This window comes from Aquarana catesbeiana, linkage group LG01 (genome assembly GCF_042186555.1).
Source record: "Aquarana catesbeiana isolate 2022-GZ linkage group LG01, ASM4218655v1, whole genome shotgun sequence".
Taxonomy (NCBI): Eukaryota; Metazoa; Chordata; class Amphibia; order Anura; family Ranidae; genus Aquarana; species Aquarana catesbeiana.
In genome coordinates this window covers 68,715,211-68,787,299 of record NC_133324.1, presented here as the reverse complement: position 1 = coordinate 68,787,299, position 72,089 = coordinate 68,715,211, and the positions used below count along the sequence as shown (strand labels likewise).

The following is a 72,089-nucleotide window of genomic DNA, read 5'->3' as shown; positions in this document are numbered from 1 at the left end:
GGGAGATCCCATCTGTGGACGTCATATGACTATGGGCGGGTAGTGAAGTGGTTAAGGAAGTTGCGTTAGGGCGCATGGCTGGACCATTTCCGGCTCCGCCGTTGCCAGGGTTAATAGTTTCCCCGTTGGGAGTTGTTCCAAAAAAGGAGGTGGGCCAATATAGGATGATACATCATCTATCTATATCCAAAAGGCGGCTCAGTGAATGATGGTATCGACCCGCAAGCTTGTGCGGTTAACTATACATCATTCGATGCGGCTGTCGCATGGGTTAGGCGGTATGGCAAAGGCTCCCTCATGGCAAAAACAGATGTGGAATCGGCGTTTAGATTATTGCCGGTAAACCCCCAAAGCGTTTATCTATTGGGGTGTTGTTGGCAAGGGTCTTATTTTGTCAATCGATGCCTACCTATGGGCTGTTCGATTTCCTGCGCACTGTTTGAGGCGTTTAGCTCGTTCTTTGAATGGGTGGTTAGGGAAGTGGCGGGGGTTAATTCAATTATCCATTATTTGGATGATTTCTTGTGTGTAGGCCCCCTGACTCCCGCTGTTGCGGGGTGTTGCTAAGGACGTTGCAACACTTAGCTGAGAAATTCGGGATCCCGTTGGCAAAGGACAAGACAGAGGGCCCAAAATCCGAGTTTTTTTTTTTGGGAATTACTATTGATTCCAATGCCATGGAATGTAGGCTGCCGGAGGACAAGGTGGTGGCCCTACGAGAGGAGGTGAGTAGGGCGGTTAAGAGGCATAAGCTGCGTTTGAAGGAATTGCAATCCTTGTTGGGAAAACTGAATTTTGCATGCAGAATCATTCCCATGGGTCGTATATTCTGTAGGCGGTTGGTGGTGGCCACGGCTGGGGTGAAGGTTCCCACTCACTTCATAAGATTGACTAGAGAATTGCAGGCAGATTTAAAAGTCTGGTACGCGTTCTTGGAGTACTTTAATGGGCGCTCTATGTGGCAAACAGGTCCGGTCAGCAACGCTGACTTGGAATTGTTTACGGATGCGGCAGGATCGGCGGAGTACAGTGCGTATTGCCGAGGCAGGTGGTGTGCAGGGCCTTGGCCGGAGAGTTGGAGGGAGTCGGGTCTCCTTCGCAATTTGGTGCTACTGGAGTTATTTCCCATTGTTTTGTCCGTTGAACTGTGGGGTGAAGAGTTACGTAACAAGAAGGTTTGGTTCAATTGCGACAACTTGGGGGTAGTTTGGGCGATTAATAACATCTCGGCTTCTTCCCCACCCGTGGTTAGACTGTTGAGATACCTGGTGCTCAGTTGTTTGCGCATCAATGCATTTGTGTATGCGGTGCATATCCCTGGGGTAGACAATAAGTTAGCGGATGCTTTGTCTCGTTTCCAGTGGGAAGAATTTCGCAAGCTGGCACCGGAGGCGAAGCGGGTAGGGGAAACATGCCCTTCGGAATTGTGGAGAATTGCGTTGGAATCACCGCGGGCTTGATACAGCAGTCTCTCAGCGCTGGAACCTGGAAGGCCTATTGCAAAGTATGGCAGGAATGGTTGGCTTTGATAGAAGAGGTAGGAGGGTCAGAGGACTCGGAGGACATGCAGGTATGGGTGTTGTGTTTTATTTGTAAAAATTATTCAAATAGGGTCTCAGGACCTTCGATAGGGAAAAAGATGGCAGCTTTAGCCTTCTTGTTTCAATTAAAAGGGCTAAGGGATTTCACAAAATCCTTTCTGGTTCGCAGGGCGTTGAGGGGCTATAGAAAAGGTTTGCACAAACAGGACTCCAGACGCCCAGTGTCGTTTGCAGTTTTAAGAACGATTATTTCTAGTTTACAGAAGGTGTGTTCGGAGCACTTCGAGCAAGTGCTGTTTAGAGCAGCCTTCATTTTGGCGTTTTTTGGGGCGTTCCGTATTGGAGAGTTAGTTTCACCTTCAAAAAAGGTAGTGGGAGGTTTAAGGTTTGGTGACGTTCAGTGTTCAGAGCAGTCGGTGCTGATTTGTATTCGGCGCTCAAAAACAGATCAAGAAGGTAAAGGGGTCAGGGTGGAATTGCTTCGGGGACGAGATCCTCAGTTGTGTCCAGTAACAGCTCTGCGACAGTTCATGGATATTCGACCAATGGGGGGGGGGGCATTGTTTATCCACAGGGATGGACAGTGCCTATCTAGATTTCAGTTTACAGAGGCGCTGAGGAAGTGTTTAGCGGAGGATGGTCTCTCTCCGGAGGAATACGCGGGGCATTCTTTTCGCATAGGAGCGGCAATGGAGGCTTCTCATTGGGGACTTCCTGAAACGGTAACAAAGAGGATAGGCAGATGGGAGTCTAGTAGGTACCAATTGTATGTTCGCCCACACCTAATGTGATTGTTTTGTACATGTTAAATATGGAGGTGACTGCCAGGTTTCGATTGTCGCTGGTATTTTCTTTTATGTCTTTGCAGATCCCCCACGATGTCTCATTTGGATACTGGGACATTCATATGTTTTTTGGGGGGCAAGAAGGGCGGACGTCAGACCTGACGGTAGGCAGCTTAGGATTAAGAGGGAGGAGGGCACTGTTAGATGGCTCGGCATACCCGGTGTGCGTTGGCACCAAGTAGTTCCGGAGGTGCATCGCTTTTCCAGACTGGATAGGGCCCCGGATATATTAGTCCTACACGTGGGAGGAAATGACTTGGGCAGTAGACCAATGAGACAGGTCATTAAAGACACACAGTGGGATTTTCTCAGGCTGAGGGCATCTTTTCCGAACATGATGTTTGTATGGTCGGATATAGTAGCCCGCATGTCTTGGAGGGGGGCCCGTTCATGGGAAAAACTGAATAAAAGTTAATAAAGAAGTGGGCAGGTTTATTTCTCGCAATGGCGGCATAGTCATATGTCATTGGGAGTTGGAAGTTGACACTTGGATGTACCTTAGAGGGGATGGTGTTCATCTCAATCCAGTGGGAATTGATCTTTGGGCCTTGGGGCTGGAAGACGGCATTAGGAGAGCATTGTTAGTTTGGCTGCAGGCACAAGTGTAAGGTGTCACACTTCTGCTGCGGTGGCGTTAGGTCCTTGCTGACAAGAGTATATATATGTTAGGGGTGCAACGGATCAAAAAACTCACGGTTCGGATCGTTCCTCGGATCAGGAGTCACGGTTCGGATCATTTTCGGATCAACAAAAAAAAATCTCCCCCACTGTAATAATATATTAGCAGGGTATTGCAGGGTATTGGCGGGTATATTGGCAGGGTATTGGCAGAGTATTGGCAGGGTATTGGCAGGGCATTGCAGAGTATTGTCAGGGCATTGCAGAGTATTGTCAGGGCATGGCAGAGTATTGCAGACTATTGTCAGGGCATTGCAGAGTATTGTCAGGGCATTGCAGAGTATTGCAGAGTATTGTTAGGGCATTGCAGAGTATCGGCAGGGCATTGCAGAGTATTGTCAGGGCATTGCAGAGTATTGGCAGGGCATTACAGAGTATTGGCAGGGCAATGCAGAGTATTGTCAGGGCATTGCAGAGTTTTGGCAGGGGGGAGAGAGAAACCGGCGTCATGACATGACGCCGGTTTGTTACAAGTGATCGCTCCATCATTTGACTGAGCGATCACGTGGTAAACGGCCGCCGGGTGTACCAAGATGGCCGCCGCTCCGGAGCTAGGCCGAAGCCGCGGCCTTTCCTATGGCCGAGGCCACAGAGCGCTCCGCGGATCGCGGGTGTCCTGATCCGCAGAGGTTGATCCGCACGGATCACGGATCAATGACGATCCGTTGCACCCCTAATATATGTATATGGATATATAGATATATATGAAAAGGAGGTTTTGAAAACGTTGGGACACATCCCAGGATGGAGTATTCCGGTTGGTCTAGTGTCAGTTTTTGGACCAACGGGTAATAAGTGGGGGTCTGTGGTCAGTTAGTGTGTCCTCGAGGCGAGTTAGCGGCTGGGGGCAGATGCTAACAAAAGGGGCTACAGGCTCAAAAGTTAAAGAGGGTCGTCAGGGACCAGAAACCAAAAAATTACTGGGATTTCGAGTTTAAAATCTTTTTGAATATTTTGAATATGTAAATTCAATTTTTAAATATTTGAAATAAAAAAGTTTACAGTTTTATTGGTTTTGTTAATAAAGGCAGTGAAGGCCATTTACATCCATTCAAGTGTCAGCGTCATTAATGGATAGAGTATAAGGTTACATGTATTGGTGGGGCAGTAAGGTATCTGGCTACCCTAGTCAAGTGAGCATATCAACACAGGCAAGCATATTGTGTGAAGCTGTAACATCAGGTGCATAGCAGCCTGGGGTGAGAAATTGTGCAAAGTCTCCTCAACACAGCTTCTGGATCCTCTTCATTCCCCTCTATGGCTACCTCCACTAGAGAAGGCATATCAGAATCCAACTCAGGTATACATGGTGAGAGTGGAGAAGGAAGATGGTGCTTTTAAGCTCTGGACAGCAATAACTGCATTAAAGCTATTAGTTGTCCGAGGAAATGTGACATCCTGTAGCTTGTCAGTACCTGGCCACATTTAGGGCCGATTCACACTTGCCCACAAAATAAAACCAGAGCGCTATACTGTGTAAACAGCTGTCTGTTTTGGGCTGCAGTGATGTGCAGCAAGAGCCGGTGTAATGCACTTCATTCATGTCACCGCAGAGCAGTACGGTGCATTGCACTTGCTGTTCAGTGATATGCAGTGTCATTCAGTGAGGTGCGAAATATATAATGCAGCATGTTTGCATTTCATTGCACCTCTCTGCACAGTACATTGTAGTTGGAACAGAGCATGTAGAAAACAATTGCGTTCCATGTGCCCTTACGGTAACTGGTGTTTCTCCAGTGCTAAAAAGCACCAGTCACTGCTCTAGTGTGAATGGCCCTAATGCCGCGTACACACGGTCGGACTTTTCGTCTACAAAAGTCCGACGGACGCCGACGGACTAAAGCTGGCTGACAATCCGATCGTGTGTGGGCTTCCCCGAACTTTCAGCGCACTTTTCCAGCCTCAAATCTGACGGACTTTAGATTTGAAACATGCTTCAAATCTTTACGTCGTAACTACGCTAGACCCAGAAATCCGCTCGTCTGTGTGCTAGTCCGACAGACAAAAACCCACGCTAGGGCAGCTATTGGCTACTGGCTATCAACTTCCTTATTTTAGTCCGGTGTACGTCATCAAGTACGAATCCGTCGGACTTTTGTGTGATCGTATGTAGGCAAGTCCGTTCGTAAGAAAGTCTGCAGCAAGTCCGCCAAAAGTCCGTCGAAAGTCTGTCGAACAGGCTGTAGACTACTTTTGTAGTCCTGCCCACTGCTTTCTGAATTGACAGCACTCCCTCTGTTGCTGTATCTCTCTCATTGTGAGCTGCAGTGTCTGGGAGGGTAAGAGCCACAAATGAATGAGGATTTCGCTCAGGGAGGGTAAAGGAATTTTTTTTTTTATTTTATTTTATGAGGCTTGTGCACCCCAAAATAACTGGATTTGGAGCTTTTTTTTAGGCTGTCAAACAGGAGCCTTTAGTTGTACTTTAACCACTGCACGCCCATAGGACGTATCCGTACATTATTGGGTTTCAGTGGTTATATTGGGGCCATGGCTGCAGCTACAATAATGACCCCAGTATCTTTTTTTTTTTCCAGACGGAAATGCAGAATAACGTATTTACATGCGGCGGAAGGGGGTCTTTCCTCCCACCTTCCTTGGCTCTCCCGTTCCACCTGGGAGCCCAGGACTGAAGCCGGTGGTTCTGCCGGCTTACCATAGAGGCAGAAGGGGGTCTTTCCTCCCACCTTCCTTGGCTCTCCTGTTCCACCTGGGAGCCCAGGACTGAAGCCGGTGGTTCTGCCGGCTTACCATAGAGGCAGAAGGGGGTCTTCCCTCTCACCTCCCTGGGCTCTCCTGTTCCACCGGGGAGCCGAGAACTGAAACCAGCGGTTCTGCCAGCTTACCATAGAGATGCCGGAGAACCAGAACTTCCCTGATCATCTCTATGGTCTATGAAACCGGAAGCAACAAGTATTTTGTCACTTCCAGTTTCGGTCTAATGTAAACAGGCCGTTACTGGCCTGTGAAAGCATCTGATAGAACCAATTTTGGTTTGATCAGATACTTTACAGCAGGGTTCACACTATTGTGAATTGCGGGGAGTCCCCCGCACCCAATTCGCATGTCAGGAGGTTGTGACTGGCTCTCAATTGGCAGCTCCGGTACAAATTGCACAGGGGTCCTGTGCATCTTCTGGTCCATTTCAGACCCAAATTCAGCCAAATATTTGGGCTCAAATTGGACCTGAAAAGGTGAATGGAGAAGCACCGGACCCCTGCTGTGAGCCGCTCCGTGCTGCGGTGTGAACCCATCTTTAATGGCAGAGGAGAGATATGTGGTCTAATAGAACTCAGATGTCTCAGTAAAGAGAACCTATCATAGTTACATAGTTACATAGTAGGTGAGGTTGAAAAAAGACACAAGTCCATCAAGTCCAACCTATGTGTGTGATTATGTGTCAGTATTACATTACATATCCCTGTATATTGCGGTCATTCAGGTGATTATCTAATAGTTTCTTGAAGCTATCAATGCTCCCCGCTGAGACCACCGCCTGTGGAAGGGAATTCCACATCCTTGCCGCTCTTACAGTAAAGAATCCTCTACGTAGTTTAAGGTTAAACCTCTTTTCTTCTAATTGTAATGAGTGGCCACGAGTCTTATTAAACTCTCTTCTGCGAAAAAGTTTTATCCCTATTGTGGGGTCACCAGTACAGTATTTGTAAATTGAAATCATATCCCCTCTCAAGCGTCTCTTCTCCAGAGAGAATAAGTGCTCACAACCTTTCCTCATAACTAAGATCCTCCAGACCCTTTATTAGCTTTGTTGCCCTTCTTTGTACTCGCTCCATTTCCAGTACGTCCCTCCTGAGGACTGGTGCCCAGAACTGGACAGCATACTCCAGGTGCGGGCGGACCAGAGTCTTGTAGAGCGGGAGAATTATCGTTTTATCTCTGCAGTTGATCCCCCTTTTAATGCATGCCCCTTTTAGCAGCAGCTTGGCATTGCATGCCATTGCTGAGCCTATCATCCACTAGGAACCCCAGGTCCTTTTCCATCCTAGATTCCCCCAGAGGTTCTCCCCCCAGTGTATAGATTGCATTCATATTTTTGCCACCCAAATGCATTATTTTACATTTTTCTACATTGAACCTCATTTGCCATGTAGTCGCCCACCCCATTAATTTGTTCAGGTCTTTTTGCAAGATTTCCACATCCTGCGGAGAAGTTATTGCCCTGCTTAGCTTAGTATCGTCTGCAAATACAGAGATTGAACTGTTTATCCCATCCTCCAGGTCGTTTATGAACAAATTAAATAGGATTGGTCCCAGCACAGAACCCTGGGGGACCCCACTACCCACCCCTGACCATTCTGAGTACTCCCCATTTATCACCACCCTCTGAACTCGCCCTTGTAGCCAGTTTTCAATCCATGTACTCACCCTATGGTCCATGCCAACGCACCCTATTTTGTACAGTAAACGTTTATGGGGAACTGTGTCAAATGCTTTTGCAAAATCCAGATACACCACATCTACGGGCCTTCCTTTATCTAGATGGCAACTCACCTCCTCATAGAAGGTTAATAGATTGGTTTGGCAAGAACGATTCTTCATGAATCCATGCTGATTACTGCTAATGATACCGTTCTTATTACTAAAATCTTGTATATAGTCCCTTATCATCCCCTCCAAGAGTTTACATACTATTGATGTTAGGCTAACTGGTCTGTAATTCCCAGGGATGTTTTTTGGGCCCTTTTTAAAGGGCTATCACAAGGGATAAAGACACAGTGTAAAAAAATTAAAAAATAAAATAAAAAATGTAATAATACATTTTTTCTTTTGAAAGTACCCAGTCCTCCAGTGCAAAGGCAAATGCATATGTAGGTTGCCTACGCATATGTAAATGGTGTTTGCACCACATGTAAGGTATTGCCGCGAACATTATAAAAAGAGTTGCAGTTACAGACATCATTCAGATATCGGCTTTTTCAGCCGGCGATTCCCTACAGCATAAGAATGATCATTGCGGCTGTTTTGTCGCTTAATCGTTCTTACGGGCATCAAGAGGGGATGCCCCCACCGCCCTCCGGTGCTTCTACCAACTCACCGCTTCCATCGGTGAGTCGGAGAATGGATCCGCCGGCCCCATCCACCCATGGTGACGATAGAGATTTCCGGGTGACCGGATGGTCGCCGGAGTCTCTATGATCGTTCGGAGGCCGGACGCAATGTTATGACGTCACGCCCAGCCTCTGTATTCAAACAAATGGCGCTGCCTCGTCTGGGAAGTCGAGATCGTTTTATTAATTTTTTTGATTTTAGGCTTCCCAGCCTAGAGGTGAGATGTGGGGTCTTATTGACCCCCATATCTCACTGTAAAGAGGACCCATATTCCTATTACAAGGGATGTTTACATTCCTTGTAATAGGAATAAAAGTGATAATTTTTTTTTAAAGTGTCAAACTAAAAAAAGCAAAGTAAAATTAACAATAAAAAAAGAATTTAAAGCGATCCTGTCCCCGTGTGCTCGCACGCAGAATCGAACGCATACGTAAGTCCCGCCCACATATGCAAATGGCGTTTAAACCACACATATAGGGGATCACCGCAAACGTTAGAGTGAGAGCAATAATTCTAGTCCTAGACCTCCTCTGTAACTCAAAACATGTAACCAGTAAAAAATGTTAAAGCGTCGCCTATGGGGATTTTTAAGTTTGGCACCATTCCACGAACATGTGCAATTTTGAAGTGTGACATGTTAGGTATCTATTTACTTGGCATAACTTCATCTTTCACATTATGCAAAAAAATTGGGCTAACTTTAATGCTTTGTTTTTTTAAAGCATGAAACTGTTTTTTTCCCCCAAAAAAAGTGTTCGAAAAATTGCTGCGCAAATACCGTGCAAGATAAAAAGTTGCAAGACCACCATTGTATTCTCTAGGGTCTTTGCTAAAAAAACATATATAATGTTTAGAAATTTTATTGTAGAATGGCAGCTTACTGTATTTTTTTGTGCCACATCCAGTAATAAAGCTAAACAATGAAAAGAACCCCCTAATGGTGAACTTTTGAGGCACATAAAAGATTAAAAATATATTAATACAAATGTAATTTATTGAACTTCAACATTAAAAACAGGACAGTGGTGTAACAAAGATTGTTTGGAATGCATAACAGACATTTTTACATCAATGTATGTACACAATTGAAAAGTACTCTTGCACCCCAATGTGTTTGGGGGTTCTATGTCATTTTCTAGCAAAAAAATATGAATTTTACATGTAGGAGAGAAATGTCAGAATTGGATGGGAAGTGGTTAAAGCATCACCTATAGAAGTACCGTCGTTTGTTGCCATTCTAGGGTCCTTCACAATTTTAAAGTGTGACATGTAAGGTATCTATTTTCTTTGAGTAACATCGTCTTTTATATTTTACCAACAATTGGGTATTATATTGTGTTTTTGTGCATTAAAATTCATGAAAGTGTATTTTTTTCCAAAGAAAAAAGTTGTGTTTGAAAAACCGCAGTGTGACAAAAAAAAATTGTGTTTGAAAAACCGCAGTGTGACAAAAAAAAATTGTGTTTGAAAAACCGCAGTGTGACAAAAAAAAATTGCAACACCCACCATTTTATTCTCTAGGGCCTCTGCTTAAAACTATATAAAATTTGGAGGCTCTAAGTCATTTTCTAGCAAACAAAAATGCTGGTTTTACATATAGGAGAGGAATGTCAGAATTGGTTGTCACTGCTACACACACAGAGGGGTTGATTTAGTAAAACTAGAGCGTGCACAATCTGGTGCAGCTCTGCATGGAAACCCATCATCTTCCAGGTTTTTTTTTTTTGTCAAAGCTTCATTAAACAAGCTGAAGTTAGAAGCTTATTGGCTACAATGCACAGCTGCACCAGATTTTGTACTCCCCAGTTTTAGTAAATCAACCCCAGAATTCCTTAAATGACACCTACAAAATACTTATGGAACAAGATTAAAACTGCAGTCTCAAATATTGAGTTAAAAAAAAAAAAGTTTGCAATTGCGTTATAACATAAAAATCAATGGTGACATCTCTTTGATAAAGGCCATTAATGAAAACAAGGAAACAACTTAATATTAACTTAAGAACATTCTTGATGTCTGACGAGTGGATGTTCATTGTTCCTGCTCTGCTGGGGCAAATTGGTGAACGGATGTTGATAACATTTCCTTTTATTGTCTCATGGATCTATTATATGGTGTAATGACCTTTAATAATAAGTATTATAACAAGGAAAATATTTGTGGCAGGTTTATAGCAATGACTAAATACCCAACCTAAACATTTCTTCTTCTGAAGTTGTAAAGTCACGAATGTGTTACAGAAGACATTGTAAAATTCATGTTGAAGTATTGAGAATTAAATTTTCTACAGCAACACCTCACAGAGACTTTGTTTAGTCCAGTTATCCACATCAGATCTATCTGTTTTGACTCAATTTAAGAAATATCCTTATTTGTTCACAGAAAAGCAAATGCCTATATACAGACTTAAAGCTGAACTCCAACTTTTCATACACTTTACATAGTTTGTAACCATGTCCCTCACTAACATGTGAGGCTGCTGCTGGATGTGCGGTATAAACTATAACTGAGGCATACAGAATACCGCACTGTGTTCTGCATGTGAGCCGAGACCTTCATAGGCAACTGGAGATTTTTGTTTTCCCCAGCAGATACCTTAGGGTTGCCACCTGTCTGGGATTCACCCGGACAGTCCAGGTTTTTAAATGTGCATCCGGGTTTCAGACCATCTGAAACCAAGACACAATTCAGAATGAACGGTTGCTCCCCAGGTACCACAACTACCGAGTGCAAGGGTGTGCACACAGACCCCACCTCCATACACGGACAGGAGAGGAAAGAGCGCTTGATCTGCTCCTCCTCCTTCTCCCACCCCTTTCCATCTGTCTGCCCACCAACACTCCAATCCCTGGCTTTCTGTGTGTCAGGAAGGGGATGTGTGGGCTGGAAGTTTGAACCTCAGCAACTGGCAGATACATCGTGGATGAAAGGTGTTGATGCCTGAGCCTCCGTCTACTGTCTGTGACAGAAGTCTCCCCCCTTCCTCCCGGCCTCCAAGTGAGTGAGTACACTAAGGTAAGGGGGCCTCAGATGTAAGGGTGACCTGTGGACTCTGCTGTAAGGGAGCTTTGGGGCCCCTAATTTAGGGAGAATGCTTGGAACACTGATGTAAATGGGCTGTCTGTTGAGAAGAAACTCCCCTACACCAGTGTTCCCCCTTTAACTAGTTCCGGACCACCCACCACACATGTACTGTGGCAGGGCAGCCCGGCTGCGCGAAAAAATGTACCTGTATGTTGTTCTCACGTGATTGGACACCGCGGGAGCAAATCTGCGGGTCCGGCAGCCGCCCGCGATCATTCGGGGAAATGATAGAACCTCAGTCTGCCTATGTAAACAAGCATAGGTGTGCGCACAGGGTGTGCCAGGTGTGCCTGGGCACACCCTAATCACCCCATGTGCAATAGCATTATCCAGGGACAGCACCAGGTGGGTAGTTGGGGGTGCTAGTGACCAGTGTAAATGCCCCAGTTATATTAAAGGCTAGGTTCAACAGTAGGAACACGTTACACCCATATTTAGGGCGTAATGTAAAATGCTCCCAATCAACTGTCTCCCAACACCAGAGCCTCCTTTCTGTGACAGCAGGTGGCGTTCATGTGTGTTTGAGATTTGGGGTGCACACCTTAATGCAGTAAACAAGGCAGACCATCGTTCTGTCAGACAGGAAGAGAGAGATCTGTGATTCCTACGAATCAGATATGTCTCTTCATCCAGTGTCAGCATCCCTCACACAGTTAGAAAACACTCACAGGGAACAAATTTAACCCTTTGATCGGCCCAGTTAACCCCTTCCATGCCAGTGTCATTTATACTGTGACAGTGCATTTTTTTTTTTTTTTAGCACTGATCACTGTATTGGCGTCACTATTCCCCAAAAAAATGTCACTAATGCCCTGTACACAGGACCGGTTTTGCCGTCGAAATAAACTCTGAAGGTTTTTCCGACGGAATTCCGCTCAAGCTGTCTTGCATACACACGGTCACACCAAATTCCGACCGTCAAGAACGCGGTGACATACAACACGTACGACGTCTCATACTTGCTTCAGAGCATGCGTCATTTTTGGTACGTTGGAACAGCCTACAGACAAGCGGTTTTCCTGATAGGAATTTGTTCCGTCAGAAAAATATAGAACATGTTCTCTATCTAAGTCCGTCTGAATTTGACGTAAAAAGTCCAATGGGGCATACACACGGTCGGAATATACGATGAAAAGCTCCCATCGGACTTTTTCTGACGGAAATTCCGACCGTGTGTATGGGGCATTAGTGTCCAATTTGTCCGCCGCAATGTCACCGTCCCGCTAAAAATCGCTGATCGCTGCCATTACTAGTAAAAAAAATTAAAAATTCCAAAAATCTACCCCATAGTTTGTAGACGCTATAACGTTTGCGCAAGCCAATCAATATACGCTAATTGGGATTTTTTTCTTTTTTTACCAAAAATATGTAGCAGAATACAGATTGGCCTAAATTGATGAAGAAATTAGATTTGTTTTACATATTTTTATTGGAAAGGTTTTATAGCAGAAAGTAAAAAATATTGTTTTGTTTTTTTTTCTAAATTTTTGCTTTTTTTCTGTTTATAGCGCAAAAAAAAAAAAATGCAGGAGGTGATCAAATACAAAACATAAGCTCTAGTTGTGGGGGAAAAAAATGACATCAATTTTATTTGGGTACAACGTCACAATTGTCAGTTAAAGTAACGCAGTGCCACATAGCAAAAAATTACCTGGTCATTGAGGGAGTAAAACCTTCCGGAGCTGAAGTGGTTAAAAAAAAAAACTGCCGTGTGCCGCTAGAGTGTTCGGGTTTGGCTTGCAGATAAGATGGCAACCCTATGATAGCCATTCAATTTTCTATATTACTTGGACGAGGCCTGAAAGTCTTCTTTTTTGTGCTACAACATGGAAACGCTGACAATACCCATAACAGACTGTCCATAAATTTACTGACGGTTGCCAATCCTGATTATTGCACAGATCTAGAAGAAATGTACAAATGATACCAAGTGATACTAAACATGCCTCTGGTATTTTAGACTATATTTGTTTTGCATGGATTTCAGATTGAAAGTCAGCTTGGGTTTCTGACATTTTATGTGTATTACTCCTTCACCCTGATCCTGCATTTAACCATTTCTGGCTCCTGAAGAACTCCAGCAATGATCTGAGATTGAAACTACTCATATTAACAGTAGACATTGGGGTTGATTTACTAAAACCAGAGCGTGCACAATTAGCTATGAGTAAGCACTTGGCATAGTGCGAAACGCGTAAGCTGACTGCTTGTACACTCTGTCTATGATGTACTGTATGACATGTTCCTGATTTTAAAATAAAGAAGTTTGGATTATAATCTCCTGGAGTGCGGCTGTCCGGACTTTCCCATTTGCACACAGCTTCTACTAGCATTAGCCAGCACATGGGGCTCTTTGTTTCTGGAGAGCAACCTTCAGTTCATACCTGGACAGATTCACCCCAGTGCGGGGACAACATCCGTATCACAATCTTGTGCAGTTCTGCATAGAAACCATAGATCAACCCCATAGATCTGAAGAGTCATTTTCCCCCTAGATCTACTAGGTGTGGGAAATCAAAAAGAGAAGAGCAACAATGGTGAAATAGAGAAGGTAGAACTTGAACATATTCAACGAGGACAATAAAAAAAAAAAAAAAAAAAATCCAGTAACATAAAAGGTTTCTGATTTATAAGGTCAGGTGGCATTTAGAAAACACATAAAAAAGCTTCATTTTTGGGTGCAAAAGTTTCTGGAGATCAGGCAGATAGTCTCATAAAAACAACTTTCCATATTTTAAGGCAGGGGTCTCCAAAGCAGAGCTCGAGTCCTCACACTCACTGCAGGCACCGGTCTCTTTGTTAGGTCTTCGCTGCATACTCCACTCTTCCCACACCCCTCGCACTGTACAGCGCAAGTCCTACAACCTGACAAAGCCCGTCCCTCCCGGCACCATACTGTGCTGTTGGTTGCTAGGACCGCCCTGCAACCAATTAAGTATTTAATTGGAGTCCCACAGGGTGCCTATGCACCAGCTTCAGGACCGGAGCTGGGAGGTGCAGAAGATCTGCCCTGAAGCTGGTGATTACTTGCTAAATATTTCAGAGGCACAAGATAAGAATTTCTGATGGGGAGGCAAATGTGCTAAGATGGGTTATGCTGGGGACATAAATAAGAGGGAGGGGGAGAAAAAAGTACATGGGGGCACTGAGGGGGACAAAAAAAGTACGGGGGGGGGGGCTCTGAGGTGGACACAAATGTACATAGGGGGCTCTCAGGGGGAAACAGATGTACGTGGGGGGCTCCAAGCAGAGACATAAATGTGTACGTGGAGGGGCTCTGAGGGGGGGGGGGGACACCAAATGTACATGGTGGGGCTGTGATGGGGACAAAAACAAAAGTGGATGGGGGGCTCTGAGGGAAACACAAATGTGTTTGAGGGGGCCTATGAAGGGGAAACACAAATAAGTGGGGGGCTCTAATGGTGACACAAATATAAGGGGAACTCTGATGGGGACACAAATTTGCAGGGAGACCCTGATGGGGATAGAGATGTATAGGAATACTCTGGGAGCAAAGATGTAAGGCCTCAGGGCATAATGCTCCAGCATTTAGGTGTCGGCAAAGGATACAGAAGCACCATCCAGCACCGCTGCCAGTTGCCTGCCAAATTCTTTAATACAGTGGGGCAAAAAAGTATTTAGTCAGCCACAAATTGTGCAGGTTCTCCCACTTAAAAAGATGAGAGAAGCCTGTAATTGTCATCATAGGTATACCTCAACTATGAGAGACAAAATGTGGAAACAAATCCAGACAATCACATTGTCTGATTTTTGAAAGAATTTATTTGCAAATTATGGTGGAAAATAAGTATTTGGTCACCTACAAACAAGCAAGATTTCTGGCTCTCACAGACCTGTATCTTCTTCTCTAAGAGGCTCTTCTGTCCTCCACTCATTACCTGTATTAATGGCACCTGTTTGAACTTGTTATCAGTATAAAAGACACCTGTCCACAACCTCAAACAGTCACACTCCAAACTCCACTAGGGTGAAGACCAAAGAGCTGTCGAAGGACACCAGAAACACAATTGTAGATCTGTACCAGGCTGGGAAGACTGAATCTGCAATAGGCAAGCAGCTTGGCGTGAAGAAATCAACTGTGGGAGCAATAACTAGAAAATGGAAGACCACTGATATTCTCCCTCGATCTGGGGCTCCAAGCAAGATCTCATCCCGTGGGGTCAAAATGATCGGTGAGCAAAAAACCCAGAACCACACGGGGGGACCTAGTGAATGACCTGCAGAGAGCTGGGACCAACGTAACAAAGGCTACCATCAGTAACACACTATATTGCCAGGGACTCAGATCCTGCAGTGCCAGACGTGTCCCCCTGCTTAAGCCAGTACATGTCCTGGCCCGTCTGAGGTTTGCTTGAGAGCATTTGGATGTTCCAGAAGAGGATTGGAAGAATGTCATGTGGTCAGATGAAACCAAAGTAGAACTGTTTGGTAGAAACACAATTCGTCGTTTTTGGAAGAGAGAAAATGCTGAGTTGCAACCAAAGAACACCATACCCACTGTGAAGCATGGGGGTGGCAACATCATGCTTTGGGGCTGTTTCTCTGCAAAGGGAACAGGAAGACTGATCCGTGTACATGAAAGAATGAATGGGGCCATGTATCGTGAGATTTTGAGTGCAAACCTCCTCTCATCAGCAAGGGCATCGAAGATGAAACGTGGCTGGGTTTTTCAGCATGACAATGATCCCAAACACACTGCCCGGGCAACAAAGGAGTGGATTCATAAGAAGCATTTCAAGGTCCTGGAGTGGCGTAGCCAGTCTCCAGATCTCAACCCCATAGAAAACCTTTGAAGGGAGTTGAAAGTCCGTGTTTCCCAGCGACAGCCACAAAACATCACTGCTCTAGAGGAGATCTGCATGGAGGAATGGGCCAACATACCAGCAACAGTGTGTGACAACCTTGTGAAGACTTACAGAAAATGTTTGACCTCTGTTATATATCCTTTGTTGGCAATGACAAAGAATTGAGAACTTTTGATATTGACAAAATATTTATTTTCCACCATAATTTGCAAATAAATTCTTTCAAAAATCAGACAGACAATGTGATTGTCTGGATTTGTTTCCACATTTTGTCTCTCATAGTTGAGGTATACCTATGATGACAATTACAGGCCTCTCTCATCTTTTTAAGTGGGAGAACTTGCACAATTTGTGGCTGACTAAATACTTTTTTGCCCCACTGTTTTAAAGAATTTGGCGGGCAACTGGCAGCGGTGCTGGATGGTGCTTCTGACTAAATACTTTTTTGCCCCACTGTATTCTGCTGCTGCAGATTCATTTATAAATAAACTGATTTTTTTCGGCCCGCAAATTTGTGTAAAATTTACAATGTGGCCCTTGAAGTGAAAAGTTTGGAGACCCTGGGGTCTATTTACTAAAGGCAAAAAGACTGTGCACTTTGCAAAGTACAGTTGCTATAGATCTTCGTAAATAAGCATAAGCTCTGCTGACTTTAATCATCCAAGCAAAAATGCAGTTTTGTTTTTATTTTCCTTGTACATGATTGGGTACTCTTTGCAAACTGAAGCCTTACCTCATTTACTAAGCTCTGGAGCAACTGCACTTTGCAAAGTGCAAAGTCTATTTGCCTTTAGTAAATCAACCCCCCTAAGGCTCCATTCACACCTGGGCATTTTGGGATCACGGCAGAATCGTTGAAAATCCCCGCGATCTCAAAATGCACTATAATTGCAAAAAGCAGGTTCAGGTGCCATCATTTTCAATGGCACCTAAAAATACAATGCGATTTTGCCGTGATTATTGCGCAATTTATTTTGCAGAAAATCACATCACGTGAAGCTTTTCGTCCAAAAGAATCTTCTGCTCCTTTTTGGGCAACAAGCTTCATGCAATTCAATTTGCTGCAACAATCATGGCAAAACCGCACCGCATTTTAGGGGTCATTGAAAATAATGGCCTTTGAACCCACGTTTTGCGATTGCAGTGCGCTTTTAGATTGCAGGCAGAATTGCAGTAATTCTTCTGTGATCCCAAAATGCCCAGGTGTGAATGAAGCCTTACTGTAATCTACCTTTCCTACCACCTCTCTATGTCAGCACGTATGGGTGTGGCTCTGCCCACAAGACACCTAAGGAGAGCCAGAGTAAAACTAGGCATAGAGAACTGCATGGAAGTCAGCCACAGTTTTCCCCAAGAACCTCAGGGACTCTACCTGGGCTTGGACAGACATTTCCCTATGGAAGCAGCACCTTCACCTGTGCGGTGTCAAGTACTTACCCAACTACTGTGCCGGAAACAAGGCCGCCTTCTGAAGTTTCAGCACGCAGTTGATCTTCTCCAAGATTTGTACCATCTGCTTGACATGTGATGCCAGTTTCTGAGCCAACTGCTCCCTGAGCAGCAGAAAGCTTAGATGGCCCACAATGGTGATACTCCGCATCCTCATCAATCCCAGAACCAACATATTAAACACTCTTGGGACACCTTGATCGAGAAAATCAATCGCAGACCAGGTGGATTACATCCTGAATTTTTGTATTTTCTGAAATTTGTTGAGATGCTCGAGGTCCAGAATAGGCAATAAGTCTCTGCTTGGTACCCAATGAAGAGGCTGTAATAGAAGCCGTGAGACCTCTCCTCAGCCAGCACAGGTGCAATGCCACTTAAGACAGTTTTCAAGGGTCACAAAGAAAACTACTCTTTTTGTTGATCCATAGGCAGTAGACACTCATGAGAACAAAGTGTGGAGGGGGGTAAGCAGTGAAACTTCAGTTTGAAGCCTCTGGACACCATACTGCAGACCCAGTTGTCTAAGATTCCCTAGTCCAGATGACCACAAAGGCCAATAGAAGTTTCCACTACCCCTGTGAGTGCGGGAACCCCTTCACAGTGAGGAGGATTTGCCTCTAGAACAGGAGGACTTTGGGGTCCAGCTCCTGTTATGGAACTAGGACACAGGCTTCTGCTTCGAGCCGGAGGTTGGTTGCTTGCAAAAAGATCTCCTGGATTTAGAAGGCACCACTGCTTTCTGACCCGTCATCTCCACCTTTTGCTTTAGGAGTGTGTTTTTACCCTCATCACCTTCTGGATGGTCTAAATTAGCATATGTCCTCAAAGCATTTCTATCTGCTTCTTGCAGAGAAGTTCCACCAACCAACACTTGAGCCATAGGATCCAGCACTGACCGATTTTAGACATTACATGCTGTTCTTGGTCCTGGACTGGCCTTAAGAGGGATTACTTTGACACAGTTGGCCAGCTTAAACATGCATAGTTTGCCGGAAAGGGTGTATAGCAGCGTGCAGAGGGTTCATCCAGAATTTGTAGCGTCAACATGTAGTCACACCCCTTTAGCACCCGATTTAAATACATGTACAAGCTATTGGGATTTGAGCAAATGTTCATATATCTATCTTGTTTCTGTTCTTGCTCTTGGGTACAGCTGGATACAGTCCCCGCTTGGCTGTAGTGACCAATCCAGATAAGGCCCACCTCTGCCCCATCAAGGGTGTAAGGAACAGCAAAAAAGATCTCAAGACCCAGGGAAGCGCATCCATCAATCACCCTGGACTGGGTGAAGATTCCTGCATTTTTTTGACCAGTATCTATTCACTGTAACATGGCAGCATAACCCATGTAGTTATGATTATTACCTCCTGTGTCCTGTGGTGTGCGATTAAGATTAATTTTAGTGCATTATTTCCTAAAAATATGGCTTTGATAAAATATTGTGCAATATACAAAATGCTTTTAATTCTACAAGGCCTAATATAAAAATATATTATCGAAAGGTTTAAGGGATTGTAATTTTCCAGCAAAAAAATTGCAGGCTTTAACCAGTGGAAAAAAATTGCACAGAACATGAAGTGATTATAAATCAGAGGATCCATAAACTGAACAAAATAAATAACTTTAATATGGCACATGCAATATTTTAAAATACTGTATACACACTTTGTAAACAACACCTTTTTCTGCATTAAGTGTTAAAATATGTAAAGATTTATACATATAAAATATATACCAAATGGTAAACATCTGATAAGAAACATTAATTTACAATAAATATAAAAAAAAAACACGGAGAGATTAATATGATCAGAGATGCATGCTTCACACATTAGTGCCCTGACAGTTATTAGGTTCACATTCTATAATGAGAACGGAGGGCTGAGCAGATACACTGTAGCCAGGGTGCAGTACAGATGTGCATCGCACTGGGGGCAGCAGCTTGTAGCTCTAGGGTCAGATAACATGAAGCCGGTTTATTCTGAGTTTACAATCTAGTCGGTTCACTTCAGCAACACAGTTACATGCTGTGAGGACAAAGCTGAATATCCAACATTAGATGTCTGCCAGGGTTTCTGTATGCTCCCTATTCACTCATAGCAATCGCTTAGCCGGTCAGCTAATTCTGCGTTTTTATTTCTGCATTCTTTTCTTGGTCCGGTTTTGGTGTGCCGTCTCCTACCAGCTCCTTCAGTCTTGCCAAATGCTGCAAAGCTCTGCAATAAAAAACAACAAATACAAGGTTATGCAAAATAGCAGCAAGTAAATATCATCCTGAACATCAAAATTAAAGCGGAGTTCCACTCAAAAGTGGAACGTCCGCTTATGTGTCCCCTCCCCCCACTCCACCTCATGGGGGGGGCAGGTTCGTTCCCCTCCTTCTTCCTCCGCCAGACTAATTAGAAAGCGCAGCTCGCTTCATGCATGTGCAGTAGGGAACCGGCTGTGAAGCCATATGAAGCCAATACAAACATCGGCTGAGGTGCCGACATCGCGGCCTCCCTGGACAGGTAAGTGTCCATATATTAAAAGTCAGCAGCTGCAGTATTTGTATCTTCTGACTTTTACATTTTTCGTGGGGAGGACCTCCCTCTTTAAGAGCCCTTTACAAAACTAAAGCTGAACTGCAGTGACCAAAATAAACACAGCAGTAAGCAAATGCAACAGGAGTTTGCTCTTAAAAGTGACCTATGTCATGGGTGCTCAACCTGTGGCATGCCAGCTGTTGCAGAACTACAAGTCTCATCATTCCTCTGCCGTTAGGAGTCATGCATGTAACGGTCAGCCTTTTCATTGGAATTGTAGTTCAGCAACAGCTGGAGGGCCACAAGTTGAGCACCCATGCCCTATACCAATAACTTACCTTAAAGAGAGACCATTAATTTTAATAAAACCTTTCATATTATACATACATGTAATGTATTTAACTGCTTGCCGCCCGCCGGCTGTCATATGACGGCCAGGAGGTGCGGCTCTCATTCTGGGAGGGATCATATAACGCCCTCGCCTTCCCTGCCCACCAGGCGGCAATCGCGTGCGCCCGCCGTGTCACTGGGCACCCGATGCACATGCCCGGCGGCCGCGATGTCCACCGGTAACACGGCAGGACCGTGGATCTGTGTATGTAAACACACAGATCCACGTCCTGTCAGAGAGGAGACCGATGTGTGTTCTCACACATAGAGCAACACCGAACGGCCTCCTCCCCTTGTGAGTCCCCTCCCCCTTCAGTTAGAAACACTCCCTGGCAACATGATTAACCCCTGGATCACCCCCTAGTGTTAACCCCTTCCCTGCCAGTCACATTTATACAGTAATTAGTGCATTTTTATAGCACGGATCGCTGTATAAATGTGAATGGTCCCAAAAATGTGTCAAAAGTGTCCGATGTGTCCGCCACAATATCGCAGTCATTATAAAAATCGCAGATCGCCACCATTACTAGTAAAAAAATAAATAAATAATAAAAATGCTATAAATCTATCCCCTATTTTGTAGACACTATAACTTTTGCACAAACCAATCAATATACGCTTATTGTGATTTTTTTTTTACCAAAAATATGTAGAAGAATACGTATCGGCCTAAACGGAGGAAAAAATTTGTTTACAAAAAAAAAAAAAAAATTGGATATCTATTATAGCAAAAAGTAAAAAAATAGGATTTTTAAAAACAGCTTACCTGTAAAATCCTTTTCTTTCGAAGGACATCACGGGACACAGAGCCACAGTAATTACTGATGGTTTATATAGGTATCACTGGTGATTGGACACTGGCACACCCTATCAGGAAGTTCAACCCCCTATATAATCCCTCCCCCTTGCAGGGATACCTCAGTTTTGTAGCCAAGCAATATAGTGTATTAGAAGAGGGGTGGGACCTCTGTGTCCCGTGATGTCCTTCGAAAGAAAAGGATTTTACAGGTAAGCTGTTTTAAAAAATCCTATTTTCTTTCTCGAACATCACGGGACACAGAGCCACAGTAATTACTGATGGGATGTCCCAGAGCAATGCTACCTGAGGGGGGGGGGAACCACGACCAAGTAGGGTGCAATCAGACCTGAGGACCCTGTACTGCTGCCTGCAGCACACTACGCCCAAAGGCGATATCCTCATGCCTTCTCACATCCACCTGATACAATCTGGTGAATGTATGAACTGAAGACCAGGTTGCGGCCTTGCAGATTTGAGCCATAGAGGCCCGGTGATGCACTGTCCAAGAAGCACCAATAGCCCTTGTGGAATGTGCCCTGATCCGAAACGGAGGAATCTTCTGTTTCAAACCGTAAGCTTGAATGATCAACTGTCGAATCCATTTAGAAATGGTAGCTTTTGACGCTGCCTGTCCTCTATTGGGACCCTCTGGCAGCACAAACAAAACATCCGTCTTGCGGATCTGAGTAGTTGCCCCTAGATAGGCCTTAACTGCTCTTACTACATCCAACGAATGTAGAGATCTCTCTTCCGGAGAACAGGGATCTGGAAAAAAGGAAGGTAGAACAATGTCTTGGTTTAAATGAAAATCAGAAACCACCTTCGGTAAAAAACTAGGATGAGGGCGTAGTACCACTCTATCCTTGTGTATAATCAAATAAGGCTCCTTACAGGAAAGAGCTGCTAATTCTGATACTCTTCTAGCAGAAGAGATGGCCACCAGAAAAATTAATTTCCTTGTCAACAAGACCAAAGGAATCTGACTTATTGGTTCAAAAGGCCGTTTCTGTAACACAGCCAGGACCAAATTCAAGTCCCAGGGGTTTAGGGGCGCTTTAACCGGAGGATTAAGACGCATCACCCCCTGCATAAAGTTTCGGACCAAAGAATGCGAAGCAAGTGGCCGCCGAAATAATACTGATAAAGCAGAGACCTGGCCCTTGATGGTACTCAAGGCCAGCTTCATCTCTAATCCCATCTGTAGAAAATCAAGGATTCTACCTATGACATATTTCCTGGGATGCCAACCTCTGGATTCACACCAGGTTATATAAGCTTTCCAGACTCTATGATAAATCATCCTGGAAGCTGGCTTCCTTGCATTAATCAAGGTAGATATGACTGGACCTGAGAGCCCACGACTCTTCAGAACGTGGGTCTCAATAGCCAAACCGTCAAATTTATCGTTTGTAAGGCAGGATGGAACACTGGACCTTGAGCTAACAGGTCTGGGCGTTCCGGTAGTGTCCACGGGGAACCTACCGTCATCCTTACTATTTCTGCATACCAAGTCCTTCTGGGCCAAGCGGGGGCCACCAGAAGTACCGACTTCCTTTCCTGCCTGATCCTGCGAAGGAGTCGTGGTAGTAGCAGAATAGGCGGGAATGCGTAAATCAGTGAGAACCGATGCCACGGAATCACCAACGCATCCGTCCCGCATGCAAGAGGATCTTTTGTCCTTGCCACAAATCTGTCTATCTTTTTGTTGAATCGGGATGCAAAGAGATCTACATCTGGAACCCCCCATCTTTGGCATATGGCCCAAAAGACGTCAGGATGCAGAGACCATTCCCCTGGAAGTAACTGCTGGCGACTTAGATAGTCCGCCTGCCAATTCTCTATTCCCGGGATGAAAACTGCCGATATGCATGGCACATGCATCTCTGCCCAGACTAAGATCTGGTTCACCTCTTTTTGAGCAGCTCGGCTCCGGGTGCCTCCCTGATGATTGACATAAGCCACTGCTGTGGCATTGTCGGACTGGATCCTGACCGGACAACCCTGTAGCCTGATAGTCCAGGCTTTTAGAGCTAGATGTATCGCCCGGATCTCCAGAATGTTGATGGGTAAGGTCCTCTCTGTCTTGGACCATACTCCTTGGACCGCAGCCTGTTCCAGAACTGCTCCCCAACCTGACAGACTGGCATCTGTTGTTACCACCGTCCAGGTAACCGGTAGAAAGGATTTCCCCTTCTGCAGGTTTTCGGGTATGAGCCACCAATTGAGGCTCTGACGCACCGCATGCGACAGGTGCATCGGAAAGTCTAATGCCTGAACCTTCTTGTTCCAGGTCGACAGAATACTGTGTTGCAGCATTCTTGAGTGAAACTGAGCATAGGGAACTGCTTCGAATGAAGACACCATCTTCCCTAGTAGCCTCATACAAAGGCGGACTGAGGGACCCTTCTTGGTCCTTACTGTCAGAATCAGCTCTCTCAAAGCAGTGATCTTTGCCTGGGGTAGAAATATTTTCTCCTGGCTTGTATGTATAATCAGACCTAAATATTCCAGTCTTCTTACTGGTTTTAGGAAAGACTTTTCTAAGTTGAGGATCCAACCCAGGTGTTCTAGATACCTGACCGTGGTCCTCAAGTTTCCATTCAAAGAGGCTACCGACCGGTCTATCAAGAGCAGGTCGTCTAGGTATGCTATGACAGCTATACCCTGAGCCCTTAATCTGGCCAGAGGAGGAGCCAAGATCTTTGTGAACACTCGAGGTGCAGTGGCTATCCCAAAGGGCAGAGCCATAAACTGGAAATGGCGCCCTCCTACCTCGAAGCGCAGAAACTTCTGATGAGCAGGAAAAATGGGCACATGCAGATATGCATCTCTGATGTCTATTGATGCCAGAAATTCTCCTCCCTGCAGGGTGGGAACTACTGTTCGAATTGATTCTATGCGGAAGGATTGAATCCTTAGGAATCGGTTCAGATCCCTTAAGTCCAAAATGGGCCTGACATCCCCATTTGGCTTTTGGACCGTAAAAAGGTTGGAATAGAAGCCCAATCCCTGGTCCTTTGCGGGAACTATCATAATGACCTCCTGCGACAAAAGTCCCTCTAACGCTAGAAGGAGCGACTGCTTCTTCTCTGGGTCTCTGGGAACATTTGATCTGAGGAACCGAGGAGAAGGGAATTCCTGAAACTCCAGCTTGTACCCTAAGGTTACCGTGGAGACTACCCATCTGTCCTGGAAGTCCTCCTGCCAGAGCTCTGAGAATTGTTGCAGTCTTCCCCCCACTCGAGTGAGCGGGGGCGCCCCCTCATGCAGAGGTCTTAGTGTTTTGCCTAGTAGGCTTCTTTCCCCAGGACTTCTTTTGTCCCTGGGGTTGACTCTTGTCTCTGGACCCCGATGGAGGCGGCCGTCGAGACTGCCTGGAGGCTGAAGCCCCCGGCGCTGGGGAAAGAGTCCGTTTGAAAGAGGGACGCTTACTCTTCTTCTTGACAGGTAAGAGAGTGCTTTTCCCACAAGAGATTCTCTTGATATAGTTATCCAAGTCCTCTCCAAACAACCTTGCACCACGAAATGGAAACCCAGCCAGTAGCTTCTTACATGGTGCTTCGGCTGACCAATTTTTCAACCATAGGATTCTACGTATATGCACCAACCCCAGTGAAAGACGGGAGGTTTGCACGATAGAATCTCTAATGGCGTCAACCACAAAGCATAAGGCTGCTGGAAGGTTAGCAAACCCCTGGGCCTGCTGTTCAGGTAATACTTTGATGACCTGCTTAACATGGTCTCTTAAGTATTGACAGACTCCAATCGCTGCTATTGCAGGTTGGGCCACTGATCCTGCTAAGGAGAAAACATCCTTCAATAGGGATTCCATCCTTTTATCTACAGGATCCCTGAGCATCTGAGCATTGTCTACAGGACAAGTCAGGCTATTATTTATTGAGGAAATGGCGGCATCAATAGCCGGAATTCCCCACATTTAAATAAACTTTTCTTCCATCGGATAAAGTGTTGAAAACTTTCTCGGCGGAAAAAAACGTTTGTCTGGGTGATCCCACTCAGAATAAATAAGCTTTTCAAGTAAAGTATGAACAGGAAAAGCATGTGCTGCTTGGAAAGGTTTCAGTGACCCCAAAGCAGAAGAGGATTCTTTAGCAGTTTCAGGTATGGGCAACTTAAATGTGGAGCGGACCAATCCAGTGAGGATCTGCACTAAGACTTTCTCCTCTTGGGAAGTCGCAGAGGGTCCCTCTCCACCTGAATCCTCCGAAGAGGAATCATCCATCCCATCCCGATCCTCTGAAAGGGATTCATCTCCTTTATCCCAGAGCTCCTCTGTCTGAGGGTCTTGGGGAACAGAGGAAAGCCTAGTGCGTTTTCTTCCACTGAGTGAAGACGTAATCACGGCCATTAATCTTTCCTCTAGACCATTAATGGTTGAGGAAAAAACCTCTTGTGTAATATATACAGGGGCTGAAGTGCCAGAAGCAGGTGTAGCCCCTGACCCCGATGGCTCTCCCTGGCTAGCCGTCCCTGGTCCATCTTTAGGGGGGAAGGATGCTGCCGACAGGGGGCCCTCAGAACCTGAACGAGATCCCCTAGTGTCTCTGGTTCCTGGGGTGCTTGAACCTCTTCTACCCATAGTGCAAAGCAACAAGGTGTGAGGTATACAAATGAACACTGTCCGCTGAGCGATGTAGTCTGGCTAAAAGCCTTGCTACCCAATGCTCAGTCTGGTGTTACTTCAGTAAATGCTGCCTAGGAGAATGCCTGTGTCCCACCTTACATGCGACCGTCAGCTCTGTGTCTCTCAGAAGGCTGAGTGCACCTGTACAGAGTGCCTTTAATAGCCTGCAGCTGGCCTGAGTGGGAGTCTAAACACTCTGTGCTGACATCCCGCCCCCTCCTCTACCGCCCCCCCCCCCTCGAGTTTTGAAAAAAACGAGCGCTTCCCGCACTGCCGACTCTCCTGTCATGCTCTGGAGAAAAGGCTGGGGATGGGGGGGGGGGGGAGGAGGGAGACTGGTAACAAGATATGCCTGAACGGCTATCTTCAGAGATGGTGGCCATTAGGCCACAGAGCCCGGTTGGTATAACCACTTTCTAGACCCCTGTGGCCCCTCTCTAGCCTGGGGGGGGAACATTCAAACATGAGAAATCCCCCCATCCACCTTACCTGCTTGCAGCCTGCTTGATACGCTGGGACATACACAGCGATTACAACACCTGAGACAGACATTCAGCATGTGTAGGTTTGTGCTCTTGGCATCCCCCGGTGGTCACAATAGGCATAGCATGCATTTACCTTAAAGGAGAAAAGCCACTAGAACTCAAAAATTCTGTGGAATCTCCTCTTACCTTATCCAGCCGCAGGGTGCTGTTTACACAGACCCAATCTTCACCTCTCATGGTGGGCTCCGTTTGAAAAAACCGTCAGAGACTGGGGCCCCCATCAGTAGGGGGATCCAACAGTTCTGGGACCGTAAAGCACCTCGCCAGAAATTAGGAAGTTTAAAGCCATTTTCTGATCTGCGGGGTCCAGCTCTCTAAAAAGAGAAGCATTACGGGTAAAACCTCGTTTCTTCGGACACGAGGCCCGGGTACCATTCAATTCGGCCATGAAAAGACACTTTGAATGGATCCGGTTCGCCTGGCTTGCCCCAGTATAGGATCTTAGGATATTCCCTTTGGAGCTCAGCACAGGACATCTTTACACGTCCATCACCTAAGACACTGGCGTAAAAACTGAGGTATCTCTGCAAGGGGGAGGGATTATATAGGGGGTTGACCTTCCTGATAGGGTGTGCCAGTGTCCAATCACCAGTGATACCTATATAACCCATCAGTAATTACTGTGGCTCTGTGTCCCGTGATGTTCGAGAAAGAAATATTGTTTTTTTTTTCAAAATTGTCGCTCTTCTTTTGTTTATAGCGCAAAAAATAAAACCCGTAGAGGTGATCAAATACCACCAAAAGAAAGCTCTATTTGTGGGGAAAAAATAATAAACATTTACTTTGGGTACAGTGTAGCATGACCGCGCAATTGTCATTCAAAGAGTGACAGCGCTGAAAGCTGAAAAATGGCCTGGGCAGGAAGGCAGTGAAAGTGTCCTGTATTGAGATGGTTAAAGTAAAAAAACCCTTACCTGTAGGGGAAATTAAGATTTCCTAAACGTGCACCGTTCAGGAGATATTTCACGGAGCAGCAGCCGGTGAGGTCACTGGCATATGCGCTCCGATGGAACAGCATACTGTGCCGTTCCTTCAGAGGTCTGTGGCATAAACCGTGACTCCCGTGCGCATGTGCAGGAGTGTCATAACAGCTCGGCCAGAGTCCGCGAACATGGAAGGAAGACCGGGTGAAGATGGAAGCCCTGTCAGCGGTGACAGCGTGACGCTGGAGGGCTTCATTAAGGCAAATCTCTCATAATTTTCTAGTATTGCGATGCATACTAGCACATTATGCCTTAACCTTGCAGGTGGAAAGTTACAGGGTGAAATTTTTTTGTTTACAAAGTTTTTCTACCGCTTTAATGCATATTATTTACCTGTAAATGCCTCTCCTTTGTAGACATTCAAAAGCCCTGGGAAGTGGGGTCAGCAGCCCCAGCAGATTCAGAGCCATTACAGGGTCTCTTTAAAGAAACGTTTAAAATTTAAGCTATGAGTAAGCACCAGTAGTTACGGTGTGAAACATGTTTGCTGTTGATGCCATCTTTTGCTGTGTGGGTTTTAATCAATAAAGAAATTGTCGGAATGCGGCCACCCGGATTGAATTTCTCTCTACACGCTACTTTGCATACTGAGCCAGAATACATATCTGAGGAGGAGGAGATTTTTGTGGCCCAGACACCTGGAGCAGGTTCTTTTTCTTAGACCCCTTTCACACTGGGGCGGTTTGCAGGCGCTATTGCGCTAAAAATAGTGCCTGCAAACCAACCCGAAACAGGCGCTGCTGTGTCTCCAGTGTGAAAGCCTGGGGCCTTTCACACTGGAGCGGTGCTCTGGCAGGATGCGGGAAAAAAAGTCCTGCTAGCAGCATCTTCGAAGCGGTGAAGGAGCAGTGTATACACCGCTCCTGCCCATTGAAATCAATGGGGCAGGGCGGCTATACTGCCGGCAAAGCGCCACTGCAGAGGAGCTTTGCGGTGGTTTTTAACCCTTTCCTCGGCCGCTAGCGGGGGTAAAACCGTCCCGCTAGCATCCGAATACTGCCACTAAAACGGCGGTAAAGCGCCGCTAATAATAGCGGCGCTTTACCGCCGATGCACCTCCCTCCCCAGTGTGAAAGGGGCCTTAAACTTGGAACTCCAGCCTTGTTACCCACAAACCCCCCCCACCCCATGCTAGTTTTTTTTCTGACTTTAGCGGGAGTTCTTGACCCCTCCCTGCTGTAACTGTCAGCCTGGGAAAGGAAAGAGGCGAGAAGTCACGTGAACACCGGGCGATGCTCTGATATAAGGTAGAAATCAGCACCTTTTTTATATAGCACAGACACTGGGACACATATTATTTAACAGAGGGGATGGCATGAATATACTATAGTGGCTTCACAACTACTTTACCATGGATGAACAGTGGGGACCGGGGGTTGGGAAGGGTGTACAGTGTGAGCACCTTTTCATTTTTTCTGATCTGACATATCCTCACCACTATTGCTCAATGCTACTACTGCTGTATTATTTATAAAAATGTTCCCTTTATAGTTTATTTAAAAGACTAGAATTCTCAACAAATAGGTGAAGGTATGCAATTTTTATCCCTCCTTATTGTTGTCAATACGCATCACATTTATACCGAAGTGAATAAAAATAGCTAAAAAAAAAAAAACACTTGGACAATATACCTATATAAATAAAATAAAAAAAAATGTTGGTGTTTATACTATACAGATCAATGAACTAAACCCCCCCCATTACACAGACCAAGGATCTAAACCCCCCATTATACATACAAATCAAGGAGGATAACCCCATTATGAAGACCGAAGATCTAACCACACAAAAAGCCAAACAGCCTCAATATCTCTACAGGACTGTGTTTATCTGAGGTTATTTCACTAAACAATCTATTTTGTAATATTATATGGATCTATGTATGCACGGTCCTTTTTTAAATTTTTTCATATACATGACTGTTCTGCAATAATTGGATTTAGCCGATTTAGCAATCAATTGCATTTATCTTCCGCTTTCCACCAGTTATACAGCAAACTGGACTCCAATCTTTATGTCAAACATTATCTGCAAAAAATTACCTCCTATTTATCCTAGATGATGTACATTTTGAATACGTGCTTTCATTTTAATAGTCTCATCCAAGAATCCGTATTCAAAAAGGTTTCTCCATCTGTAGATGGTCATACAACTAAAGGCATTGTCCTCACCCCATAATTTATCAATAGTTCTTATTCAGATGGTTTCATAGTTCGTCCGCTGAATTATTTCAACCATAATCAACAAGAAATGAATCCTCTTAGCAAGTTCTTATCCATTTAAAATGCAGGTCATTTATAGAAATTTGTTGTAAAGTTGTAAAGAAATATAACATTAGTATCAAAAATAATGTTATATTTCTTTACAACTTGGACAATGATATAGATGCATGGTGAACAGCCCCGGCTATCCATACACACAAGCAGCTGTTCAAGCTTTTGAAATAGAGTATCAATCTTGGTCATTATTGATATGACTGAATACTGTTACTATTTTAAATCATGTACCCTTTGTAATAAATTATATTTTTTGAATTATCCCTTTGTGGGTGTGTTTACCTTGTGACAGAAATATGCTTCTGTGAAAATCCCATTACTCTTTGAGGGACAGATTTGTTCTCTCACTTTTTTCTTGGATTTATGATTGCAGGTATTATCTACGCAGCATTTTTGATAGAACAGTCACTGAATAAAATTCCATAGGGTCACTCCACCCATCATCCTCATTAGATAGGAATGCATTAGCGGTTACAGTTCTAAAATTTTCAACAAAATTCATATCATACTTTAACCACTTTAAAAATCTTATTGAGATCACCAGGTTCCCAGCTATTTCTGCCTCATTGTTCAGGACTGATCCAATCATGCAACATTTTATCAACATGTAACACAACACTATTCATTCAAAACATCCACCAATATGGGGGTCACAGGTATCGGTCATCAATCTATCATAGACCTTCACATGGCATGCCACCATCAACCGCCGGGGGATTTGATTGTAACACCTCTATGAAGCCTTTTGTAGAGATGAAACATGTTGGCAGTTGATGACATATCAAAATGCCATGTGATACATACCTCACCAGCGTTCCCCAACCAATCAGAGAGCTGTAATGTTGTCCCCTCTGTCACGTGACAGCATTTAGGTCTAGCAGACGGAGCACAGATTGCAAAGCAGTAGGTCTTAAATCAAAAATAGGTGCGCTATTCCTTTTAAAATATAAGTATGGAGTCTGCAGTACTTCAGAGTACTTTCTGCATCCATCAGGAGGTGGTCACGTGATGTTTACATATACTTTAAAGCTCATGTGTAGCTACAACAAACAGAAAAATCACAAGGAACAATACTTATAATCAGTAATATGTCTCTTGTGCCAATTTCTTTACAGGCGCTTTACAGGCGATACAGCACTAAAAATAGTGCCTGTAAAGCGCCTCTCCTGTCTCTCCAGTGTGAAAGCCTGAGGGCTTTCACACTGGAGCGACGCTAAAAAAAGTCCTGCAAGCAGCATCTTTGGAGCGATGAAGGAGCGGTGTATACACTGCTCCTGCCCATTGAAATGAATGGGCACCGCTGCAGAACCGCCGCTTTACCGCCGACGGCCCCGACGCCAGTGTGAAAGGGGCCTTCGTAGATATCCTCGTTAGTCTATGTATCCTGGTGTGGTGGCAATCTTCCGGTGTGGCAGGGTATAATACAACTAAGGGCCTGTCCAGGGGCTCTCACTTTGAGAGCCCCACAATGCCTGCCCTTTCTGCTCAGCTGCTCCAGTCATAGAAGCCATATTACAGCTTGAATGATACACAATCTATGAACGGAGGTGGACTTTTAATCATCTGCCCGTCCTCTATCCAAAGATCGCTTTCCACTCACAGAAGCTGTAGTATGGCTTCTATGAATGGAGGAGCTGGGAGGAAAGGGTGGGCATAGTCAGGCTCTCTTGATGACAGCCTGTTTATTGTAGTAGCACCTATCACCCCAGAAGATTATGGCAGTGAAGGGCATAGACTAAGGGGGATTTCTACTAACAGAAGAGGAATCAGCACAAGGGCCACATCCTACTGACTTGTAAGTTATGACCCTTGTACTGATTTTTACGGTTTTCATGCTAGCTACACTTAGCCGTTAAAGCCCAAGTTCACTTTTAGAACAGGTTACATTCATATTATGGGTGCATCATGTAACATGTTCCAGCACCCCCACCCCCTGAGCACCCCCACTTTGACAGTGGGAATGGGTTCTTCTTCTTCTTCTAAAAAAAAAAAAAAATCAAAATCAGCATGGCCGTGCAAGACTTCATCTGCACAGCTGTGCCATTCATTTATAGGGATCTGTGAATGTATAGGCTACAAGTTCTGTCTGCCACTGCTGCAGACGGATTTGTAGATCTCGATGGACTAGGAGCACGCTGATCAGCACACTCAGAATCCATTCATTCTTCCTCCAGTTTTCTAACTGAAAAGCCATATGGCAGAACAGGGCAGTACAGGCAGGAAGCAGGGGGGGGGGGGGGGGGGGGGGAGAGTGTGCAGGAGCCTAACATTGCACCCACGATCCACTGATCACGAATGCAATGCTTTGCAGGCTCTTGTAGGAGAAAATAAATGCATTTTTTTTTTTTGCAAGAATATGTGCATTTATTATTGTTTCTTTAAAGGGGGAACTTACCATTTAAGCATACATGTGATTATCATCCCCCAATGATGCAACTGATTTTCCTTTTTTGGAGGTGTAAAAGAAACTTACACTTTAAGGATATGTTGACCTTTGGAACATGTTACATGTTCCACCTGTTTTTAGGATGCAACATGTTCCAGCATCTGCATCTTCTCCCCGCCCGCCGATCCCCCCTCCCCGTGACAGCAGGCAACCCCCACTCCCTGCACAGTCATAATTTAAAAACAGCACGGCATCATTCATTCACAGTTTCCCATGAATGAATAGGACTACAAGCACTGTAAGCCCTTGTGTCTGACGAGTTGTAGTACTCCATGAACTACGAGGTGCGCTGGTGAGTATCCTCTCAGTTCATTGATCTTACTGCTCTCAAGTAACTGCCTGCCTGTGTCGTAGGTACAGGCAGAGAGCTATCCTGACAGTCTGCTGGAGCTGGACCAGATTGTGGGTGCAATGCTCTGAAGGCTCCTCAGAAGATTTTTTAAAAATTCCCATTTTTTTTACCTGCAAAATAATGCGCCTTTATTATTATTTTCTTTCAAAAGGTGAACTTATCCTTTAAAAGTCAAATCAGGTTTAAAATGGGTAACAATTATACGCAGTGTTGCGTTTCGTAGAATTATGGACCCAGAACCTACTTCTGAAGAGACTTATTTACAGGAAACGCCTCTTGGTCCACACGCTGGATTTCCGATTCTGCTTCTGTATAAACCTACAAGGGAGAAAAATGATTATACGTTTAGTACCCAGCAGAATAAATGTGTCTGAAAGGCAAGAATCGCTGAAGAGACAAGAACGGATCTGGATTCCCTGAGGGAAGGATTGTGAGTTTAGTTTGCGTCTGTGATCTGACAAAAAGAGGTGTGCAGTCACTGCACTTTACAATTTACCTGCTATCCACTGGAAAACAACAATACAAAATATTAAATTCCAGCTTCTGTTATTAACGAACAATCAGACTGGCATTAATAAGTCCAAAGAATAGAGGGATTTGCTTAAAGCGGCAGTAAAGTCAGTTTTTGCGATTTTTACCTACAGGTAAGCCTATAATAAGGCTTATCTGTAGGTAAAATTAATATCTTATAAAATGTGCACTGTTTAGGAGATATTCACACGGAATGCAGCCAGTGACGTCACCGGCGCATGCGCTCTGAAGGGCATATCGTACTGGACCTTCAGAGCACCGTGCCAGACCAGGAGGGACATCGGGGCCCTGGTCACTCACAAAGCCGGAGTCCGTGAACCCGGAAGGAAGACCAGGGGAAGATGGAAGCCCTGTCACCGGTGACAGTGCGCCGATGGAGGGCTTCGGTCTAAGGTAAGTGTTTCATAATGTGCTAGAATGTGATGCATACTAACACATTATGCAATTGCCTTACAGGGGAAAGTTTCTTTTTTCTTTTTTACTGCAGCGGTTTACAACGGCTTTAATACATCACAAGTTTTGCAGCTCTCCTTATGTGGATTAAAAACAAACAAACGGCAATACTCAACAAGTCGCTGATCACATTATTGGACTTTAAAGATTTATTTTCCCACTTATATTTTATTGCGGACTTTTGTTAGTTTTGCGTTGATGCGCACTTATTATTATGTATTTATTGAGAGGGTCACTAACTGACTGACCGACATCCCTAGTGACACTAATACAGTGATAATACTGTACTAATGACACTGGCTGGGAAGGGGTTAACATCTAGGGGCAATCAAAGGGTCAACTGTGTGCCTAACAATATGAAATGTGTGCCAATTTTACTGACAGATCTGGCTGTGTTTTCTCCTTTCTTTTCAGGGAAAAGAAACAGCCAGATCGCTGCTCTCTGTACACAGAGTTCTGTGTGTTTGTACAATTTAAAGGATACTTTTTTGAATCTTGCAAGCAGTATCGTTTTACAGATACTTCCCGAATTAAGTAAGCAAATGCATGAGAATATAGAAAGTTGTTGCCATCTAGTGACAGTTATCTCATACTGCAACCCTACAGCCCCTTAGAGATTCACTATATTGCCAAAAGTATTGAGACACCTCATTGGATTCAGGTGTTCCAATCACCTCCATGGCCACAGGTGTATAACCTCAAGCAACTTGGCAGGCAGACTGCTTCTACAAACATTTGTGAAAGAACGGGTGGCTACTTTAAGAGCTCAGTGAATTAAAGCATGGTACTGTGATAGGTTGCCACCTGTGCAATAAGTCCACCCGTGAAATTTCCTTAATACTAAATATTCCACGGTCAACTGTTAGCGGTATTATAACAAAGTGGAAACAACAGCAACTCAGCCATAAAGTGGTAGGCCACGTAAAATGACAGAGCGGGGTCAGCACATGCTGAAGCGTACAGTGCGCAGAAGTCACCAACTGCCTGCAGAGCCAATAGCTACAGACCTCCAAACTTTGTGTGGCCTTCAGATTAGCACAACAATGCGTGGAGAGCTTCATGGAATGGGTTTCTACCCTGTTTCCCCGAAAATAAGACCTAGCGTGATTGTCGGTGATGGCTGCAATATAAGCCCTACCCCCCAAATAAGCCCTAGTTAAAGTCCTTGTAGGTCTTATTTTCAGGGTAGGGTTTATTTTCGGGGAAACAGGGTAGGGCTTATTTGGGGGGTAGGGCTTATATTGCAGCCATCACTGACAATCACGCTAGGTCTTATTTTCGGGGAAACAGGGTATGACCGAGCAGCAGCATCCAAGCCTTACATCACCAAGTTCAATGCAAAGCGTCGGATTCAGTGGTGTAAAGCACGCCACCACTGAACTCTAGAGCAGCGGAGACGTGTTCTCTGGAGTGACAAATTAGACAAAATTACGCTTTTCTGTCTGGCAATCCGATAGTCGTGTCCAGGTTTGGCGCCTAGGCTATCCGTCGGAAGAACAGGTACCTGTCAAAACTAGGTACCCACCCCCTCCCAAAAAAACAAAAAACAAAAAAAAAAAACCCACACACAACACATGCCAAACATCCAAACATGGCAGGGGAGAAGGACTTAAAGCAAAACATCCCCTTTTAGGTGGAGTTCCACTTTAATTGGTAAATATGAAATAGAATACATACTTTCTGAAACTCCTCCACTTGCTTAGAGGTTTGAGCCTGGGTAAAGTTCTGCTGGAAGGTCTGAAGATTGAACAACATGTGCTTCAGAGCCTCTACTGGACCATGATGATTTCCACCCGAGAATGAGCTGGCCTAAAAAAAAAAAAAAAAAAAAAAAAAAAAAAATAATATAACACAAAAAGAGAAGATAGGCAATTTTAAAGTGGTTCTCCGGTCACCTTTGTAAAAGTTTAAAGTCAGCAGCTACAAAAACTGTAGCTGCTGACTTTTAATAACCAGCCACTCACCTGTCCCAGGATCCAGCGCTGTCCTCATCTAGATAAGTTTCTTCACCTGTCTTCGGTGTCCACCACCAGCATCTCATCAAGATAATAAATCAGGATGGAGGAGGCCCACATGCCATATTAGTAATGGAAAGCAGGATAGAGTAGGTGTCACCAACCAAGCCTCGTGCTGCGCTTACCAGAAATTGTGTGACTCCCTAAGAGTTTCCTTATATTGTGGATTGCCTTCTGTTGCATGCCTCATGACATGGCTTAGACTCTGCGGGGGATTGAATACTGAGGGATGCATTTATCTGCCTTTCCCTATGGTGACATATTATCCGGAGGCAGGAGAGGATATATCCAAACAGTCTGGAGCTTTGACTACTTATTTATAAAGTTCAGATTGACCACTCCTAGGGGGGTCACATGATTTCTGGTAAGTGCAGCATAAGGCTTGGTTGGTGACACCTACTCTACAAACAAGTGGTTACTGCCCCAAACTGTAACTGGTCACTGCAGCAAGGAGCATTGGAAAGGCAAGGAATATAAAAAAAAAAAAAAAACACACATACAACAACAAAAGAAATTTCCAAGCTCAACTTACCAACCAGCCTGTGACCAACCAAATTGACCTGTCCAACAGTATGCATTAAAAGCAGGGTTGCACACATTTGCAAATACATGCATAAGCTGCAGAGCTGCAGAGCCCCGGCAAGGTACCCAATTTTCTGTGGACCTAAACTCTAATTTCTATGAGTCTGAAACAATGGAAGCACATCCATTTAGATGGACAGGTGTAGGGCAGGTATATCTGAAGGGAGCCCTCCCCTTCCTGACACTCTATGCTGCTTTCCATTACTATCACCGCATGTGGAACTCCATCCAGATTATTACCTTAAAAATTATTTTGGGATTATATGTATATAACAGCCTCCAATTCTGATACATTTTTGTGATTTTTGGTGTTTCATGTCTTTTATTCATTTTTTCCCCCGTCTTTGTGTGCCCTGTCTTCTTTACACTGTGTGTATAATATATATATATATATATATATATATATATATATATATATATATATATATATATATATATATATATATATATATATATATATATATATTCCAAATGTTTTGTATTATTTACACCCAATCCCTGCCCCTCGGCTTCCCTGGTGTTTGAGATTACTGAAAGGGGGACGGACCTGTGATCTGATTGGCCCACCCTGCCAGCTCTATATACCACACCTAAGATGGCCGACGACTGTGACTGATGAAGGAGCAAGCATGCTCCGAATGCGTGCTTGTCATAGCTTCCCCCTACTGAGACCAGGGACTTCCCGAGTGACAGCTTCCTCCTGCGCCCTGTACGCTCTAGTTCGGGACACCGGAAACCACTGGCGCCGCCGAGCAAGACACCACAGCGCTGCCTGGATGATCGTTCTGGAACCCTGCTGTCCATCTGACATTTACCATGATGTGTCTGCTTTTATCCTGTTTCGAGTGAGTGCATTACTAATTAAATATGTTACAATATTGCTGCACTTAGATTGGCGCTGCTTGTCTGTTTTTCTTGTATTCCCCCCAGAGGTTCTTTTACTCTCCAACGCGCTGCCTTCCCTGTGCTATACTCCCTGTGGTAATCACCAGGCTATGGACGTCCCTTAAAACCCTGCACCTCTATCAGGAGTCATTCCTAACATCATTTTATTTGACTCTCTGCTGATCATTTGTTAGTACTTTGGACTATATGTTCAGGATCCTGACTTTTTAACCATTCCCTCACCACCCCAGACAACACAGCTTTGCTGGAAATACCTTAGTGCAACAATCATTGTGTTTTTTGCTATGTATATAACAAGCTTCCCGGAATATCAATTGTATTACATGTTTTTACATACTCCATTTTAGCGCTGCACTGTTTGTACTTTAATATACGTGATGTCACATCGCCACACCAGACTCCGAGCTCGCGGTGTTTTAATGTGAGTGATTGCATGGCTTTTTTTTTTTTTTTTAGAAATTTAATAAGTTTTTATTCATTTCCACACAAAACAAAAGAAAAATGAGCAAATATAGAAAGCAAGTAATACGAGCATTCAAAAACAGAATCTCGATAAAGAGAACACCTAGATCCGCCCCCTATATCCACACCATCATCAATACGGGTGCAGAAGAACAGGGGAGAGTAGATCCAAGCAACACACATCTTACATCAATGTCCATCTATCTGAATAGACCCAGATTAGAATCAATACCAGTTTGATATCAATGCTCTATTTAGAAATCAAAGGTTATATAGAACAGCAAACAAAAAAAAAATTTAAAAATGTTTTAAAAAAAAAAAAAAAAAAAAATGAGTGGCATCTTTTTAACTTTATACTGGCTTATTACGTGTGCGATGATTGTATTTGTTGCTAAATTCCGTTTAAGACTATCACACTTCGATCCATCATTTCTGTTGTCTTCATGGTACTGTCTGACCGAATGAGCTATCACAGTGTCCCCTAAATAGATTACGGAGAGGAGTATACGTTGAAGGATATTGCTGTCTGGCTTGGATCCATCCATTTACCCATCTGGCTAAGTGTGGTAGCTGCATTCCTAATGGCAGCACATTATGTTTGGTGAGTGCTCACTGCATGAGGGGGAAGATTCTGTGTTCATGATTTATATGCGACTCTCATTCACTACTATAATTACCTTACTAAGCTTGCTTAGCTGTATGACAGCACATTGCTTTTGGTGAGTGAGTGTGTACTGCATGCGGGGAAGAAACCTTTGATTACATGTGTATATTGATATCCACTATCTGCACGGGTGTTTTATTTATATACAGTTTATATACTTTTTGTTATAACTCAAATTATGAGATTAGAACCTCAGAGTTTTTATTGTTGTCTGTAGCCCTGCTACATCTTCCTTACTTCCCATCCTGATGACCACAAAGCACAGAATGGAAGATCTCACAAAACAGGAATATAAACCGGATAGGAGTTTAAGGCCTCATACACACAGACGTTTTAAAAAATGAGCTGTAAAGCTAGTAACAACGCCTGGAAAAAAAGCAGCGTTAAAAACGCAATTTTATTAGCGTTTTGATTTGGCGTCAGTGCACATGTAATGTTGTGTGTTAACGCTAAGGTGCGTTTTTTTAAAAAAACATCCCTCTGCTATTTTCCACTCCAAAATTACGCACATTAAACATTTTTACAGCTTAAAAACGCTAAGGCTAAAAAACGTCGGTATAGCGCTAATACGCGTTTGAGATTTTTTCGGCGTCAAAACAGATCTAGCGCTGGAGCCTCAGAACGTACTGGTCCTTGGTTTTTTTTGGAGCTTAAAAATGACTATGCCTGTTACAGCTCAAAAACACCATGGTGTGTATGAGCCCATTGAATAACATGGAGTGGCGTTCTTAAGCAGAAAAAAAAGCTCAAAAAAGCCGCTGTTAAAATGTCCGTGTGTAAGAGGCCTTAGTCTTCCCTATTCTATTTGAAACAAATATCGCATGAACTTCCACACACAAAAAAAATTAAATAAATAAAAAATATAAAATGTTTAATTGCTGAACATGTAGAACACAGCAGAACCATCAGGAGTTCAGTCTCGTAACATCTTCATAAAACAAAATTCACCAATGTAAAGAAATCTCAAACATACTTTACTTTCTTCTTTCACTTTGTCCTGAAGGAAATCTTCCACAAGACGTGATGTCAAGGGAGCCGCAAACTGCTCATTGATCTCATCCTTGCACGGTATAGTGACTGGAGATTTGCTGTAATCAGAAGAACAGTTTATCTGAGACTGGCAAACACTGTTTGAACTCAAAAAAGGTTAGATGCTGTAGAAGAATTTTCCCATTTTATTTTATCGTGTCGCTATACACTGATGTAGACTACTTAAAATGTATGTCAAAGCAAAGGAAAAATAAAAAAGAAACATATGAAGTACATTTCTCAAAGCATCTTCCTAGGTTTTGTCTCGTGTGTTGCAGTAATAAATGCACATTTTGTTTCCTGCAAAAATGTGTATGTTTTTTAAAGGTGATCTCATCCTTAACCACTTCCCGCCTGCCATATAGCAGAACGACGGGCGGGAAGTGGTTTCATCATCCTGGCTGGGCATCATATGACATCCTGCAGGATAAGCCGCAGGGGGCGTGCAGCGATCGGTGGCGTGGCAGTCTGAAACACCGCATCTCCGATCAAGGAGGCTGACAGCTCTTTACCATGTGATCAGCTGTTTCCAATCACAGTGTAAACAGGAAAAGACATGTATCGGCGCTGACAGACGCGAGGAGAGCCGATTGGCTGCTCTGACGGGGGGGGGGGGGCATCCTCGGGGGGTCTGCCCCCCCCCCCCCCCCCGAGGATGCCCATCCATAGCCAGCAGGGATGCCTACTAGAGCCCACCAGGGATGGTGATCCGTGCCCATCAGTGATACCTGCCAGCACCTCTGATCAGTGCTGCCTATACGTGCACTTCAGTGCCACCTATGAGTGCCCATCAGTGAAGGAGAAAAACATACTTATTTACAAAGTTTTGTAACAGAAACAAATTTTTTTTGTTCAAAATTTTCGGTCTTTTTTTTTTTTTTTTTTAAGCGCAAAAAATAAAAAAAATAAAAACCCAGAGGTGATCAAATACCACCAAAAGAAAGCTCTGTTTCTGGGAAAAAAATAAATATTTCATTTGGGTACAGCATCATGACCGCCCAATCGTCATTTAGCTGAAAGCTGAAAATTGGTCTTGGCAGGCAGGTGTATAAGTGTCCTGTATTGAAGTGGTTAAAGTTTAAGTTTAACTTTACAGAAAATCTGTAAGGTGACCTTACACTGGGTCCCCACACCCCTCCCCTGATGTACATTAGTCCCATGGTCCTGCTCTGTCTGGGACTGGAACGGTAAATAAAAGAAGAAATGGCTGCACATGGATCAAAATCCAAATGCAGTTTATTGCTCACCAAAATGACAAAGGACACCAACACACACGTCTTGTAGACGCATTTCACACAGTACAATTGTGCTTAATCTTAACACCGGTGCTTCACCAGGGTATTGAAAATCCCCGTTACTTAATCTCCTTTGCGCACCACTCAGCGTGTAAGGACAAGAGGCATTCTAATTGGTCTGCACCATCACATGGACACCGATGACCAATCAGAATCTGTCTAACAGTCTTGTCAGCGCTGCAAGGAGAGGAGAAAAAGCCAGGAGGATTTTAAATCCCCAGACTGGTGAAGCGGCGCTCCAATCCCTGACAGTGCCGGATCGCGGGACTACTGTACAGCGGGACTGGGGGGGGTCTGTAAGATCACCTTACAGATTTTCTGTAAAAGGTGAACTTACACTTTAAGAAATATATACTGCTACTGGGCTGCTCATTGTTCACTTTACTGGGGGCTCCGACACAAAGAAGCAAAGCCCTGCCTTTACTAAGATGGCCGCCTCCACCCAGAGACACTGCAGAACAAGGCATAGTAAGTCAATGAAGAAGGAAAGATCATCTGCTGGGTGAACACAGGCAGTGTCTTTTGCACACCCTTTTCTTTTTAGGCAGCACCACCAGTTTAGTCTCTTCTTAAGAAATGGAGCTTGGTCAAGGATCTGCCCCCTGCTTGGCAAATGGATAATGAAGAGGCACCAATCACACTAAGCAAATCATCACTTTTGCTCTTTCCTTCCGTCAGCAAGTTTCAAATGTCAAATCTTACATAGTATTTACATAGTAGGTGAGGTTGAAAAAAAAGACACAAGTCCATCAAGTCCAACCTATGTGTGTGATTATATGTCAGTATTACATTATATATCCCTGTATGTTGTGGTCATTCAGGTGCTTATCTAATAGTTTCTTGAAACTATCGATGCTCCCCGCCGAGACCACCGCCTGTGGAAGGGAATTCCACATCCTTGCTGCTCTTACAGTAAAGAACCCTCTACGTAGTTTAAGGTTAAACCTCTTTTCCTCTAATTTTAATGAGTGGCCACGAGTCTTATTAACCACTTCAATACCAGGCACTTAGACACCTTCCTGCCCAAGCCAATTTTCAGCGCTGTCGCAATTTGAATGACAATTGTGCGGTCGTGCTACACTGTACCCAAACAAATTTTTTATCATTTTGTTCCCACAAATAGAGCTTTCTTTTGGCGGTATTTTCTTTGTTTCTGTTAAAAATTTTTGTAAATAAGTTTTATCCTTCAATAACGGGCACTGATATGGCTGCACCGATGAGGTGGCACCAATAAGGTGGCACCACTGATGGATACTCCTAGGCGGCACTGATGGGTACTCCTAGGCTGCACTGATGGGTGGCACGGATGGGCACGGATATGTGGGTACTGATGGGCATCACTGATGTCTTTTAGTACATACTGGTGCCAATCAGTGCCCATTTGTGGGCACCGATTGGGCATTTATTTGAACATGTGGATGGCCATGGGGTACATACCTGGCCATCCACATGTTGCCCCCCTTTACTGGTGGTCCTAGTGGCGTCCCTGGTGGTCCAGACCCCTCCCCCTGTCAGGAGAGCCGCAGATCGGGTCTCCACTACTCGCGTCTGTCAGATGCGAGTGAGGAAAAGCCGATCAACGGCTCTTCCTATTTACATCGTGATCAGCCGTGATTGGACACGGCTGATCACGTGGTAAAGAGCCTCCGTCGGAGGCTCTTTATCGAGATCGGTGTATCGGTGTGTCAGAATGACACACCGCACCACCGATTGCCACGATGCGCGCCTCACGGGCGCGCGGCGGCTGTTATCCTGAAGGACGTCACATGGCGCCCAGTCAGGATAACAGAACCACCGCCTGCCCGTCTGTTATTTTGCTATAGGCCGGGCGGGAAGTGGTTAAACTCCCTTCCGCGAAAAAGTTTTATCCCTACTGTGGGGTCACCAGTACGGTATTTGTAGATTGAAATCATATCCCCTCTCAAGCGTCTCTTCTCCAGAGAGAATAAGTTCAGTGCTCGCAACCTTTCCTCATAACTAAGATCCTCCAGACACTTTATTAGCTTTGTTGCCCTTCTTTGTACTCGCTCCATTTCCAGTACATCCTTCCTGAGGACTGGTGCCCAGAACTGGACAGCATACTCCAGGTGCGGCCGGACCAGAGTAAGATTTCAGCTTTACAGCAATAGTTAGGGGCCAATCAGGTTTTGCGGAATACAAATATTCTAAAAAGGAACATGCTGAGTAGAAGGAAGAGAAAGCAATGGAGCAAGCTGCTGCTGCTCGTTTATGGTCCAATCACAAGCTGGGGGCAAGCAGGTGACCTAGGTTTATTGCTGAACTGCAGCAGACACAAGTCAGGTCACCAGGCTTGGATATTCTGACAGAGCTTTGTCCATCTTAGTAGTTGCATTTCTACCTTTGTGTTCCTAACACTTTATTATACTGTATGCATTTTATTGTGTATTTAGTGGTTTGCATGGAATACAGCCTTAGGCCTCAAGCACACAGGTGTCAAAAGCTGTGTTTGGATCCAATTTCTAAATGCATCAGAAAGCATGTAATGCTTTTCTATGGCTGAAATCACATCTAGACCGTCAGCAACCTCTAGGTGTGTTCAGTCTAGCTGCATTTACAAAAACAAGACAGTTGTGCATCTTGGCTTTCTGCAGCTATATGCATGTTAATGCAAGTACATCTATACGCAGGAGAAAGCGATCTGAAAAAAAGTATAAAGTGTGTTTATATTCCCAGACCAATTTCTTTGGTGTTAAACATAGGAGGCCTATGTGCACAAGTCCCTAAAGTGACCAGGTCGCTATAAAAATAAATAAGTAAAACTCCTGGAAAAGAATATATGTTTTATAATTATCTCATGGTGTGGGGTGCCTTCTGGGTGCGGCTCCCCCTTATACTTACCTGAGCTCCAGCTCGATCCAGCGATGTGCATGACAGCAGCGCCTCTCCGGGTCTCTCTCCTCATTGGCTCACAAGCCAGCGGAAGCCATTGGCTCCCACTGCTGTCAATCAGAGCCAATGGGGGGGGGGGGGGGTAATTGGAGAAAAAAAAATAAATATAAAAATTTCATTAAGGTACAGCGTTGCATGACTGCACAATTGGGATGCAAAATGTGACAACTCTGAAAGCTGAAAATTGGCCTGGGCAGGAAGGGGGTAAAAGTGCCCTGTATTGAAGTGGTTAATCTAATCAGAAAACGATATACAGAGTCATATTATTTTCTCTCAATATATATAGAATTTAAACAATAGACAGCAAAACATCTTACAATGAATATGGGATTTTCTCCCAGGATCTCTCCGCCTCCAGCACATCTTCAGTTCGGGGGCTTCCATTATTCTCTGGGGGGTCAGGAAATTCCTTCAGTGGGGACGCAAAGGCTTGTGATTTCCACAAATGTGAATCATCAGGGTGATCTAAGAACAAAGCCATCAGGCATGTTACATATAACAGTTTACATAAGAAAATGTCACAGGAAGGCAAATATTTAGGAAGAAGGATGGAAGTACACTTACTTTTAGGAGGTGTATGCAAATGTTTTAGAACATCCAAATTATAAAGTCCTGAATAGAACTTCCCACTGGTGCTGTTGACATTAACCGCTTCTTTGCCATGTCTATGATAAAACAAAGGTTGTAAAGAACCTAAAGGTGAGGAGCCGTGTAGATCTGTAAAGGGCTCATTAGCAGAGGCTTTTGAGGTCCTGTACATGTTCTTGGTGATGGGGCTATGGGAATCTCCCAGAAGACCATAGTCTTTTATCCAGAGGGGATACTTAACATCTGGAATACTGGTGATTCCCGACACACTAAGTTCTGATTTTTGACTAGTCAACCATCTTGGATAACTTTTAGGTACTTCAGATCCTCTGGACAAATATGGAGAGTTCAGGTTGTTGCAATAAGCAGGGCGGTTTTCTCTCTCCATTTCACGGAGAATGTTTCTTTTGTTTTCTTTGACGTCCTCTCCAAACCTCTGAAGATCCAAAGACTGGGAATCGTGACGTGTAGAGTAACGGTGAACCCTCGTGTTTAATGAGGACCTTAGAGGAGAGGACTGAGAAGTGTGGCTCCGGAGGGAAGGTCCACAGTAATTATTCAGGTTTTTTTCACAATGTTTCCAATGTGAGACTTGAGAGAACGGTAGTGACCCATCAGAGGGGAAGTCCAAGAGATCATCAGTGGTGAGGCTCAATAGATCTGGGTCACGGGCAACATATCGTCTTCTAGATAAATGCTTGGGTCGAAAATTTCTATCAGCTGCATCTAAAAGAAAAAAAAAAAAAAAAAAAAAGAAAAAAAAAAAAACACGTTTCTTTAAAAGTACAATTCTAATAATCTAAAAAAGGTGTGGCCCTTGTTTATTAAAGTGGTTGTAAACCCAATCAAGTGACTATCCTCAGGTTACACACAGATGCAACAAATCCTCCTACATGAGTTTTACCTGTTTATCTGCATCTCTTTCATCTATACATCTGTTTTAAGTGCTGAATTTATAAAGCTTGCCTGAGAGTTCAGAAAAAAAAGGGGCAGAGAGCAGAGGTTACACTCTGCAGGGCTCCGTGAGGAGAGCTCTGACAGCTGATTGGAGGGGAGGGAAGCAACACCCCTCCTCCACACAGCACACAGGAACAGGGCTGAGGCTCGCAATCAGCTGGAGCTCCCTCCCGTGTCACCATTTTTCTCTTTGTGTCAGGAAAACTTGTCAGAAGTGATTCATACTGATAGAGGAATGAGGCAGCAGGCAGCAGACAGAAATGACACAAAATTTAGTCAAGTGTGAACAAGCCCTAACGCTTAACAAACGCGCTCGTATGTTGTTAGTATGGGCGTCAGACTGGCGTCAATGAGTTTTAGTATGGGGCGTTTTACAAGCGCTAAATCGTTCCATGCGTGGTTTTGAAGCCTTTGAGGAGCGTTGAGCGTTAAAAAACTGCTCCACAATGGAAATGACAGAAATAAACTAAATTTTAACACCCCGCAACCGCGCCACAAATGCCTGCCAGAGCATTTTGCCAAGCATTCATGTTTTTATAATGTGAGCGGCACAATGTGCTGTCATTGTATTTGCATAGGCATTTGAGAGGCATTTTTAAACGCCATTTAAGGGCCAGTTCACACCAGATGCAGATCCGTGGAGTTTTGTGCGCTTTTTTTTTCTGCACAAAATGCATGCACAGTGTTTTCCATGTATTCCAATCCAATTCCGGTGCAGAAACTGACTGCATGGTGTGAACTAGAGCCATTGGAATACATGGAAAACACTGTGTATGCATTTTTAGTGCAGAAAAAAAAAAAAAGAGCATGGAACTGCATCTGGTGTGAACTGGCCCTAAACGTCTGCTTTTAATGCCAGTGTGAACTTTGCCTTAGTGCTCTTAATTGAGACAAATACACACTATAGAGGGATATGCTTTGTTCAGATTTCATGACTTAGGTTTACAACCACTTTAAAGTCTGGAAAAGAACATGTGTGCTGGGAGAATGAGGCGAATCTTGTTGCTACAGACCGCAAGAAAGAACAGTTTTCCTTCACACTGACAACCAGAGCCCTAAGCTTTTTAAAAGGATAGTTCACCTTTACAAAAAAAAAAAAATCCTATGCAGGTAAGAGATGTTTGTAGATTAAAACAAACTGGGCAGCTCTGACTAAAGATGAATAATATATATATATATATATAACACATACACACACATACATATATATTTTATGTGTGTAGGCTATTTACATACCTTATGAAGCCTGACCGGAACACTCCCAGGATGATGCTAAGTGAGGCCTAGTCATCACTGCTCACCTCCACCATCACAGCAGTGTGCTCACAGACTACACAAATGAACCAGACCAAGGAATAAACTGTGGCCAGGTACAGCTAAAACCCATAAGAGTCTATGTATAAAACATTTGCTGTGCCCTAAAAAGGCGTTCCGGCCTGGGCTGTGTAGCCTCCCTGGCGGTTTTCCCGAGTGTGGCTCGGGGTTAAAATTCAGGACCATTAGCGGTAACCCCCAAGCCACACTCGGGATTACATCGCAGGATCCTGGTGCCTCCTTACTTACCTTGTCCCCGGGATCCTGCGATGTCACCCGCAGTGTCCGAGGGCTCCGTCCTCCTCCGAAGCCTCTCCTTGTCAGGCTCCGTTCCCTGCGAGCGTTGCGACGCAGGGGGGCGGAGCCTGGCGGCAAAATTAAAAAAAAAGTAAAAATCATAACACATACAGTACTGTAATCTTACAGATTACAGTACTGTATGAAATGATTTCACATCCCTTTTGTCCCCAGTGCTTTGGCCCATGCCCTGCATGCAGTTTTACATGATATACACTGTTCTTTCTGCCTGGAAACTGGAGATTGTCCATAGCAACCAAAAAGTGTCCCTTTACGTCAAAAGTGGCTTTAGACCAGCTAGAAAACAGCGATAGTAAATTAGAACACTTGCAGAATTGAGCGATAGTGAATTGTGGGGAAATTTATTTTATTACTATTTTTTTTTTATTTATTATATTATAATTTATGTTTTTGTGTTTCAAACTTTATCATACCCGGGATATCTACTAGACTCTTGTTTGGACAGATTTAAGTGTGTTATTGTTAAGATTTACAGACCTACAATATAAAACGCCAAATTTCCATGCAAAATAATGGTACCGCTTTCAGCACCTAAAATCCGAAATAATCATACCGCCAGGGAGGTTAATGTTTGTAATATAGTCATCTCCCTTTATTGTCAGCTCCATCTAGTGGCAATAACGTCGTATTTTCCTGAAATACAGTAATCAAAAAAAAAAAAAAAATACTGCATTATGGCCACTGGACGGGGCTAATGACCATAGCAGATAATCATATTACAAACATTATGGCAAACAATAGTGCCGATGTGAAAGGTTAAAAAGAGTATTTAAACCCAACATTTCATATTCCTTATATGTGGCTGCTGTACCGTGTACGAGAAAGTCTCCTGTTCTCTTTGTACTGCTTCCTTTATGTGAAATCCCTGGTGTTCCAGCTAGTCCCTCTGCTTTCTTATTAACCACTTGCCGACCGCCTAACGCAGATATACTGCGGCAGAATGGCACGGGCAGGCAAAATCACGTACCTGGTACGTGATTGCTTGCCGCGGGCGGGGGGTCCGATCGGACCCCCCCTGGTGCCCGAGGCGGTCTGCTTTTGTCTGGGAGCGTTCAGAGATGAGGGGGAGGCCATCCATTCGTGGCCCCCCCCCCTTTGCGATCGCTCCCAGCCAATGAGAATCTTCCCCTGCCTCTGTATAGTACACAGAGGCAGAGGAAATGATGTCATCTCTCCTCGGTTCGGTATTTTCTGTTCCGGTGCCGAGAGAAGACATCCGAGTGATGGTAAAACACACACACACACACACACACACACACACACAGTAGAACATGCCAGGCATACTTTACACCCCCCTTTACCCCCCGATCCCCCCCCCCCGTCACACTGACACCAGGCAGTTTTATTTTTATTTTTTTTCCGATTACTGCATTAGTGTCAGTTTGTGACAGTGTGTTAGGGCAGTTATTGTTAGCCCCCTTTAGGTCTAGGGTACCCCCCTAACCCCCCCTAATAAAGTTTTAACCCCTTGATCACCCCCCGTCGCCAGTGTCACTAAGCGATCATTTTTCTGATCGCTGTATTAGTGTCACTAGTGACGCTAGTTAGGGAGGTAAATATTTAGGTTCGCCGTCAGCGTTTTATAGTGTCAGGGACCCCCATATACTATCTAATAAAGGTTTTAACCCCTTGATTGCCCCCTAGTTAACCCTTTCACCACTGATCACCGTATAACTGTTACGGATGACGCTGGTTAGTTCGTTTATTTTTTATAGTGTCAGGGCACCTGCCGTTTATTACCGAATAAAGGTTTAGCCCCCTGATCGCCCGGCGGTGATATGCGTCGCCCCAGGCAGCGTCAGGTAAGCGCCAGTACCGCTAACACCCACGCACGCAGCATACGCCTCCCTTTATCTGATCCGATCAGATCTATACTAGCATCCCCAGCAGTTTAGGGTTCCCAAAAACGCAGTGTTAGTGGGATCAGCCCAGATACCTGCTAGCACCTGAGTTTTGCCCCTCCGCCTGGCCCAGCCCACCCAAGTGCAGTATCGATCGATCACTGTCACTTACAAAACACTAACCGCATAACTGCAGTGTTCGCAGAGTCAGGCCTGATCCCTGCGATCGCTAACAGTTTTTTTGGTAGCGTTTTGGTGAACTGGCAAGCACCAGCGGCCTAGTACACCCCGGTCGTAGTCAAACCAGCTCTGCAGTAACACTTGGTGACGTGGCGAGTCCCATAAGTGCAGTTCAAGCTGGTGAGGTGGCAAGCACAAGTAGTGTCCCGCTGCCACCAAGAAGACAAACACAGGCCCGTCGTGCCCATAGTGCCCTTCCTGCTGCATTCGCCAATCCTAATTGGGAACCCACCGCTTCTGCAGCGCCCGTACTTCCCCCATTCACATCCCCAACCAAATGCAGTCGGGTGCATGAGAGGCATTTTCTTTATGTCCTCCCGAGTACCCCTACCCAACGAACCCCCAAAAAAGATGTCGTGTCTGCAGCAAGCGCGGATATAGGCGTGACACCCGCTATTATTGTCCCTCCTGTCCTGACAATCCTGGTCTTTGCATTGGTGAATGTTTTGAACGCTACCATGCACTAGTTGAGCATTAGCGTAGGGTACAGCATTGCACAGACTAGGCACACTTTCACAGGGTCTCCCAAGATGCCATCGCATTTTGAGAGACCCGAACCTGGAACCGGTTACAGTTATAAAAGTTACAGTTACAAAAAAAGTGTACACAAAAAAAAATAAAACATATATAAAAAAATAAATAAAAAAATAAAAAAAATAGTTGTCGTTTTATTGTTCTCTCTCTTTCTCTATTCTCTGTATTGTTCTGCTCTTTTTTACTGTATTCTATTCTGCAATGTTTTGTTATTATGTTTTATCATGTTTGCTTTTCAGGTATGCAATTTTTTATACTTTACCGTTTACTGTGTTTTATTGTTAACCATTTTTTTGTCTTCAGGTACGCCATTCACGACTGAGTGGTTATACCAGAATGATGCCTGCAGGTTTAGGTATCATCTTGGTATCATTCTTTTCAGCCAGCGGTCGGCTTTCATGTAAAAGCAATCCTAGTGGCCAATTAGCCTCTAGACTGCTTTTACAAGCAGTGGGAGGCAATGCCCCCCCCCCCCCCCCACACCATCTTCCGCGTTTTTCTCTGGCTCTCCTGTCCCAACAGGGAACCTGAGAATGCAGCCGGTGATTCAGCCAGCTGACCATAGAGCTGATCAGAGACCAGAGTGGCTCCAAACATCTCTATGGCCTAAAAAAACGGAAGCTACGAGCATTTTATGACTTAGATTTCGCCGGATGTAAACCGCGCCATTGGGAAATTGGGAAAAAATTTTATCACACCGATCTTGGTGTGGTCAGATGCTTTGAGGGCAGAGGAGAGATCTAGGGTCTAATAGACCCCAATTTTTTCAAAAAAAAAAAAGAGTAGCTGTCACTACCTATTGCTATCATAGAGGATATTTACATTCCCTGAGATAACAAAAATTATTTAAAAAAAAAAAAAAAATTAAAGGAACAGTTTAAAAATAAAGATAAAAAAGCAAAAAAATAATAAAGAAAAAAAACAAAAAACAAAAAAAACAAAAAAAAACAAAAACCACCCCTGCCCCCCCCCTGCTCCCACGCTAAGGCGAACGCATGCGTCGGTCTGGCGTCAAATGTAAACAGCAATTGCACCATGCATGTGAGGTATCACCGCGAAGGTCAGATTGAGGGCAGTAATTTTAGCAGTAGACCTCCTCTGTAAATCTAAAGTGGTAACCTGTAAAGGCTTTTAAAAATGTATTTATTTTGTTGCCACTGCACGTTTGTGCGCAATTTTAAAGCATGTCATGTTTGGTATCCATGTACTCGGCCTAAGATCATCTTTTTTATTTCATCAAACATTTGGGCAATATAGTGTGTTTTAGTGCATTAAAATTTAAAAAAAAGTGTGTTTTTTCCCCCAAAAATGCGTAAAATCGCTGCGCAAATACTGTGTGAAAAAAAAAATGAAATGCCCACCATTTTAATCTGTAGGGCATTTGCTTTAAAAAAATATATAATGTTTGGGGGTTCAAAGTAATTTTCTTGCAAAAAAAAATATTTTTTTCATGTAAACAAAAAGTGTCAGAAAGGGCTTTGTCTTCAAGTGGTTAGAAGAGTGGGTGATGTGTGACATAAGCTTCTAAATGTTGTGCATAAAATGCCATGACAGTTCAAACCCCCCCCAAATGACCCCATTTTGGAAAGTAGACACCCCAAGCTATTTGCTGAGAGGCATGTCGAGTCCATGGAATATTTTATATTGTGACACAAGTTGCGGGAAAGAGACAAATTTTTTTTTTTTTTTTTGCACAAGGTTGTCACTAAATGATATATTGCTCAAACATGCCATGGGAATATGTGGAATTACACCCCAAAATACATTCTGTTGCTTCTCCTGAGTATGGGGATACCACATGTGTGAGACTTTTGCTGGAGCCTAGCCGCGTACGGGGCCCCGAAAACCAAGCACCGCCTTCAGGCTTTCTAAGGGCGTAAATTTTTGATTTCACTCTTCACTGCCTATCACAGTTTCGGAGGCCATGGAATGCCCAGGTGGCACAAAACCCCCCCAAATGACCCTATTTTGGAAAGTAGACACCCCAAGTTATTTGCTGAGAGGCATGTTGAGTCCATGGAATATTTTATATTTTGACGCAAGTTGCGGGAAAGTGACAACTTTCATGCCTCTCAGCAAATAGCTTGGGGTGTCTACTTTCCTAAATGGGGTAATTTGGGGGGGGTTTGTGCCATCTGGGCATTTTATGGCCTTCAAAACTGTGACATTTTTTTTAACAAAGACATGTGGCCGAATACATTTTGGCCTAAAATTGAATTTATTGGACTTTTTTTATAACAAAAAGTAGAAAATATAATTTTTTTTTCAAAATTTTCGGTCTTTTTCCGTTTATAGCGCAAAAAATAAAAACCGCAGAGGTGATCAAATACCATCAAAAGAAAGCTCTATTTGTGGGAAGAAAAGGACGCAAATTGTTTGGGTACAGCATTTCATGACCGCGCAATTAGCAGTTAAAGCGACGCAGTGCCAAATTGTAAAAAGTGCTCTGGTCCGGAAGGGGGTAAATCCTTCCGGGGCTTTAGTGGTTAAAGTGGTAGTAAAGTTCGCTTTGTTATTTTTACTTACAGGCAAGCTATAATAAAGGCTTACCTGAAAGTAAAAAATTAATCTCTCCGAAACGTGCACCGTTCAGGAAATAATCACCCTGCATGCAGCCACCGTTGTCACTGGCGCATTCGCTCTGAGGGTTTGGCATACCGTGCCGGGACTTCAGACCTTCTTGCCGGAACCGAGGGCGGGAGTGATGTCATCGCAGCTTCGGCCACTCACAGCGCCGGAGCCCGTGAACCCAGAAGAAAGGCCAGGGGAAGAGGTCAGCCCTCTCAGCGGTGACCGGGGGTCACTGGAAGGGCTTAGTTCTAAGGCAAGTATTTCATAATGTGCTAATATGCGATGCCATTGTCTTACAGGGAAAGAAATGTTATTTATAATGTTTTTTTATATCTAAACACAAATGTTTTGCCTTTCATTTCCATTTTAAATTGAATAGGTTGTTTTACAAGGTGAGGGTTTTTCTGTGACTTTTTTTTTTTTTTTTTTTTTTACACGTTTAAATTAGTATTTTTTGCTAGAAACTTACTTTATAACCCCCAAACATTACAATTTTTTTTTTTTTTTAGCAGAGATCCTAGGGCAGTGATGGCGAACCTTGGCACCCCAGATGTTTTGGAACTACATTGCCCATGATGCTCTGGCACTCTGCAGTGTAGTGGAGCATCATGGGAAATGTAGTTCCAAAACATCTGGGGTGCCAAGGTTCGCCATCACTGCCCTAGGGAATAAAACGGCAATGGCAATTTTTTATGTCACACGATTTTGCAAATGCAATTTGTTTAGAAAAAAATAATTTTTTTTTAATTCAGTAAAAACCACACACAATATGTACCCCAATTTTTATACAACTTGAAAGATGATGTTACGCCCGAGTAAATAGATACCTAACATATCACACTTTAAAATTGCGCACGCTTGTGGAAGGCGACAAACTACAGTACTTAATGTCCATAGGCAACGCTTTAAACGCCTTTACAGGTTACCTGCTTAGAGTTAGAGGAGGTCTGGCGCTAGAATAATCTATTTTGCTCCAACGTTCGCGGTGATCTCACTTGTGGTGCAAATACCGTTTACATATGCACGCGCAACTTACGTATGCGTTTGCTTCTGCGTGCAAGAACGGAGGGATGATGAAGGACTGATAATTTTGAAAAAAATATATATATATTTTTTACTCTCTGCTATAATACATATCCAAAAAAAAAAAATTATATATAAAACCAAAAAAAAAAAAAAAAAAAGTATTCATCAGTTTGGGCCAATATGTATTTTTATTTTTCCAAAGATATCACAATAAGCGTATATTGATTGGTTTGCACAAAAGTTACAACGTCTACAAATAGATCTATGGACTTTAATATTTTTACTGGTAATGGCGGCAATTTTTTTAGCGGGAATGTAACATTGCAGCGGACAAATCTGACCACAAGTGACACTTTTTAGGGACCAGTGACATTATTACAGTGATCTGTGCTAAAAATAAAATGCACTGATCAATGTATAAATGACACTGGCAGGGAAGGGGTTAACACTAGGGGCGATCAAAGGGTTAAATGTGTTCCCTGGGTGTGTTCCAACTGTGTGAGGGATGGGCTTACTAGGACAACACAGAAATCGCTGTTCCTGATCACTAGGAACAGCAGATCTCAATGGTTGTCCCCTGTCAGGCAGATCCCTGTTCTGCCTCTGTGTACCGCAATCGCGGGTGACCGGCAGACAGAGTTTGCCGGACCCACGGGCACGCTCCCGCACCCACTGTATCTCGTGCAAAGACCGACGTACAGGTACCTCAGTTTGCGCAGCTGAGCTGCCTTGCTGCACTATATATGCGGAATGCAAGTGGTTAAAAAAATAAATAAATAAAATGTTTTTACTTCCAGCCTGGGCTGGAAGGGACATAACGTTGCTCGAGTTCTCCAAGCCTATAGAGGTGATCGAAGAGGATCTACTCGTTGATCACCTCTGGGACTAGCCAGCCACACCAAGTTTACATACCCTGGCAGAATTTACGTTTTCTCATTCATTTTCTCTGAAAAATGACAACACAAAAACTTTTCACTCATGGTTAGTGTTTGGCTGAAGCCATTTATTATCACTCAACTGTGTTTACTCTTTTTAAATCATAATGACAACAGAAACTACCCAAATTACCCTGATCAAAAGTTAAACCCAGTTCTTAATGCCCTGTATTGCCCCCTTTAAAAAAAATAAATAAAATAAAAGTCAGCAGCTACAAATACTGCAGCTGCTGACTTTTAATTGGACACTTACCTGTCCCAGGGTCCAGCGATGCGGGGAATCGAAGCCCCGCTCGTCTCCCCCTCCGTTCGGCAGCGCCGGTATTGCAACTGTGGGCGCCGGGCACCCACTGCGCATGAGCGAGCGGCGCGCCGCGATTGGCTGCTCAGTCATCTGGGACCTGTAATAAGTCCCAGATGATTGACAAGAGGGAGGGAGCAGAGCTGAGCCCTTCCTGTGCCGAGGGGAAGTGATGTCACCAGCCCAGGCACTGAAACTACGAGGGACCCCCTAGCAACAGGCATTTAGAGGTAAGTAAAAAAAAAAAGAAAACATTTCCAAATGTTTTTTTTTTTTATTTATTTTTTTTAGGCACATTCATGTATTTTTTTTTTTTTTTTTTTGGGTGGAACACCACTTTAACATCAATAACAGCTTGAAGTCTTTTGTGGTATTTGTGGATGAGGCTCTTTATCTTCTCAGATGGTAAAGCTGCCCATTCCTCCTGGCAAAAAGCCTCCAGTTCCTGTAAATTCTTGGGCTGTCTTGTATAAACTGCACGTTTGAGATCTCCCCAGAGTGGCTCAATAATATTGAGGTCAGGAGACTGAGATGGCCACTCCAGAACCTTCACTTTATTCTGCTGTAGCCAATGACAGGTCGACTTGGCCTTGTGTTTTGGATCATTGTCATGTTGGAATGTCCAAGTACGTCCCATGCGCAGCTTCCTGGCTGATGAATGCAAATGTTCCTCCAGTATTTTTTGATAACATACTGCATTCATCTTGCCATCAATTTTGACCAAGTTTCCTGTGCCTTTGTAGCTCACACATCCCCAAAACATCAGCGATCCACCTCTGTGTTTCAGTAGGAATGGTGTACATTTCATCGTAGGCCTTGTTGACTCCTCTCCAAATGTAGTGTTTATGGCCAAAAAGCTAAATTTTGGTCTCATTACTCCAAATGACTTTGTGCCAGAGGGTTTGAGGCTTGTCTCTGTGCTGTTTGGCTTATTGTAAGTGGGATACTTTGTGGCATTTGCGTAGTAATCACTTTCTTCTGGGGACTCGACCATGTAGCCCATCTTTCTTCAAGTGCCTCCTTGAAACAGCCACACCACGTTTTCAGAGAGCCCTGTATTTCATCTGAAGTTATTTGTGGGTTTTCTTTGCATCCCGAACAATTTTCCTGGCAGTTGTGGCTGAAATTTTAGTTGGTCTACCTGACTGTGGTTTGGTTTCAACAGAACCCCTCATTTTTCACTTCTTGATTAGTTTGAACACGGCTGATTGGCATTCTCAATTCCTTGGATATCTTTTTGTATCCCTTTCCTGTTTTATACAATTCAACTACCTTTTCCCGCAGATCCTTTGATAATTATTTTGCTTTCCCCATGACTCAGAATCCAGAAACGTCAGTGCAGCACTGGATGAAAGATGCAAGGGTCGGTCAGGAGTCCAGAAACTCATTGACCTTTTATACACACACACTAATTACAAGCAAACAGATCACAGGTGAGGATGGTTACCTTTTAATAGCCATTCAAACCCCTTTTGTCTCAACTTGTGTGCATGTTATCAGGCCAAAATCACCAGGGTATGTAAACTTTTGATCAGGGTCATTTGGGTAGTTTCTGTTATGTGATTATGATTTAAAAAGAGTAAACACAGTTGATTGATAATAAATGGCTTCAGCCAAACACTAACCATGAGTAAAAGAAACGGTTTTGTGTTATCATTCATATTCTCTGAAAAATGGACAAGAAATCAAATTGTGCCAGGGTAGAATTATATATATATATATATATATATATATATATATATATATATATATATATATATATATATATATATATATATATATATATATATATATATATATATATATATATATTTATATTATACACACACACACACACACACACACACACATATATATATGTATACATACATACACACACAAACTTTCCAGCTCTCTCGAACTTAAAGCTGGCCATAGATGGATTGAAATGTGTCTGGTTCAGTAGGGAACGGGTGAATTCGGATCCATCTATGGCCGTTCCAGTTTGACAGAAGTCCATCTAATGATCGAATTCTCCTGAACGGGACTGTTGAAAAGCACCGTTTCTCCTAAAATGCAATTCCTGCCCCCATGCTGCCAAACAAACCTACTTTGTCGCTCTTATTAAAGTGGTTGTATACCCCGCTTTCACCTCTTTACTTACAGTTTAGGAGCTATTCACCTTGCATGCAGCCGCTGACATCAGTGGTGCATGCGCTCTGAAGGTCCGGTGGATGCTGCCGGAAAGAGGACTACCGTGCGCATGCGCAGGAGTGACGTCATCGCGGCTATGGCCACTCACAGCACCAGAGCAGCAAACCCAGAAGAAAACACAGAGGGAACATGTCAGCTCCCTCAGCGGTAACTGGGAGGTGATGCCGGCGATTTGTTCTAAGGTAAGCATTTCATGATGAGCTAGTATGCGGTGCATGCTAGCTCATTATGCCTTTGACTTACAGGGTTTCTATTTTTTGTGGGCAACCGCTTTACTATCTGGTCATCCAGTCCCCGTCGGCTCTTCTCCATCTTTAACACTCTTTTTCCCCCACCCCCTCTACCCACAAACTCGCTCACTGCCCAAAAGATTGCCAACCACTTCAAAGACAAGATTGACACAATGTGAGGACACCTCCACTGTACATACATCTTCCCCAATCAACATGCCTCGCCTAACAGCATAGTCTGCACAGTCCCAGGGATGTGGCTGTACGGAAACCGGTAGTGACGCTCCGTGTATACTGGCGTGTTAGTGGGGTGAGATACAGTGTTTTGGCCCATGTCTGCCAAAACTGGCATCTGCTCATTGTACCAATGCGTGTTTTATCTGCCTTGTTGTAAGTGCATTACCATTAGGCTTTATGCTCTTAATAAATTCCATTTTGTTACGTTATTGCACAATTTGGAGTTTTTATTTTCCTATGCATATTACGGATACCTTGTGGTCTTTGGATGCCTGGAACATTTGATGGGATATCCATGACCCTGAGGGGTACAATGCTTTACTAGCCAAACATGAGAATGTGAGGCAATTAGTGTTGGCGAGTGTATACACGGTTTTGATCATGTGGTGTGGGGTCTGATTATTCAAGCAACTGAATACCTATCAACGGATTTATTACCCAGTATTGGATGTTCTTACTCATGGACTTGTTTTTTGCAGCCTGTTTTTTACATACACTATCATTCACTGGGTGTGTAATATATTATATGTTACTGCATTTTTAGCGCTACCATGTACCTTCAATTTCATGTATGGTAGATGCTTTTATATACATTTGTCTCTTCAACCTCCCTGGCGGTATGATTATGTCATATTTTTGCGTTTCAAAGCGGTACAATTATTTTGCACAGAAATTTGGCGTTTTATATTGTAGGCCTGTAATTCTTAGCAATAACGCACTTAAATCTGTCAAAACAAGAGTCTAGTAGACATCCCGGGTATGATAAAGTTTGAAACCCAAAATCATAAAATATAATAAATAACTATAAAAAATAATATAATAATACTAAAATGAATTTCCCCAGGATTCAATATTGCTCAATTTTGCAAGTGTTCTAATTTATTATTGCTGTTTTCTAGCTGGTCTAAAACCGCTTTTGACGTAAAAGGGAAACTTTTTAGTTGCTATGGACAATCTCCAGTTTCCAGGCAGAAAGAACAGTATTTATATCATATAAAACTGCATGCAGGGCATTAGACAAAGCACTGGAGACAAAAGGGATGTGAATTGATTTAATACAGTAATCTGTAAGATTACAGTGTACTGTATGCGTTATGTATACAAAATAATTCTGCACTGCACGAACAAAGAGACAAGAGCAGCTAACACAACCAGCAAGGTGTAAAATGAAAGAATGATGAAACAAGTGTAGCGCTATAAAATGTCCAATGTAAAGGCCGTTAGGCCAATTAGTTCAAAAATGTACAGCCACGTACAGCCACTCACCACCCAAGTCTTAGCCGACCCAACCCGGCGTATGCCCCTTTGGGTCCACCCTATCTGGTAAGCCTTTTCATCTCTCGGTGGGAGTGTCTGTCTTCATTCTGGATGCCAGATGTCCTTGTTTTGAAAAAAAATTTTTTTTTTTGAAGACTACCTATTGTCATATGTATGGTTGATTCTTCCTTATTATACATTTTTGAACTAATTGGCCTAACGGCCTTTACATTGGACATTTTATAGCGCTAGACTTATTCCATCATTCTTACTGTATGCGTTATGAATTTAAAATGTTTTTAATTTGCTGCCGGGCTCCGCCCCCGTGCATCGCGACGCTCGCAGGGAACGGAGCCCGGCACACAGGACATCGGGGCAGAGGACAGAGCCTGCAGACACAGCGGGGAGACATCGCAGGATCCTGGGGACAAGGTAAGTACACTGCACCAGGATCCTGCGATGCGATCCCGAGTGTGGCTCGGGGTTACCGCTAATGGTACTGAAATTTAACCCTGAGCCACACTCGGAAAAACTGCCAGGGAGGTTAAAGTGGCTGCTTTATTTAAGATAGGCGGTTCTTTGGCGTGGTGATAAGATCTTGGGTACCAGCACATTGTGAGATCTGATTTTCTATTACTCCATCATGAATGTTGCTGCCAGACTCATCTATCTTACCAAATGCTTAGTGTCTGCCTCCCCTCTCTGCCAATCCCTACACTGGTTTCCGATCTCCCAGCGAATTAAATTAAAAATACTAATTACAACATACAAAGCCACTCACAAATCTTTCCCAATCTACATCACCAATCTTGTCTCCAAATGTCGCCCAAACTGTCCTCTCTTCTCCTCTCAAGACCTCCTCCAATGCTCGTCTCCAGGACTTCTCCAGAGCCTCTCCCATCCTCTGGAACTCTACCGCAATCTGTGCAGCTATCTCCTACTCTGGCTGCCTTCAGGTAATCCCTGAAAACTCATCTCTTCAGGGAAGCTTATCACACCTCCAACTAATCTTTTTAACTTCCATCAGCTCGTTCCCCACAGTTGCACCCTTTTGTACCACTTGCCTCACCCCATTAGATTGTAAGCTATGTTGAGCAGGGCCCTCTTAGCCCTCTTGTACTTTATTGTATTGTAACTGTACGGTCTCTTAAATTGTAAAGCGCTGCATAAACTGTTGGTGCTATATACATCCTGTATAATAATTAAAATAAATAAATAATTTATTATAATAATAATAATAATAATAATAATAATAATAATAAAATCAAGTGATTTTCATTCTTGCAACCCGTGAAAACACGCCATCTATGGCCGGCTTACATCGAATATTCGAGTTCTCACTGACATTTGTGCTACTTTCTGCCCAAGTTAGCCAAAACACCTGAAGAGAATCTCGGGACACCGAGATGTACCAAGAACCTGCATACATTTGTGACATTGTACCTTTTTTCTTAGGTGAACCAAGTGTAGCCGTTGAATGGATGTGGATCTTTCCTGTACTGGCCAAAGGAGACCTCAGACTTTCTTCAAAGTCCTCAATATAGTCCTCCAATGCTTTCGAAGCTGAGTCATACAGCTTCTCCTTGTATTGTACAGAGCTGGAAAAACTCGAGGACCCCTTAGTGTTCTCCAGTCTACAGCTGGCCAGGAGAGAGGAGATGGATATAGAGGAGTCTGGAGATGTAGATCCGGCCATCTTCCTACACTCACATCAGCCTCCTGGGTGAAATCTACCTGTAAAAAAAAAAAAAAAAAAAAAGTCTTTTCATTACATTTATTTGTTTTCAGGCATACATGTAAATAATTGCAGTAAAACTCATCTGAATTCTCAGTTTTAATTTACAAAATACACTCCAGGTGCATCAAAACCAAAAGGTCTTGCAATTATACCATTCACTTTCCTTAGAAAGCAGCTACTGGGTAGAAAAGCCTGTCCCCAGCCAGCATACTGCAGAGAAGGACATTTGCACACGTGTGGATATAGTGGTCTCTCTGCAGAGGTCTGACACAGAGTCTGTAGGAGATTTGCTGAATAGAGAGCTGTACGAGTCAGTCCTACATCTCTCTCTGCAGAGACCACGGGTCTTTCTTCACAGAATGCTGGCAAGAGACAGGCTATTTTAGTCAGACTTTGCCCACTTCCTAAAGAAAACAAAAATTGTAGGACTTCGCGCACCTTTTATTTTGATGCAACTACAATGTGCTTAGCTGATTAAAAACAGAAGGTTTAGTTGGACTTCAAAGTCATCTTTTGAATGCTTTATGGACTTTACTAATTTGGAATTGGTAGGATGGGCTGCGAGTTTCTGCCTGGGTCTATCAGGGCAAGGGCCCACCACACTTTTAAAACAAAGAGCCAATTTCCTGAGTCAGAGTGTTTAAACGTTGGACCAGGGCCAAAGTGTTTAAAAAAAAAAAACAGACATGTTGCGGAATCGGAGGAGATAACGTGTTATTTATTATTGGCCTTGGAGTTATTGCTTTCACCCAAGTCCAGTCCAGGAACAGGAGGAGGAGGATTTCTTGGACCAAAAATTGGTTGCTTTATTAATCGTGACCAATTATGTCATATGCCTTTGCTGTGGGAGCTCCAGGAGAATAATCCAGATGATTTTTGGAATTATCTCCAGATGACAGAACCCTGCTTTCACCAACTCTTGCCATTGTTGACCCACTATATCAGTGATGGCGAACCTTTGTGAGCCCGAGTGCCCAAACCGCGACACAAAACCAAATTATTTTTTTCAAAGTGCCAACACGGAATTAAACCTACCAGCGGCTCTGTACTGAGGATGGGACTGATCATTCCCCTGAATGAGCCCTAAGGGACTAAAGACATACGATTCTGCCAGATTCGATCAGAATGCAGGGATCACGAGTGCGTTGTGCTCAGCATACACTGTGCAACATGCACTCGCCTACCTGACCCATACTTCCCGGACTACTCACATCCCCATCCCCCCCACACACAGTACAATGTAGACCGGAGGATCTATCCTCCTCCTTACATCTCCATGTCCTCATCGTCCAGCTCTCCCCGGGTAGTCCTTGCCATCCAGTCGCTGCTCGATATCCCTGTCGCTGGGAGGTCAAAAAGCAGCCACTGCACCTCTCCCATGGTCATGGATGATCTGCTCCGAGCACCGACCCTCCCCTCCCCCTCTGCTGTTCTACAGGCTATAACATTGGGACAGACTTAACCAAAGTCGTCCCACAGCAGGGGGGAGCTGGAATAGGGTGCCTTCAGAGAGGAATGCCCAAATGCCTTACCAGAGGTGTAGGGGTCCGGGGGAGGCAATAAGCTGCAACACAGACCCTCAGGACAGTGGAGGAAGAACTTTACACCCCCCCTAAACATCACACATGGGACAAGATGACTGGCTGCCCACCCCCCCGCCGACGTCACTTGCAAGGATTGCCTGGCTGTGGGATTCCCCTGGCGTGCCCACAGAGAGGGTTTGGTGTGCCAGCTGTGGCACGCGTGCCATAGGTTCGCATCACTGCCCTATATTAAGAAGCAGGACGACACATGCATGAGGCTTTTATTTTAGTTTTTGGTTGAATGATTTGATTTGTTATATTTTTGGATGCATAGAATGCACTTTTTGGTTATGTTCTATTGGCAGATAGTATGTCTAATTTTATTTGTTTGTTTTTTTAATGCACAATAAAAAAACTGTGGCGAATAATACTTAGCTATGTGTTTTACTTCAATTGACAGTTTGGGAGTATACAGTTACATTTAAAAAAGATACAATGTAAAATTAACAAGAAACACCAACATTTGTATCTTTGATCTTAAACACTACGGGATAATGGTGTTGTGGTAACTTGCCCAAAAAAAAAAAAGAAAAAAAAATGCATAATATTAATATTCTTGATATCACTAGAAAAAAAAAAAAAAGCCTTTGAAAATTAATTTGCAATAACTCCATCAGTATCACCAGCAAAGCAGCTTCATTATTATCCCATTACAGAAGAAGAGAATTGTGCGCTGCATTTGGAGATTTCATAATTCGCCACGTCACGAATGTTAATTCTCCATTAGGAACGCTAGTTTACAAGATCGACCGCTTCTGGCTTGTCCTTGCTTCCGAGCATGCGTTTTTGTACTTTGGACTTTTGTCCGACGGACTTGTGTACACACGATCGGAAAATCCAACATACATTTGTCCGTGGAAAGTTTTAAAACCTGCCATCCAACATTTGTTTGTGGAAAATCCGACAACAATTGTCCGATGGAGAGTACAAACTGTCAAATTTTCCGCCAACAGCCTGTCATCACACATTTCCCGTCAGAAAATACGATCGTGTGTACGAGGCTTTACACGGTTTCTAAGGTGGTCTGTGTCAGCTGTTATATATTTACCCTACAATGTATTATCTTGGCCAGGAGGGAGGAATAAACGGCCTCGGGTCAGTGGCCAGGAGGAGGAATGGTGCCCCATCATCAGTAGCAGTGGGATTTGTAAGCGCTGCATGTCAGTAGGAGTAATAAAAGACCAAAAATCCTTCCTTTCATTGGGTTGCCCCCACACTGCAAGCGTTAAATGCTCGCTAAAGCAGAACTTTACCCATAACAACTAGATAAAAAATAATAATAATATGGTCTTGAGCAAGGAACATACATTCCACATTAACAATAATGCTACCAAAATGAGTGTGTGCTGTAAATGGCCACCAGCATTACTGTTTCTGTAGAAACCCAGAGCCCCTGAACAGCAGGAAATCACAAAGTTGAACTAAACCCATTGATTTAACAGTTTCCAAAAAAGTTACATTCCTGGAATGCCGGGAACCATCAAATGGCCAGAGTCATAACTGCTTGGACCTTGAAGAAGGGAACACACCCCAAAAGCTTGCCCTGAAAAATTGTATGTTAGTGCAAATAATTAAAAAATGTATAACAAATAATAATAATCACAGAGGGTACAGTTGCTGTTGCCAGTGCACTAATATGGCTACAATCACCTCAAGCAAAAATAAATGATCAAATATTTTAAATCCAAAAAAAAACAAAAACAAAAAAAAAAAAAATTATATATATATATATATATATATATATATATATATATATACACTCTTTCCCTCTTTTTTCCTTCTTTGCTGTTTATTCTCTCAATTTTGTCTCTCTAGAAATTAGTACAAAAATTGGGGAAAGGCTAGCTCCATATCTCTTTTTCACAGGACTGATTTTTATAAATATCCACGTGAAAATATAGACATAAATATATATATTATGGAATTATTTTCAGTAATGACTCATTGACGTGTAAATAGCTTAACACCGACTTTATGTTTGAATTACATATGTGCCTTATCTGTTTTGTTGTGGTGGTACAATGTAGATGCAAGGTTTTGGATCTGCCTTTTTCCTGTTATATTTTTTATAAAAAAAAAAAAATAATAATAATAATAAAATAAAAATAAATAATATAATAATATTGCAAAAAAATAAAAATTACCAAATATATCAAATACAAAAATAAATGATGAAATATTCAAATAGGATTTGAATATTTTATATAAAATTTTGAAGTTTGATTTTATATAAATTTGAACATTTTGAATTGTATAAAAATGTATTTTGAATTGTATAAAAATTTTGAATTGTATTTTATATAAATTTGAACATTTTGAATTATTTCTTCCCAGTTAAGGCTATTGAAACAGAACAAGAAAGTGGTCCAAACAAAATGCAGGAAGAGGAATTCGCACCCCCATCCATACAACACACACACAGCCATATTCAAACAATGTGACAATCTCAGCTGTGAAATAAAACAGCCAATCACAAGGTGAGCAGATAACGGTGGGAATAAATGCAGCCAATGAGCGCACAGATTAAGGCACCCAGCCAATCGTGGAAACCCAAAAGGCTTGTCTAACGCGATTCCTGTGTTGGCAGCGCTTGACGCAACAGCCAATAGGGAAGAGGAGCCAAGGAGCAGCAGCCAATCAGCTCAGCGCTATCAGTAAACCGCTGCAAAGTTGGTGGCGTTTCCTGTCAGTGTGGAGTTTACAGGCCCGCCTGTCCCCCGTCCCCGGGTACCTGAAGTGGTAGACACGGCTCACACCGGGCTTCCTAATCACCTCCTCCTTCTTCCAGCCCGGTGGTAGAGCCGGGCACTTCATCCTCCTCTTCTCCATAGAGCAGCGCTCAGCACTGTCCTCCTACACCAGCATGTCCCGCTCCCACGAACAACGCGCTGCTTAGCAACGCCGTACCCTTCCGCGAATGTAGCGCCGCACCTCCTGGCGGAGGGATACGCGCTCATAGATGTAGTTCAGTGTGGCGGTGATTTGCCCGCCCCCATTCAGTTGTGTAAATAATGCTGACAACGGTGTGGAGTCATTATTGTCCTGTACTGAATAAACATTTAAAGTGTACATGTCTCGTCTTTTTAAAAAATACAGCAAAATGCCCCTCACAGTACAAGAAGCTGGGTACTTGCTAACCTGCCTGGTGGTCCTGCCAGTAACAGCACTTCCTGTTTCAGGCTGACCACACCAAGCCACTGCCTCCCAATTATCAGCAGCGTTGTCAGCCTGCTGTGTGCACGCCTTCCGTTGGCTGTTGGACTCCTCATCGGCTCTATCAGATAAGCTGCCCAATGGAGCTCACACGGCAGGTTGACAACGCTGCTAACAATTTGGAGCCAACGAGTTATCGTTGTCACCCAACAGGAACAGGCAAGAATCATTTGCTTTAGGCCCCTTTCAAACTTGAAGACCTGAAAGTCTCACGACTTTGCTGCGACTTGAAGCAATGCCTGTGTAATGTTGAGGTCTATAGACCGCAAATCTCGTCAAAGTCGGACCAGAGTAGTGCAGGGACTACTTTGAAGTCGCACAGATATGAACGGGACTTATTGGAAATCATTGGGGTACAACTTGTCATGTGACTTTGCAGTCCCAAGTCACAGAACAAGTCGCACAAGTGTGAAAGGGTTTTTTTTTCTTTTTGTTGACAAGTTTAACCACTTCAATACCGGGCATTTTCACCCCCTTCCTGCCCAGTCCAATTTTCAGTTTTCAGCGCTGTCGCACTTTGAATGACAATTGCGTGGTCATGCAATGTTGTACCCAAATTAAATTTTTATCATTTTTTTCCCCCCACAAATAGAGCTTTCTTTTAATGGTATTTGATCATCTCTGCGGTTTTTATTTCTTGCCCTATAAACAAAAGAACAGTGACAAGTTTGAAAAAAAAAACAATGGGGGTTATTTACTAAAGGAAAATCCACTTGCAAGTGCAGTCGCTGTAGATCCGAGGGGGACATGCAAGGAAAATAAAAAACAGCATTTTAGCTTGCACATGATTGGATGATAAAATCAGCAGAGCTTCCCCTCATTTCAGATCTTCCCCTCAGATTCACAGCGACTGCACTTCCAAGTGCACTGCCAGTGCAAAGTGGATTTGCCTTTCGTAAATAACCCCCAATATATTTTACTTTTTGCTATAATAAATATCCCAATTAAAAAAAAAAACAAAACATTTTTTCCTCAGTTTAGGCCAATATGTATTCTTCTACATATTTTTGGTAAAAAAAATCGCAATAAGCGTATATTGATTGTTTTGCGCAAAAGTTATAGTTTCTACAAAATAGGGGATAGTTTTATGGCATTTTTATTTTTTATATTTTTTTTTTTACTAGTAATGGCGGCGATCTGCAATTTTTATCGTGACTGTGACATTGCGGCGGACACATCGGACACTTTTGACACTATTTTGGGACCATTCACATTTATACAGCGATTAGTGCTATAAAAAATGCACTGCTTACTGTATAAATGTCACTGGTAGGGAAGGGGTTAACACTAGGGGGCGATCAAGGGGTTAACTGTGTTACCTAGGGAGTGATTCTAACTGTAGTGGGAGGGGACTCACAAGAGGAGGACTGGGAACACACGATCTGTCTCCTCTCCCCTGACAGGACGTGGCTCTGTGTGTTTACACACACAGATCCACATCCCGGCTCTGTTACAGACAATCACGTGTGCCCGGCGGACATCACGGCCGCGGGGCATGCGCATCGGCTCCCGAGTGACGCGGCGGTGCGCGCCCCCTAGACGGCCAGGAAGCCAAGGACAACATATGAAGCCCGCCCAAGATGGGAGATCCCTCCTGCGGACATCATTTGACTATGGGTGGGGAAGGAAGTGGTTAAATTAGTATTTTTTGCTAGAAAATGACTTATAACCCCAAAATATTATACATTTTTTTTAGCAGAGACCCTAGGGAATAAATTGGTGGGTTTTGCAGTTAATTTTTTTATGCCACACAAATTTTATGCAAAAAAACACAATACATAACTGATTTTTTTTTTTTTTTGTGTAAAATATAAAAGATGATGTTAAGGCAAGTAAATAGATACCAAACATGTCACTCCCAGGGTTAGATCTAGCCTGTCTGATGTAGGGGTGCAGTAAAAAAATGTCTGCGAGGCTGAGAATGGGAGGACAGCAGGGTAGAAAATAGGGTCAGCAGTTTGTAGGGCAGTATACAGAGGACCTGTCCTTTGTAGGGCAGTGTACTGCACAGAGGTCAGAAAGGTGAAGGACAGGGGTCAGCAGGGCGGAGGACAGAGGTGAGAAGGGCAGTGTATGAGGTCAGCAGATTGGAGCACTGGGGTCAGCAGGACCGTGTACAGGGGTTGCCAGAGCTGAGGCTAGGGGTCAGCAGGGCAGATAGGGGTCAGCAGGGCGGAGGACAGAGGTGAGAAGGGCAGTGTATGAGGTCAGCAGATTGGAGCACTGGGGTCAGCATGGTAGTGTACAGGGGTTGCCAGAGCTGAGGATAGGGGTCAGCAGGACAGATAGGGGTCAGAAGGGTGAGGACAGGGGTCAGCAGGGCAGAGGACAGGGGTCAGAAGGACAATGTTTGGGGTCAGCAGAGTGGAGCACAGAGGTCAGCAGGGCAGTGTGCAAGGGTTGCCATAGCTGAGGATAGGGGTCAGCAGGGCAGAGGACACAGGTCAGCAGGGCAGAGGACAGGGGTCACTGATGGCAGGGCACTTAGCACAGCTCCTTCTCCCATCCCTGCAGTGCACACAGCCTGGCCACAGTTAGCAGATCTCCTTCTCCCCAAACAGCACATGGCTGAGATCGGATTCCCTTACATCAACCAGGCCCACGATCTGACGTTCGCGGTAATACCCCACATGTGTGGGACGATCGCTGTTTGTGTGCGATTGTGTGTGTCTCCCGCTGCTGTCGATCACAGCCAGTGAGCCAATGAGAGAGGGGGCTTGTTCGAGCCGCGGCTGTATGTGAATGGACACTCAGAGCCGCGGCTCAGGAACGTGCCTGCTTGGGTGCCCCATTGCAAGATGCTTGCTCTGGGGGCAGGAGGGAGGGGCAAGGAGTGCCAGCGAGGGACCCAAGAAGAGGAGGATCCGGGCTGCTCTGTGTAAAACCACTGCACAGAGCAGATGAGTATGCCATGTTTGCTATTGTTTTATTTTTTTAAAGAAACCCTTTAGAATCACTTTAATTCTAGAGGATAGGAGACTGAGAAAGTGCTTCCTTCCAGGGGTAGATCTAGCCTGTCTGATGTAGGGGTACAGTAAAAAAATGTCTGCGAGGCTGAGAATGGGAGGACAACAGGGTAGAAAATAGGGTCAGCAGTTTGTAGGGCAGTATACAGAGGCCTTGTCGTTTGTAGGGCAGTGTACTGTACAGGGGTCAGAAAGGTGAAGGACAGGGGTCAGCAGGGCGGAGGACAGAGGTGAGAAGGGCAGTGTATGAGGTCAGCAGATTGGAGCACTGGGGTCAGCAGGGCAGTGTACAGGGGTTGCCAGAGCTGAGGATAGGGGTCAGCAGGGCAGATAGGGGTCAGAAGGGCAAGGACAGGGGTCAGCAGGGCAGAGGACATGGGTCAGAAGGGTAATGTTTGGGTTCAGCAGAGTGGAGCGCAGGGGTCAGCAGGGTAGTGTACAGGGGTTGCCAGAGCTGAGGATAGGGGTCAGCAGGGCAGATAGGGGTCAGCAGGGCAGATAGGGGTCAGCAGGGCAGAGGACAGGGGTCAGAAGGGCAATGTTTGGGGTCAGCAGAGTGGAGCACAGAGGTCAGAAGGGCAGTGTGCAAGGGTTTCCAGAGCTGAGGATAGGGGTCAGCAGGGCAGAGGACAGGGGTCAGCAGGGTTGAGGACAGAGGTCAGCAGGGCAGAGGACAGGGGTCACTGATGGCAGGGCACTTAGCACAGCTCCTTCTCCCATCCCTGCAGTGCACACAGCCTGGCCACAGTTAGCAGATCTCCTTCTCCCCAAACAGCACATGGCTGAGATCGGATTCCCTTACATCAACTAGGGATGGGCTCAGGCATTTTCGGAAACGTAGTCCCAACCCACCTGAGCAATGGCGGCTGTGTGCAGTATCGGCTTCCTGGCGGGATTGCTTAGGTGGGTTGGGGGACTACGATTAAAACACGCCTGAGCCCATCCCTACATACAACCATAGCAGAGAATGTAGGTTACTGCAGAAATGCTGCCATTCTGATCAGGGAACTTTGTTGTTAGGGGGGCACAACTGAAATCTGGAACCGGCAATGTTTCCTCCTGCCTGCAGTAGACTGAGGACATCATTTCAGCCTAGGCAAGATACAAGGGATACATTTTTATTATTAAAAGGTAGGGATATTTTTGAAAATGTACACTGTTGCTTTACATTGTGACATGTCAGAAGTGTATTCATAAAGACTTGTAATGTTACTGAAAGGTCCATTTCAAAATGTATTTGTACCAAATATTGTAATAAAAACAGACATAGTAATAAATGTGTTTGTTTCCAGAATCTGAGGTTTTACTGGAGTTGTTTAAAGTTGAGGTCAATCCAAAACAGATATGTGAAGATTTATGTTTATGTTTGTTGTCTGACTCTCCCTCCCTCTCTTATATCTCTTATGGACTATGTCTGTGTACATATTCTGTTCATTATAAGGCAGTCTTTCTCTGCTTATTGGACTTTTCATTTATGTTATATCCCAAGCGGCCACTGACATTCAAAGAAACATGCAGGCCCCGTCCAACTTGTCAGATTCATTCACTTTATTTTTTTTTCACAAATAAACAAGCATGGTTGGATCATCCCAGTGTGCATGTTTAGGTCTACAGAGGAGGCAGGGGAAGCATCCCGAGAGACCTCCACTGCTAACGTATCTCCAGGAATAAGAATATTGATTTCTTTTTCCAAGATGTCCAATTGATACTTCCCCGGAGACTTGATCGGTGGTGGCAGAAGATGGCTGAAGACATAACCATCACCTGATCCAGTCAAAACTGTTTCCCCGCATCCAATTCACATGAAAGGGAGAGTGTGACCGGCTCTCAATGGAGGTGGTTCACACATCTCCGGGGCGGCCGCAGAACGCACAGCAGAAGAGTCCAGTGCGTCTTTGGCTATGTTTCAGGTCCGAATTCATCCAAAAATTCAGGCCTAATTCGGACCTCAAATGGTGAACAGGGACGCACCTGACCCCCTGCTGTGCCCCGCGGCCGCACATAGTTTGAACCCAGCTTAAAACCCAAATATCTCATTTGTTTCTGTCTAGGGGACAGCAAAAGCACTTTTACTTACCTGATTCTCCACTACCCCACGCTTCAATAGTGGACTTTCCCTTGACGTCCTCATGTCCAATGCAGGGCTATGGGAGCACAGTCTGCAGGGACTGGTCTTGCAACGTGGAGGTGCCAGCCAGAGCAGAGGATCAAGTAAGTATTACCCAGTCCCCTAGACCAGTGGTTCTCAACTCCTGTCCTCAGAACCCACTAACAGGCCAGGTTTGCAAGATAACTGAAATACATCACAGGTGATATCGTTTGCAGCTCAGTGATTGCAGTATTCTTGTCTGCATCTCCACAAGGTAATACTTAAAATCTGGCCTGTTAGTGGGTCCTGAGGACAGGAGTTGAGAACCACTGCCCTAGACGTAAACTAGCTGTTAACGAGGACTTTTACTTTTCCCGGAGTTGAAATTTAACCACATGCCGACCAGCGAACGACGATATAGGTCGGCACAAAGGCACGGCTGGGCAATGGGGCGTACAGGTACGTCCCCTTTAAGATGCGGCATTGTGGGTGCTCACGCCGCGTGCTCCATAACCGCGGGTCCCGCGGACTCCATGTCCGCCGAGTGCCCGTGATCCTGTCACGGAGCGGAAGAACGGGGAGATGAGATGTAAACAAGGCATTTCCCCGATCTGCCTAGTGACATGACAGGGATCTACTGCTCCCTGTCATCAGGAGCAGTGATCGCTGTCATGTGAGTAGTAGCCCATCCCCCCCACAGTTAGAATCACTCCCTAGGACACACTTAACCCCTTGATTGCCCCCTAGTGTTTAACCCCTTCCCGGCCAGTGTCATTTACACAGTAATCATTGCATTTTTATAGCACTGATCGCTGTATAAATGACAATGGTCCCAAAATAGTGTCAAAAGTGTCCGATTTGTCCGCCATAATGTCGATAAAAATCGCAGATCGCCGCCATTACTAATTAAAAAAAAAAATTATAATAAAAATGCCATAAAACTATCCCCTATTTTGTAGACGCTATAACTTTTGCGCAAACCAATCAATACACGCTTATTGCGATTTTTTTTTTAACCAAAAATATGTAGAATACATATCGGCTTAAACTGAGGAAAAAAATTTGTTTTTTTTATATATTTTTGGGGGATATTTATTATAGCAAAAAGTAAAAAATATTGCTTTTTTTTTTCAAAATTGTCGCTCTTTTTTTGTTTATAGCGCCAAAAATAAAAACCACAGAGGTGATCAAACACCACCAAAAGAAAGCTCTATTTGTGGGGAAAAAAGACATCAATTTTGTTTGGGTGCAACGTCGCGTGACTGTGCAATTGTCAGTTAAGGTGACGCAGTGCTGAATCGCAAAAAGTGCTCTGGTCAGGAAGGGGGTAAAATCTTCCGGGGCTGCAGCAGTTAAAGGAAGCCTGCGATAGACTACCACTGAAGGCCTCTTATTGAAAGGTTTGCCTGACTTTGCTTGTTGCATGCTTGTTCTGGGTTGGTGGCAAAGTTGAAATCAGGGGATCAGCATGACATCCGGTCTACTAGCATGTGCACAAGGATGGCAGCCTATCTATAACCTCATGACAAGATCCCAGTGTGAAAGGAAGCATAGCCTGATACTGTATCTGGAAGATTTCACAAAAGGAATCATCAAAGGATACAAGTAGGTGATCTGGAGTTAACGTTGAGCGTTAGTCAAATAGATAAATACACTAATGAAATGCTTATATAGGAGTTGTTTTGAATGCCAATAGATTTTTATCTCGTCCGGAGATATACAGAGCCCTACCACACAGCACAATTCTGTCTGGCAGGGGAGGGGAACTGACCTTTCCCTACTGCAGATTCACTTACAGGTCTCTTTCTACCTCTGCCCTGTGATTAGAAGGTGTAAGGAGAAGCAGCAGACCAATGAGCTCATCTCTCTGCTCTCTACTCCTTTACTGCTCTCTACTACTCAGCAGAACTGGTTCCTTATGCTGTTTCTCCCTCTTCCAGTTGAGCTCCACTGTACAGGAACAAGAGGCTGATACCCGGTCAGATTCAGGTAATTCACTACTTACATAAAAAAAAAGGAAAAAAAAAAAAAACATTTAATGATATATTATTGAATAAAGAGTCATGTAATTTGTGTCTTTATATCTGCTGGAGTTCAGTTTTCCAGGACTAAGGCATCGTATTTGGGTGGACGGTCCCAATCAGTGGGTAATTTGGTAGTACATCAGTATTTTGTCAGACGTCTTAGAGTCCATTTATATTTTCAATTGTCCTTCTGGTAGCCTACAATTCAGTGACGCGTCTTCATGGTCCTCCCAGGAGGTTGCGAGCCATCCTTACATTTATAAATAATTCAGTTTCCATTTTGGTAACATTTTTTTAATCCTTCCCGAACATTTATGATGAGGCTTACAACGTTGCTGGGTAATACCGACTCCACCACAGATTGTGGTAGAAGACCACCAAGTTCCGGCTGGATGTAGGCCACAAGCTTGGAATGTGCCGGGTTCCTGCATGAAACAAAAGAAGAATAAAACACAATTATATTTATCATAAGGAGTGCAGCGCAAAATTAGGGCTCATTAAAACATTTCATATAATAATAAAAAGTCCATATAAATTCAAATAAACACAAAAGCAGAAGGTGGACTAACAGTCCCAGCAAGCAAAGGATCCCAGTGAGAAAATTCAATGCAAGGGTGACTTTCCCTCCACCTC

General features: G+C 43.9%; 2 protein-coding genes across 2 annotated transcripts in view; both read right to left on the bottom strand.

Moving 5' to 3' along the window:
- Positions 1–19,098: 19,098 nt before the first annotated feature.
- On the bottom strand, positions 19,099–64,107 carry LG01H18orf54 (linkage group 01 C18orf54 homolog). The gene is made up of 8 exons (XM_073619895.1): positions 63,896–64,107; positions 59,287–59,577; positions 43,866–44,615; positions 43,619–43,766; positions 39,041–39,155; positions 35,116–35,247; positions 32,699–32,772; positions 19,099–19,709 (listed from the first exon to the last, which is right to left on the bottom strand). The coding sequence occupies exons 2-8, from the start codon at positions 59,537–59,539 to the stop codon at positions 19,613–19,615; spliced, it is 1,569 nt and encodes a 522-aa protein (XP_073475996.1). The 5' UTR covers positions 59,540–59,577; positions 63,896–64,107; the 3' UTR covers positions 19,099–19,612.
- Positions 64,108–68,750: 4,643 nt separating this feature from the next.
- STARD6 (StAR related lipid transfer domain containing 6) overlaps positions 68,751–72,089 on the bottom strand; it is a 99,281-nt gene continuing 95,942 nt past the window's right edge. Inside the window, exon 13 of the mRNA XM_073629710.1 lies at positions 68,751–71,881. Within this exon, the coding sequence (XP_073485811.1) occupies positions 71,725–71,881 (157 nt within the window). The 3' untranslated portion in view covers positions 68,751–71,724. The remainder of the gene's footprint in view (positions 71,882–72,089) is intronic.

Bases quoted from the DNA above. Each gene is read 5' to 3' on its own strand.
- LG01H18orf54 (XM_073619895.1), bottom strand. From the start codon at position 59,539: ATGGCCGGATCTACATCTCCAGACTCCTCTATATCCATCTCCTCTCTC. The intron at 39,156-43,618 runs GTAAGATGTTTT...TTCTGATTACAG, and splicing joins GAGAAAATCCCATATTCATT to CAAATCTCCAGTCACTATAC. The intron at 35,248-39,040 runs GTATGTTTGAGA...TTTTTTTTTTAG, and splicing joins AAGTGAAAGAAGAAAGTAAA to GCCAGCTCATTCTCGGGTGG.